General features: G+C 36.8%; 1 non-coding gene across 1 annotated transcript; it reads left to right on the forward strand.

The window, feature by feature from the left end:
- The first annotated feature begins 21,455 nt into the window (after positions 1 to 21,455).
- LOC111754688 (small nucleolar RNA U13) lies at positions 21,456 to 21,559 on the forward strand. Its single transcript, XR_002789364.1, has one exon. It is a non-coding gene; the product is annotated as a small nucleolar RNA U13 (small nucleolar RNA).
- Positions 21,560 to 72,089: the final 50,530 nt, after the last annotated feature.

Below are 72,089 nucleotides of genomic sequence, written 5' to 3' on the forward strand. Positions count from 1 at the left end.
TTCGGTAATGACTTTAGCAGTAAGTTATTTTACAAAATAACTTTGCACATCAACATTTTGAAATATGTTTAGCATGTGCACATTGTATGTCTAGTATAAGTTTGTGAGTATAGATATGAATACAAAACTATGCCAAAGCCATGAATCTGTATTGATGACTCTTCCAGGGTACCCTTTCATCTGTTTAAAAACAGAAATTTCAGTTAAACTTCATTTCATATGCCTTAAGTATGTTTCTATCAAGCTTATTGGATATAAATAAAGCATTTCTTCATTTTATTTTACTCAATCAAATCACTTTCAATGTGTTGACATAGTTTATGTGCAGAAATAACTTTTTGCCTATAATTTATGTATATTGTTTCTTATTACAAAATAATTCATTCTAAATGCTGAAGTCTTTGAATGTTTGAAAGATACTTTTTATCTGGAAAGCTCAGAGACATATGAGGAAATAAAATCCAACCATTATCCAAATATCCAGGGCTTCCTCCTTTCTATGCACATTGGGACCTGCAGTGAATATGTACTCAGTAGGTATGACTCCAGGACTGATGCAGGGTGGCAATATGCTCTATGCCATTTTATTATGCTTTAAACTTAACAATATACATAATTAGTTTCTTCAGTGAATAAATGAGATTGTCAATATGGTTTGGATGACTCTAATATTTCACTATGTGGAAATAATACTCAAATACTCTATTATTAAGATTTAGATTTTTAAATGTTAATGTTTTAGCCATTATAAAGCAGTTAAGAGCCCATTCAGATCAATAGGCTTACTCAGAACTTACATATTTTTTTAAAGGATTTGTTTTTTAAGGATTATTAGAATGAGGGACACGCACATTTTAAAGAAATTCAATTCAAATCTCATGTGATAAAATCTCACTGAAAAATTTAATTCTTCTCCCAGCACCAGATATAGGTGATTTTTGGAATTCCTTGGAGAAGTGTTCATTTTATGTCAGTCTTTGGCCCGTTTTTAAATTATTCTTGTGATTTATAAGTTACGTATATATCCTAGATATTAAGCTTAGTAGGATATGTAATTTACAAATATTTTACTTCTCCTGTGTGTTGTCCTTTTACTCTATCCCTTAATGCTCAAAAGCTTAGTTTTGGTAAGTCAGTTTTTTTCTTTCATTTCTTGTGCTTCTGTTATCATATCCAAGAAATCAGTGCCAAATCTGAGATCATGAAGTTTTGTCCTATATTTTCTTCCAGTTTTTGTAGTTTCAGATCTTACATTTAGGTCATAAATTCACTTTGAATTAATTTTTGTAAATGATATTAGGCAAGGTTACATTTTTTTGTGTAGTTTTCTCATCATTGTTGATTGAAAACATTGTTTTGCTTATTGAATGATGTTGACATCCTTATTAAAAATCATTTGACCCTATGTGCTAGTTGTTTTTTTTTTTAAACTATTTGAGTGTGCTTGATTTATGTGTCTGTATTTTTACCACAACCACATTGTTCTGATTATTTAGCTTTTTTTTTCTTTTTTTGTATTAGGGATCAAACTTATAACCTTTTGCTTGCCATGCAGGCACTGTGCAGCTGAGCTAATGTCCCCCCAACCTTGATTATTTAGTTTTGTAGTCAAATTTGCAATCAGGAAATGCAAATCTTTCAGTTTCACTCTTTTTTCAGGATTGTTTTGGTTACTCTGGATCCCTTGAAATTCCATATGAATTTTAGCATAGGCATCCCTTACTGCAAACAATAGTATTGGGATTTTGATAGGGATTACATTAAACCTATAGATAGCTTTGAGTAGTATTAACAGCCTAACAAAATCAAATTTTTCAACTAAAGAACATGGGATGTCTTTTCACCTATTTATGTCTCCTCTTTTTTCTTAAATGATGTTTTGTGGTTTCCATTGTACAAGTCTTTTACCTTGTTGGTTAAGTTTATTTCTAAATGGTTTATTCCTTCTCATTATATTGTAAATAGAATTCTTTTAACTTCATTTTGTTAAATTTTGTTTAATTTCATTTCATCGTTAGTATATAGATATTCAACTGTTTATGTTGACTTTTACCTTGCTAGATTTCTATGATTATTTATTCTAATAGAGTGTTGGTGAATCTTAATAGTGTTGTCTACATAAAAATATCATATTGTCTGTAGATGGAGATAATTTTACTCCTTCCTTTATAATTTGAATATTTTTTATTTTTTACTTCCAGGTAGGACTTCAAGTACAATATTGAATAGAAGTTGTGAAAGCAGAAATTTTTGCTTTCCTGATCTCAGAGTAAAAGTTTTCAGTCTTTCTTCTACTGAATTTAATATTCACTTTGCGTATTTTGTATGTGCCTTTTTTTTTTAAATCATGTTAAGGGTGCTTCTATTTCTTTTTGAGTTTTTACCATGGAAGGGTGCTAAGTTTTATCACATGATTTTTCAGTATTGAGATGATCATGCAGTTTTATTTGATTAATGTAGCGTTAGTTTTCATATGTTGAGCTAGCCTTGTGTCTCAGGAATTAATCCTGGAATGAATCTTGGTCATTCTGTTTAATCTTTTTAATATTTTGCTAAATTATTTGATGATTGTTGAGGATTTATATATCACTATTCATATGTACTTCTCTATAGTTTTCTCTTTTTTTTATAATGTCTTTGGCTTTATTTCGGGGTAATCTTGTCCATATAGAATAAGTTAGGGAATGTTCCTTGTTTTTCAATTTTTGGGGAAAGTTTGAGAAGTATTGGTTCTTTTTTAAACATTTGACAGAATTTCCGAGTAAATCCATCAGATCTAGAAATTTCTTTCTTGGAAGATTTTAAATTAGAGATTCAGTGTCTATCTAGATACTGTAGAGAGCTATTCAGATTTTATTTAAATTTCTTTGCTGTTTAGTATTGTTAGCTTGGTATTTCTAGGCATTGTCCATTTCATTTAGGTCATTCAAGTTGTTGGCACATGATTATCCACACTGCTCCTTTATAATCCTTTTTATTTCTCTAAAGTTGGTAGTAATATAGGCAGCATTGTGTCTGACGCTTGTGATTTACAGTCTTCTGTCTCCCCTCCCCTCCCCTCTCTCCTCCGGCTCCTCTTTTCTTCTCTCCCCTCCCCTCATCTCCCCATTTCTCTTCAATGTAACCAAAGTTTTGTCAATTTTTAAAATCATTTCAAAGAAACTCCAGCTTATTTTCTATATATTTTTTTCTCTTTGCTATTTTATTTATCTCTGGCTCTGATCGGTACTACTTCTCTTCTGTTAATTTTGGGTTTAGATTGTTCTGTTTTTTTTCTAGTTCCTTAAATTATCAAGTCAAATGGTCCACAGATTATCCGTTTTCATCCTATTAGTAATTTCTAACTTTATCCCATCATGGGTAGAGAATATACTTTGTATGGTATCTATCATTTTAAATCCACTGAGATTTAACATGATGGCTTTTATTGAAACATGACCCAGGTACACTTGGGGGGAAAATGCTCATTCTATGGGTGTGGATAAAGTGTTTGGATATGTGTTGGATGTAGTTGTTTTGTTGTATTGTTCAAGTTCTCTATATCCTTATATACCTCCGATCTGGTTTTCCAGTATCAATCTATAATGTCCTTTTTAATATCTTGTCATTGGTTTTGAGTTTGATGACAGTACAACCACCTTTTCATCTACTATTTGCATGAAATACCTCTTTCCTTTCATCCCATTTTCAGTCTATTTTCATCTTTAGATCTAAAAGGAGTCTTTTGTAGGAGCATATAGTGGCATCATACTTATTTTTCATCCATCTTATCAAGTTCTTTAGATTGGAGAGTTTAATATATTTATATTTTAAATGAGTATTAATAAAAGACGTTTCTGTCACTCTGCTACTTGTTTTCTATGTCTTATATCTTCTTTTGTTCCTCATATCCTGCATTACTATCTTCTTTTTTGTTTAGTTGATTTGGGGGAGCATAATGTTTAAATTTCTTCCTCATTTTCTTCCGTGTATATCCTTTAGCTATTTTGCTTTATGAGGATTACATTCAGAAATGGATTGAGATTCACGAGCTGAAGCGTAAGTTTGACCACACCATTAGATGGCTAAAAGACTAACTGTAAGGCACCCAAATGGATAGGCTGTGATTAGAAGTACTCTCCTATAAAATAAACTAAAAACTCAGTAACTGATTACATTAAAAAAGAAAATCCAACTTTATGAAAATGATCTGTTGGAGAAAAGCATGTCTCCTCCCGGCTCTCCTGTGGTGTGTCTGGGGTGGCAAGTTGACTGAAGTGCTGAAGGGGCTTTCAACTCATAAGGAAAAAAATGTACTGGGAGAGACTTCAAAATGAATCTGTTAATCTTAATTTTTCAGTGAGAAAAGTGTTGGTCACTTGCAATGAATGATTAAACTGATTTTGAATATTAAAAGAGCATTAAGCATGTCATACAAAGCATTATCCTTCTGAGATGCTCACATAAAAAGGACTCTATTAGTCTATCATTCCTATTATAGTTTTAGCATAAAAACTCAAAAGATCTTTTAAGGGCTCCGAGAAGTCTCATCTGTGCAGCTATCTTTTAAAATGAGATGTACTATCTATTCTTTAGTTCAATATTTATTATGTGTCCACTAGCACCAGACACTATGTAAAGTGACTTGATATACCATAGGGTGATGCTTACAGTGTCTGCATGGAGCTTACATTTTAATGGGTGAGGCCAAGAATAAACATGTCAACAATTGCATTTTTAATAAGCTTTTTTCACAAAATAAATAGATATTTCTGTAAGTCTAGGAAAGAAATGGCCAGGGTCTTGTTATATTGCAGTGTCAGGACTTATTTAGAACAAGAAATATCCTGTCTAAATGAGTGACATGTAAACTGGAAATAAAATCTTAGACCTAACAGAAGTGTAGTAGCAAGAACAAGAGTCCAAGATGAAATTGGAGACATGATAGAAACCAGACTGCATGGGGCTTTTCTTTAGATTTTATTCTGTGGTCGGCAAAAGCAACTGATGAATATTACGCAGAGGAACGATATGATCTACTTTATATTTTAAAGTCATATATCACATTTAATAGTGGCTTATTTTCTAGTTTTAGTAATTGGATAAAAAATGATGCCATTCCTAGCCTAGGGAAGATTTGATAAAGAACGGGTTTATATTCAATGAAACTGTGTTCATCTTTGGTGAACAGGCAAAGTTTAGCAACTAGGGTAATTCACAACATATCCAAATGGGAGTAGTTCAAGTCATCTCAGAAGGGTGAAGAAATATAGAAAAGAACCCAGAAAAACTCTACGGATTTCAGTATTTAATGATGGAATAAAGGCTGAGGAGCCAGAAAGGAAACAGAAGGAGCACCTGTGGAAGAAAAATGGAAACAAACAACAATAAAATCAGGTTTCTAAAATGGAGGAAGTGGCCAACTCCATAAAATACAGCTTAAAATTCAGATAAGCAGAAAAAGAAAAATTATTGGTGCCCTTTCCAGATTAGTTTCAGGGAGAACTGGGTGGAGGCTGGGGTGGAAGAAGCCGTATAGGGTTGGATTCAAGGTTGTCCAGACCAGAAAGAAGTAGGCCAAGTGTATGTAGAAAGCTTCTCAAGCAGTTTTTCTATGAAGGAATCAGGGAATAGGGATATGGAGAGAATGTGCGTTCAGGAGCAGTTTTATTAAAAACAAGAGGTGCTAGAGCTGATTGTAGTGATCCAGCAAAAAAGAAAAAGTTAGTAATGCAGGAGGGATTAAAAGAGAGAGGACGTAAGGGTAGACGAAGTCTGAGGAGATCAGCCTTGAGAGGAACAGAGGAACTCCTCATTATTCAAGAGAAAAGAACAAGAGGCGAGTGTAAATCCCATCAGGATGAATATAAAATTCATCCTGGATGAAACCATGAATGTGGTTTCGGAGGATATGGCGTCTTCATCTCTAAAGGCTTTTAGCTTTGAGATGAAATAGGAAGACAAACCAAGAGTTAATGGTAGGTTATATTTTTGGGGAGTATAAGGATTAATTTTAATGCCAGCTTATTGATGTGAGGAGGGTTGAAAGTGAATATGTTTATCTGCTCGTGTTCAGTTAAAGAAGTAGAACCACCATGGGTGGCATAAAATGGCTTTATTACAGTGATTAGCTCTTGCACAATTGTAGGGGTGACTACTGAGTCCATATGAGCCACTTGTATCTGGTATTAGGCCTGAGGTCATTTTAGGTCAACAGGATTAAGAGTTGGGAAGAAAACCAGAATGCTGGACATAAAGAGGGAGAGAGAAACAAGAATGCGTGAGGACACAGTAGAATCTACAAGGACAAACCGGAATCCACTGCGGACAATTGGAAACCTTCCTCTATCTCTCACCACTCCCAGCCTCAATAATAAAATGGTTGGTCCATAGCCAGGGCATCACAGAGTCATATGAGCACCCACCCTCAGATTCAGAAGCTACAGGACAAGGTCCAGTAAAAACGATTATATGGGATTCAGGTGTTTGGAGAGATGCCATTCAGATGACCCAACAAGATGATCCAGGAGTCCAGAGACATCATGGATGAGCTGGAACAGTGCCTGAAACTATGCTCTCACCTCTATGCGTACATTTTTATGCATGCCTTCCAAATCTTGTATTCATCTCTCATGGTCAACTGCAACCTGCTACAAGGAAAGACATTCCAAGAAACATGGCAGAACTGGTACAAATCGCTAATGGATTATATAAGAGGGAAAGAAAAAATTCAAAAATGGTCAGGAAGAGCAAATGCTTGATATCAGCAGAGCCCTATCTGAAGCTTTAGATAGCATCAGCAGAAGAGACAGGGAAAGAGAAAGACAGATGGGATCGGTCAAGATGAGGACTTCACTGAAATCACATAAGGAAGAGAGACTGGACCGTGATAGATGATCACAGCGTCTTGGAATTTGGTAGTCACTGCAGTAAAAAGGCCATAAAGCAGAGTTGGGAAAATCCTGGAGGATGATTTCAAGTGTTTCCTAGGACTAATCCCTAACATTTCATTCTGTTAAATAGTTGCTGCTGGAAGAAGGGTGTTGAGGCTCTGTGGAAATGCTCTTCATTTAGTGGAATAGCTGTGTTCTTAGCAGTGTGAAGCCAAGCTTTTGAAAATTTCTGGTTGTTCATTATGCTGAAGTAACTTCATCAAGTTTAATAAGGATTCTTCTAATTTATCCTCTGCACAAAAGCCAACATTTCTCAGAAGCAAGTAGTTAAAAATGGTCAGAGCAAAAGTCAAAACTTTATTACATATACAACTATTTGTTGAATAAGTATGTCTTATTGGGTATAGTAAAAAAGCTACTTAGTTTTTTAACCTGTTCCTTTAAATATATTCTGTAGTGTCAGATTTTATCTTGTTCTTAAATGATGTCTAGGACAAGCCTCATGTATGACTTTCCATCTTAGGCAATCAAATGGCCACTGGTCCCTCTAAGTCACAAAATGTAACACCTGTAACCCTGCATAACAACATTAACAATAACATAATAATAATGATAATAATGACAGGGCCGTGTGGAGAAAGAAGGGCTAAGAGAAAAGTAGCAAAATTTTTTTTTAACTTGAGAAAGTGGTGATAATCTAGTTTCCACACGGTTTGAATTTGCCAAGTTTAAAATTTTCTTCTCCTTTGATAATGCTCTTTTGGGTTCATTGGAGAGGCCGAGTATCAGACATTTCTTGTGCATTATCTCACAACTTCTTAATTCCTTTTGTTTTAATCACTGGTACAGAAAACACAAAATTCAGAATTAACCTGGGACATTTTACCTCTGGTATTCAACACATTCTGTCTGATAGGAATTTTGGATGCTGCTGTGTATGATGCGTCTGAAAACCTACATGAAATACATGCAAATGTGATGGAATTGATACGTATTGGATAAATTCCTTTCTGTTTGTCCCTCATGTGTACAATTCTCAGACACATTCTATCTTGCTCACTTAGAGGATTTGTGTCCCAGCTGCTGCTGTCCAGCTCAGCAACACCCTTATGCAGGCTTCCCTGCTTTCCTGTGCTTTTTTATCCAATCTCCACTCTTCTTCTTCACTTTATTTTCCAAGGTAAGCTACTTGTGTGCAAATCCTTGGCTCCGGATCTGCATTCTAGGGATAATCCATAGAAATTCATACCATCAGCTCACCTGACACAAGACTCATTTGCATTTCCCCTGGGACAAGTAAATACATCTTCCTAATTGATCTCTACCTGCCTCTTTAGCCCCGTGGCAGCCAGTAGTATATTTCCAACTTTTGTCTGCTTAAGTATTTGTGTTTCTGGAGGGTCTTCTTGGACAATACCTAAGTTAATCTTTATTCCAGCCATCTTTTGCAAAAGAACTCATTTCTGGTTTATAGAAAATTATGAATTTTTAGTAACAAAACAAACAAACAAAAAACTCTGGGCGTGCAGGTTAATCCAACACACTCATCTTTCTGTACCCTATCATCAGCCAGTTTTTTGTATGTTAGTTTTTTTTCAGGGGTGAAGAAGATACAAGCTACTGTAACACCTGGCTCAAAGGTTTCACTTTAAACTCTCCAGGTAATTTCTCTACAACCTCTTCCCTACACTTCTTCAACTCCACCTTGAGCCCTCCAACAGATGTCTCAAAAATATTGTCTTCTTATTTGATGTCCAGTATTGTCTCCTTCCCTTTCATAGGACAAAGGTCAACAAAGAATTGCATAATTGGTTACCAAACATTACCTTTACATGTCCTGAATAGGTAAGTCACATTTGATGTAAAATATGACCTCTGTTGTATGGAGAACTCAACCAACAATTGTTCATATTTAATACTGGACATGCAAAGGATTACCAATTTATGAGTGCTCTGAATTTCCAATATCTGTCATTAGGTCTGCAGTTGTTTGATTGTAGTTTACATTGTGGCACATTTGGAATAACTCAGTGCTTAAAAAGTCAGAGGCAAAACATTAAACTTAAGATCACTCAATTTTAGTAAATAACTGATTTTGTATGTAGATACTGAATTTGTTGGCAATTGAAAATATAATCATTCTTTCAAGCAAAAGCTGTTTTCACAAATTTGCTGTAACTCTTTCTGTATTTGGGGGCCTCCAAAGGAAAAACAATGGACAGACTGATGAAGAAAGAATGGGGGAATAAATAATGTAATTATGAGCTGGATAACAAATACTACTTAGGCATGTTACAACTATTTCTACAAAATCCACAATTATGGAAAAAAAATCTTAATGTTTACGTATTGATCAAGTTTTTTTCATACCAAAAGAGAATACTTTGTAATACATTTCTCACTAATTTGGAAAAAAAGCGTATTCCCCTAAAGTGTTAGATGAATGCTTCATGTCATCTTTTATTTTTACCACCACAACAAAACAGGCATATTTGAAGGGAAGTATTGCGCTGTATAATCTATTCATGAATGAATAAGCCCCCCAAAAGAGAGAGATGTCCAGGTTCTGTTTACTGTCTGCCTATTCATGAGAATGCATTATCTGAAATGAGAGTGGATTTGGGAAACTCTTGCCCCGGAGCCACTGACAGAGATTTATATGGTTTGCCACAAGGAGTCGACTTCCCTTTGAATGCTGACAGTGACTAATGCTGTTCCTGTCTTAAAGGAAGCATTTTTTATCTTATGCATGTTTCATGGAAGATGATCTTTGGTTTATAGACTCAAGAACTGGAAAACAAACTTAGAGAACACCTCATCCATGCCTTTATTATTACGAATGAGAAAAACCAGGTCAGAGAGATTAAATGAACATGTTGCTCAAATGGCAGAGAATTGTCTAGAACTTGTGCCTTCTAATTTGATACCTAGTATCCTTTTTATTGCACCATGCTATGAAAGATTATAATTAGCTGCACCTATTACCCTAAAATAAGCATTATGACATTGGTTTCTGAAATAAATGCGGTACTTAAAATATGTCATAGTGCTCAAATTATCTATGGAACATAGAGCTTTATCTCATTACTGGGAATTGAACTCAGGAGCACTGCACTCTATATCCAGACCTTTTTATTTTTTATTTTGATACAGGATCTCTTTAAAATGCCCAGGCTGGGCTGAAAACTTCTGATCTTCTTGGCTCAGCCTCTCAGATAGCTGAGATTACAGGTGTGCAACATTGTGCCCATACAAAACAGGACATTTTTTTCAAAGTGTGAAAGGATGTCAGCTCTCAGTTTTTACTTGACTTTTTGTCTAGGAGGAATTTCCCTTATATTTGTAATCTCTCCCAGGTTGGATAAAGATGAACCAAATTTGGCCTCACTGCATAGACATGCGTGAATCCTGGGCAGTCACAGAGAAAGGGACTAGATGAACGGGTGAGAGCTGCTGCTGGTGGAGGCCTGGGGCACGCGTGGTCTACGTGGCCTCTGTGGGCAGCCTTCCTTCCTCCCGGGTCTGGGCCAGGGTCCTTATGTAATTGGTCTTGTGATCTGGTATCAGGCAGAACAGGTGAGAGAATGTCCTTAGGGCCAGCTCTAAGATGGGGGAGAAGGTTAAAATATGGCCTGCCTTTAGAATTCCCCCACCTGTGACCTCCCGTGACCTTGGGGAGGGAGTTATGAGCCCAGAACCACTGTGAATGAGTGGCAGGAATGTAAAAGTGGCCTCTTGATATCTAACGTTGTGTTGAATTTTCATATATGGTGGTGTGTGCAGTGGTGAGAGAAGCAAGTGTTCAACCAGGTTGTTAGAATTATTTGTGACTGCCGTGATCATGCCATATGACCCCTGTAAATCAGTTAAGGATTTGCAGAGGGTTTTGGTTCTTGGGTTTCCACCCGGGGTCACTACCATAAAAACCCCCATCAACCACACATTCAGTTTCCCTCTGTTATCTGTTATGCATCAAATATATGTGCTGTAATTTTTGAATGTACACAGATGGAATAATGATTTAAAAATACATAATGGTAAGAAGAAAAAAAGATGAACCAAATTGATACAATTAATAAACAAGCCTTTGTTCCTGCTAGTTAACCATAGGTATCACTAAAAGCTTGTTTTCTGCAATGTCCGTTTAACCATCAGGAGCATTACTACAGAGTTCGGTCACTTGACCAGCTGGATGCAATTGAGAAAGCAGTCTTTCATCTGTACTCCTCAAACTCTCAATCCTAAATAACATGAAGATATGCTTTAGTCTCGTCACTTTTCTCTTACGGTTGTAGTGACTAGCCTAACTAAACATGTGACTTCAAACATTGTAAGAAAATTGTCATTTCAAAGTGTTTGCAGCTGTGCAAGGCTAAGAGACTTAGTTGCTTGAAAAGACCCTGGTCCACCAGCATGCCTGTAGGCATGGCCTATTATTCTAGAATGAATAAAGGAAGTGAAGCACTATTTGTGCTGGAGTAAGAGGAAGGCTGTGATGTGTATGTGGAAATTTCCCTCGGTTACCAAATGAGTGTGAACTGCACCACCTCTGAGTAGCACAGTTTCAACTCAGGCAGAGCATACCTGAGATGGAGGTAGTCACTTTCTGAATAATAAGTGGTGAGATGATATTACCACTACAGATGGATGCAAAGACCTTGAAGTGGGCCAAGCCCTGAAAGCCATAATGTGCTCTGAAATGAGCCAATGAAGCTTTCTGGAAGTTGTTTTAGAAGTGATAATTCGGGTTTTGGAAAAAAAGTTATAATATTCACCACTGTTTACTAATGATATGTGGAACCATTGTGGAAAAACTATTGATGAAGGATTCGAGAAATGGGGATGCAATGGAAATAGGAGAAAATAGAAGGGTTCTCTCTATGAGAGAAAGAATAGGGAACATTCACAGGGAAACTCTTTAAAAGATTTAAGCTTTTGTTCTTTACCCTGAGATTAATGATGCTCAGCTATTGGTGCTTTTACCTTTAGGGAGAATTTGGCAGTACTTGAAAGTACTTTTTGTTGTTATAACAAAAGGTGCAACTGACATCTAGTGAGTAGACACCAGGGATGCTGCTAAGCATACTACATGTCCACTTTTTTACACCAAAGCATCATCCAGCCTCAAATGTCAGTGGTAGTTGAAGGTGTTGAAAAATTTTACCTTTGACTAAGCATAGACATCTACAACTACCTTTCTAAAACACCTCTGCTGGATAGATTTCCATTAGGTTCTGTCTTTGAAAGGTACTGACAGGAGACTGGAGGGTAGAAAGAAGGAAGGAACCATTGCTTTTTTGTTTCCAGTCCCTGAAAATTCTCCAGCACCCAGGAAGATACATCTACAGCTTCTAGCTTTAATAGGACACCTCCAGAACCAGCCTTTGACATGGACTTAGCGGTACCATTACCAGTTCCACAGCTGTACCCCACTTTGTGATAGGAGGGCTAGTTTTACCATACTCCCACCAGTGTATCAGCCAAGGCCACCCTGTGTCTGAGCACTAACTACGTAGGGCCTTCCTTTTACTCCTGTTTTCCCTTTGATTCCTTCAGCCCTAGAGATGGTAGCTGCTTCCTCTAGCTATGATGATTTCCAGATTTTTTTTTTTTTTTGCCATTTTAGTTTTTGGTAACTGTGTAATCAATTACTGGTATTGAATACACTCTGAATATCCTATAAATGTATATTTTCCTGAAGTAACTCTTATAACACCAATGGTAGAGCTGACAGAAGCAGCCAGAGAAGAATAGAAGCAACCAAGTGGTGTTTTGGGAGATAATCACAAGGTACGTCTTTTCCTCCAGATCTATCTAGGGACCCTAGAACACAGAGAGGCTGACATTTGTATCATCTTAGTGAAATTCAGGCATTTGCTCCTGATCTCTGTGATACAGAGGAACTGTAAGATTGGTTTTCATTTGCATAGGAAGATACATGATTTCATATCGAGATGGGACTAAACTGGACAGGTGCTGCTGTTTTTCTCAGCCCACATCTCTGGATTGCTAGGGATTATAGCTCCTGGCAAAGATATCCTCTGACAACAGATGATGAGCTCAGATTATTCTAGTGAAGTTACAGAGAGAACTTGCTATTGCCACACTCATGGGGCTACCATGAAAATTCTCCTCTGGGGCAAAGGATTATAATTATTTAGCTACCAGCAATAATGACCAAACTTGCACAGAAAATGACACCACTGTCACAAATGAGTCTAGCTAACTATGCGATGTTAGTCATGGTACTGTGCCTTCAAATTTCATATAGATTTAAATGTGAGCAAATAATGTTTGTAAAATTGCTTAATATTGAAAGCCTGATCCCAGAGGGGTAGATGACAACTAAGAAAACCAATAAAAACCAGGAAGCTAAATGCACAAGAACCATCTCCTTGAAAATGGAGATGATTCTCAGTTATAAAATTTGAATTTGATAAAAATCCCATGGCAAGTTTTTCATGGAAGTCCCAAAATTTAATCAAATATCAATACCTCATTGTCATGAGATAGATTTATTTGGTTATTTATATCTTTAGCCCATAGTTCTATTTAGCATGTGACTTATGCTCTGGAAATTTCTTCTTTAAAGCATTTTAGTTACCATTGACCATCCACAGCCATGTAGTATCATGGTGTAAGTGTCTACTACTTCGAGAAAGAAGTCCTTCTCTTTAAGAGTAATCTGAACTCTTTAAGTCTTATAGGGTAACAGCCTTTCACTTTTCTCCCTCCAGTGGTTGGTGATAAGATCATTTGGACAAAGATACAGTGCATTATGGGTTATTCACAGCTGCACTGGGCAGAGGAAGAGATTAGGGAGTGGCTCAAGATCTGTATGACAAAGCATGAGAGCTCAAAGTATAGCCTAGCTGCTATGTTGGGACCTGGAGAGTCCAGGCAAAGCCATTGAAAATCTGTGTCCTGACCTTCCAAGAGCGAATGTGGAGAAGTGAACAAACTCACTAATGCCAGATGATGAATGTGGATATAAGGATGTATTTACCTGTTGCTGAAGCATAATAGAGAAACGATGTGCTAAATAGTTTTAGGCAGTAAATTCAGAATTCGAAGTTGACATAGTGTTTGGACTGAGTCTTGATGCATGACTTAGAATTTCTCTGAAAGACAAAAGTACAAGAAAGACAGATAAATTCCAGATTCAGGAGCAACATGTGCAAAGGCAGGATGGGAGATAAATAGTTGGCTATTTTCTGAAATATGTATGCCTGGGAAAAGTTATTAATTGAAACAAGACAAAATGGTAGAAAATGCATAATTGATAACTGGCTGAATGCAAAACTTCAGAGATAGGGGGTAAGGAACAAAGATATGAGGATGGCGTTACTAGAGCCCCCAATCAGGAGTATAGATGATGGAGAACAGATAAAATCATTGACTTGCCTATAAAATATTTTCATATGACTTATTTTTCAGCTAAAAGCATAGGTTAGAGCGTGGGAGAACTGGCTATGGTGGGGGCAGAGATGTGAAAGCAATCAGCATTTAGACATTTAGCACTCCAGCCACAAATGAGATTGTTTCATGATATTTGAAAAAGATAGAAATAAAAAAAGGATGGCTGATAACATAATGTTGGGATCTTTGGCCTATCATTTAGGTAGAAGAAAAAAAGATAAAAATGGAAAGTAGCAAGTAAGGAGGCAGATAAAAGAAGTAATGGAAATCAAGGTAGAACAAACATGGTCAATGAAGTGGTGAAGGCTGCCCAGGACAGCAGAAAGTAAATTTTGGAAGTCAGAACATATTGATGTGATCTAGCGATTGGGAGGTCAGAGGCCCTCTTGGCTTGAGGGTCTTAGTGGGGTGGTTAAGGCTAAAAATTGGAGTTGATAGAGAAACAAAATGGAAATAGATTAAACTGCTTTGACAAAGGGAAAGTTTGAAAGTGAAGGAAAGCAAAACAAAGAGTACCTAGAGGATAGTATGATCCTAGAGGAGACGGGGCAGACCTGAACATCTTTACACTCTGAGGCGATGGAGTAGACAGAGACAGTGCAAAGGGAGAAGAAGGAATGAAATCTTGAGCACACAAGGAGGAAGGAAAGATGTCCTTTATTCCAAGATAGGAGTGAAGGGTAGTTTGGTATAAATTCAGTATATACGTAAGGCATGACACAATCCTGATGGTCACCAATTCTATGAGGAAGGAAAACTATTTTTTAAAATAAAAATTCCAGCGAGGGGAAGCTTTTCAGATTCTGGTGAAATCATAGGTTTTGGAGAGAGACCAGCTCCTGATTCTGACACCTGCTAGTGGAGTGACCTTAAGTTATTTAAATTATTTCTTGGCTTCAATTCCTTTATTTATAAATTTAATTTTGGATTTTAATTATAATTGTGTTATGGCATGGCACAAAGACTCAATGGAATAGCACATGTAAAAGTACCTAACATCCCCAAAATGCTCAGATACAATTGTGCTCTTAAAAATAAAAATTAGAACCATGGTAGAAATTCAGATATATATGTGGATAAGGCCATTTCTGAAACAGGAAAAAAGTCACTGGAACCTAGTGGCAACCCTGGACAATGGGATTAGTAGCCAGTACCTCTGGGAACCGTATGGATGTCCATGGCTTACAGCTGGCCTTGAGCGTGGTGACTCTGCTTTGTAGCCAGTATCTCACCTAAAACAGAGCAGCCTCAGAGACCTCTTCTTGTTTAGATATTCCTGCTTTATTTCCAGACGAAAGTGCCATCTTGAACACAGCGAGCTTCCAATGCCATTCAGTGTCAAAAACAGTACAAGAACTAGGACATTTTGTACCTGTTCTAGAAACTAGATAGGGACAAGGAGAAATAGCTGTTTCATAAAAAGGACTCTCGATGATAGAGATGAAGGACTGACACTGAGAAAGTGATGTGGTTTTGAAAAAAAAAGTAGAGGAAATTCTAGAGGCATTTTATAAGACCCTAAAATACAAAGTCAGTGTAGCTCTTTTCTCCTGAAATTCCTGCAGAACCTCGGGCAGCCACAATAAGGTTGGCCACTGTTTGAGGAGTTGGCAAACTTGAAAAGTAACTTTGTAAACCTGAAAAGGTTTTAAAGCTATTTTAACCTTTTGTGTTAGAAAAAGTGAGTCCTCACCAATTCATATCAGGCCGTTGGCACAATGGTTGCCATATAGGGAAAGTTATGATCTCAGCTCACGGAAAATCCAAATGAACCTCCCATCTGGGTGTTTAACCACTGAATGGGTAAAATGCTATACAGCATAAACTCTAAGAAAGGACTAGAAGAAATCCATTTGGGTCCAAGAAAAATCTATTAACTTCATTTTGCAGAAAAATAACAGGCCTGATAAAATAGTCATCATTCAAAGATGAATAAACAGGGAAAATAAAACTTCATTAAGAGGTAGATGAAAACTTTTGTAACTTTAAGTAATGAAAATATAGCACTCAAGAGGCAGAGGAAGAGCATACTTTGAAATGATTTACTATAGGAAATGGGAATAAATTAAAACAGCATATGCTTTGTGATCTAAATAACATTCAAGGACCCCATGAAGCAACAGTCAAAAAATGAGATAAGAAAACAAATTGAGATGAGAAAACTGATCAAGAAGCTAGGATGTAGAGAAGTTGAACAAAGAAAAAAATGTAAAGCTGAGTGTAAAACCTCAAAATCGAAAATACATTAAAATCAGCAGATCACTTAACTGCTGCAGCTTATCATCAAAGGAGGACTAGGACAAATCTGAGGCACTCTGCCAGAGTTAAGGAAAACCAAAATGGGATAAAAATGCTGGGAAAGGAGGTAATAGATTTAGGGGGCAGAGAGTAGCACTCCAACATAAAGCAAACCGAGTGTGCTGGAGGAAGACACTGTAACAAGTAGGAAAGTAATAATTAAGATGTACGTAAATGCTTAGAGCAAATAGGCTTGATATGTATTAGTCAGATTAGAATAAAAACAATTTCTCGAGAAGTTTGGAATTTCAATTTAAAGGGTCCTGAAAGACAGGAGAAAATAAAACAAAGAAAACAAATAAACAAGTTAGCAAGAAGGGGATAAAAAATTAGGAGCAGATGTTACTAGTGTGAATCTACAGAGGACCAGTATGGGGGAAATGAAGACCCGAGACTGCCAGGTCTGGACAATTTGTCATTCACATTTGAAGTCAATAAGACAGTATACTCTGATGTAAAGCCTCAGACAGTGAATGCATTAGGTTCTCTTCATGCAAAAAAATTAAATTAAAAAAAAAGTTTTCCAGGCTACTATGAAATGAGTATAATAGTAAAAAAAAAAAAAAAAAAAAAAAAAAAAACCAGATGAACAAGGAAGGTATGCTATGAAAGGACCAGTACTAAGCATAGAAATACTGTCATATGAAAGCAAGTCTAAATTATAAATACACTGTAAATAAAAGTCAATTCCAAAAAATAAAATAAAATGTAGCTAACAATGTTTACCAAACAAGAATGATTTAGGACTAAGTGGCCAGGCTGTGGCAGATACAGGAGCAAGGAAACCTTTGCTAATGTCTGCGTCACACACGCAAGGAAAGTGTGAGGTAATGATTCCCCTTGACATGGACTCAGAAATACACTAGAGGCGTCCCACAATTATGGGTATGTCCTCACATTAGAGAGATGAGAGGGGAAGGAAAACACGTATGGTAGAGTCAGGGGTAAATATTACAGAAAAAAGTAGACAAACTAAAACGTGAATTACTTTGAGTAAGCATAGATATTTGCACTTCATGAAGAATATAATTTTATTACATTAAAAGCAAAGATTAGGAATAATTGCCAATGATTTTCTATCAAAGAAACCCAAGGAAGTGTAACTCAGGAAAATCAGAAGTATAAGATTAAAACATAAAAGAGCTACTCTTTTTCCTCAAAAGTTGGAATTATTGTATATACGAAGTAAATTTTCAAAGAAAAAAATACCTCATTGATAACAGTTTTTCTATTGTTGGTAGGGAGATCCCATAGGAAAAGTTTGTCCAGATTCAATTATGTGCCAAATGTCATCTGAAATGGATCCATAGCGAGAAACGAAGCTTTTTTTCCCTGCTCTTGAGGTTAAGGTAGGAAATAAACAAGGCAGAAGAGTATCTGATAATGCAAACCAGTGATTTAAAAATGCACATAGAAACTCAATAACTGAAATAGATGACATTTCATTTATGTGTGAAATGGTAAAAATTTTATGTATATTAGATCACAAATATTCACAAAGAATTTTTTTAAAAAGCTGATCTATACAAACCACATTCTTTAATCAAAAAGGAATACAGTTTATAGTGGAACAACAATAACTTAAAATTTTCCCCACACTCTTTGGTAATGATGAAACAAAAACAAAATTCTTCCAAATATCTCTGTGTCAAATAGGAGATTAGAGCATAATTACAAAATACCTAAATAACATTACACATTTAAACTTACTGTACATAGTCAGAACTGTAGTCAGGAAAATTCACAAAACGTACTTTCATTATTTTTAAATAATAAAAGAAATAAGTGAATTAAACTATTGAGAAGCTAAGTGCAAAATAAGACAAGGCTAGCCAGAAACAAAAATAAAGGAGAAGAAATAATCATAGATGAAAGCAGGAATCAAAATTTAGTTAACAAAAACGAGTAGAACAGATAAATTTTAGAGGCAGAAAAAAGTAAATAATAAATAGAGCAAAAAGAATAAAATAAACCTCCATTCTAATCAGGGAAATAATGAGACAAAAATTAGGAAGAAGAAAGGAGGTGTCATCTTAGACATAAAAACATTGGAAAATCTTGGTGTAATGAATCTTTCCCATTTATAACAAATACAATTATTAACTAGTAAAGAAATAACTTTTTCAAAGAGATACTGAAGACAAGCACTTACCTACTCAGAAAATTTAAAGAAAAATAATTTCATATTTTAAAGAAAAATTAATTTTCTTTGTTAACTCTTTAAGAGCATTAAAATATAAGGGAAAAAACTTAATTCAAATATCAATGGCAAAATCCTAAAAAAAAAAAAAATGAACAGAAGCCACTGAGAAGGGAAAAAGACAAAATAATCTCATAAATATATGACAAAATCTAAAGTGTAGTACTAAATTTAGTCAGCCATTTATGAGATATTACAAAAAAACTTTGTATAGGTTTTGTTTCACAACTACAAATATAATTCAGTATTGTGCATTTATTAATATAATTTTTCACATCCATATGTCATAGGAAAAGAGGAAGTGATCATTTCTAATATGCCAAAAATTTCTAGTATAGGAAAGAATAGGAATGAAGTCTTTTTCAGTTTGGTTTAGAATTTTTATCTCACATGGTATCTAATAATAAAATTCTAGGAACATTCACTTTAAAAGAAAAATATAAGAATGTTTCCCATTATACAGCATTATACAGCATTTTTCTGCAATTTGTAACCCATGAAAAAAATCAGACAATAGAAAAACATGATTATTGAAAAAAAAGGACAAATATTACTTTTTGGCATTTTGATTATTTCAAAATCTCTCAAACAGGAAAAGCTATTCAAAACTAGCAGCCTTAATGAGATTTAATTTAGGTAACTAATTATAAGCCAAATGTCCATGAATAACCAGCTTTTCTTTCTTTCTTTCTTTCTTTCTCTCTTTCTTTCTTTCTTTTTTTGTATTGGACATTGAACTTAGGCCTGTGCCCCGAGTTATATGTTAGGCAGCATCTCACTAAGCTACAAAGTTACACAGGCTGGGCTTGAAATTGCAGTACTCCTGCCTCAGCTTCCCCTAGTGCTGGAATTATAGGTGTAAGCACCATGCCCTGCTCAACTAACTTCATATATAATTCCGATAATTATCTAGATTTAATTTAGGTACCTCATTCATAATTAAATAAATAAATTACCTAGAAATATATTTTAAAAGAAATGTTTAATAAGCTCAGGAAGAAAATGACAAAAAGTTGTAAGTTTAAGAAGACACAAATAAATGGAGAGTAATGCTGTATATTAATCCAGGTTGTTTACTGAAACTTGTAACATTATCAGTGTTTAATGGGGCCCAGAGCAACATAATCTAGTTTTAGTATTGAGCACAGATTCAAAAATCCTAAGTAAAACAAAGCAATCTAAGGACAGCAACATATAAAACAGTAAGACTTCTAAATTGAATAGAGTTTATCTTAGGAATGTAATTATAAATCAGTCTGGGCAGAGAGATTGTCTTGCTCTTTTATTCTCTGCATTTACATTCTAGGCACATAATAGTTGCTCAATAAGTTTGCATTACCTGAAAAAAATAAAAGGTAACATTTTATTTTGCTACACGAAAAGGTTAAAGAAGAGTATTTATACCATATCTTAATTATGGCAAAAATTTTGATAGGTCCAATATCCACTTTTTCTCAAATTTCAAGAAAGCTAGAAATACCATAAACACTTGATTGTTAATAATAAAGAGAAAACAAATAAGAATTGTGAATTGGAGGGAAGAAACAAAAGTAGTTACTCATAAACAATACTATCTGTATTCGGAAAAGCCGGAGAGGTACAAGTGAGAACTGCTAATGCTGTGGAGTGGATGTCTGAGCCTCCTCAATATTTTATGTGGAAGCCGTGATCTCCGATGTGATGGTGTTGAGAGGTGAGGCTTTGGGGAAGGAATACAGTCACAAAGGCGGCGCCGTCATGATGACAGGGGTGCCTTTAGAAGACACAGGCCATAGCTGGCTTCCTGGCTCCCCCACCATGTAAGGAAGAGGCAGAGGCAGCTCCGCAAGCCAAGCCAGGAAACCAGCCCTCGGAGAGCATGACGTGCTGGTACCCTGATCTTACAATTCCCGTCTCCAGATTGTGAAAAATTAATGTTTATTGTTGAAGCTACTTATTCTGTGCTATTTTGTTGTAGGAGATCCAGCAGCCTGTGACAGGTAAATAAAGAGCTTAGCCTCCAGGTCAATTCACACAGATCTCTGGCTCTCCGTGTTCTAACAGTAACTAAGTAAAATTTTAACATTATCCCACTCACAAATTTAACAAAACAGATTCTTAGGAATAAAATAAGAGAAATGTTCAAGACCTAGACGAAAAATATCATAAAACCTTATGAAAATGCTGAATAAATGAAGAGGAGACCATGTTCCTGGATTGAAAAACATTTCCCTATAACTTATTTATAAATTAAATTAAATATTAATACTACTTCCTACAGAAATTCAACAACCCACTTCCAAATTTTGAAAGAGAAAAGAAAAGAAAAGCCAAGACTGTTTTGAAAAAGAACACCAAGCAGGAACTTCCAACCAAATGTGAAAGCAAATTATAATCTACAGTAAATAATAAAGTGTGATATTGGTTAGGAGGTGAGAATTAATAAATGGGCCACAAAGAAAATTAATTTTAGATGCTTACTATATATGATTTACTAAAAAGAATTTCTTGCGAATTTAAAAATCATATAGTATTTTTTAAAATTTAAAATTACACAGATACTATACTTTTTAAACTTCCCAGAAGCAAAAACAAACAAACAAACAAAAAAGTGTGAAGCTCATCTAAGCTTTGTCACAATAGGGCATCTAATGGCTCTCAGAGTTCCCAAGGTGCACCCGTGGTGCACTCTGCTGTGGCTCGTAAGTGTGACTTTTGGTTTTCTGCACCATCGTGTAAGGCGTGCTTTCCTGAAACTGTGTTATGATATTGGCAAATTACCCGTTTGATATGAATGTAGAAGGAAACAGAGGAGGGTCTCAAATGAGCAGGGCAGAAGGTGGGTGACCTACCACGGCTTAGCTTCTAGTGCCAACACCGTAGCTTCTGCCATATTCTGCTGTTCAACCAATCACTAAAGTCGCTCCAGATTCAAGCAGAATACATAAAAAGCTCACTAGCAGGAACGTCAAAGGATATGAAATATGTTTTTAGTTTGCTGTACCCTCACAGTCCCAAACGGTATACTGTATTGAAGAAGGAACAGATTTCTCTGTGAGGTGTCCCTTGAGCTGAATACCATTTTGTTTTCTGATTATTTAGACTCATAAGCATTTAATAAATTAACTCTTGTAAGACACCAAGTTACATGTTTAGAAAAAGTTACTATCTTTGCATTAGTTGAAAATAAAGAGACTGTTCATCTATTTGCATAATCATAGTAGTGTTTCACATGATCATAATGAATTCATCTTGGCTGTATATTAGGAAATTTTGAGATATAACAATAGGTAAATTTCTATGATCTGTATGTATAGAGTGATAATAAAATTTCTGGTTCTCCTTTACCTTTTGAGAAAGTACAAAGTGTATGTCTTTCCAAAAAACTCTCATAGTACATATTTCCAAATATATAATGTCTAGTTTCCTACCTTTAAGAAAGCCTGGTTTCAAACATAAATAAAACCACCTGGGTTGACTCTCCCCTCTTCTTTCTATCCCTAGCATAGTGGGCATCATGATATATACAATACCTGGAAAGTTCAACATTTCCACAGAAACCCCTCTCAGGATTCACCATGCAATGGTCTTTGCTCATGCTTAAATGGTGAGCAAAAGCTCATAAAATGCATATCATATCATTATGTTATGTTTAAACATTTTTATTTCTCCAGAGAATGTAAAATATACAAACATGTGACTCTGTGAGGAAATGATCCAAAAAAGATTATAAATGCAGCTATAAATGTCAAAGTTCCTAAAACATTTCACTGGCACTATCTTCAGAAGAAAGTGTTTACACAGAGCACACGCCACTGTGTTTTATTATTGTTATTGTGGGCATTAAATGTTACAAATGCGCTCTGTTTGACATACACGTAAGCGATGGTCTCCACAAACTTGGAGAGTCACCTCTAACTCTGTTAGGCTGACCAGGAAGAACAATTCAGTGTGAGGCTCAGCCAGCGCCGTCTGAAATGCAGCCCTGACGTCCCTACTACAGGACCTGGAAATGGGGCCTTGGATATCATTTTTTAGGTTAATAAATGTTTAACTTAGATTTTGCTCATTTTCCAGGAGTTTTCTGAAGAGTATTTGATGAAGTAATTAATCATGACTCCCTTTCTTGTTTGATCTGTTCAGGATAATCAAGATTTGTGCTTTTCTTAAAAATATGTATATATATTTATATGAATGAGACTGAAAAGTGCGTGTGTGCGTGCATGTGTGTAATGAAGAAGGAAGGGAGAGAGCTAAAGGAAAGAGAGGAGGGAAGCAGACACTAAGAAAACAGAAAGAAAGGACGGGGCCACGAGAAGGAAGAAAGCAAGCTTTGCAGCACGGATTTGGAGTATCTGGAGCATCTTACTAGCTGCTCTTACCTTTGTCTTATTGGTGCATCCTTGAGTACATAATGGTCACAGTCCTCTTGGGGAGTTGGCTCCTACACACCACACATCTGAATTCTTTTTCATCCTTTTCCCCTTCCCTCTCTTCCCTTCAACTCTTGGTCCCCTTTCCTTTTCCAAAGTTCTATCTCCCGACATACTATCATTTATCTTTTATTTTGCTCTTAATTTATGATTTATGTTTCTCATATAAGAGAAACCATTTAATATTTAAACTGAAGCGTCTGATTTATTTCACTTAACTTTATGGTCTCAAGATGCACCCATTTTCCTAAAATGACTAAGTTTATCCTTTTTATGAAAGAATGGTACTCCATTGAGTTCAAATACCACATTTTCTTTACTCATTTATCTATTGATGGGCATCCAGTACAGGCCACTTCCATGATTTAGCTATTATGAGTTGTGCTGTTATAAACATGGGTATACATGTATCATTGTAGTATGAAGTTTTAAAATCTTTCAGAGAAATAGCTGGGTTCAGTGGAATTCTATCTTTAGGGTTTTTTTTTTTGTTTTGCTTTGTTTTTTTGAGGAATCTAGACCCTGATTTCTGGTTGTCATAGCTTACATTTTCACTAACAATGTAGACGGGATCCTTTTTTCCCCACCGCCTTGTCAGCATTTGTTATTATTTGGTTTCGGGATGATTGTCATTCTTTCTGGGGTAAGGTGAAATCTCAGGCTTGTTTTAACTTGCGTTTCCCTGATGGTCAGACACGTTGAACATGTTATCATATATTTCTTGGTCATTTGTCCTTCTCAAAAGTGGCTGTTCATTTTAGTTGCCCACGTTTTTGACTGGGTCTTTAAGTTTGGGAGAGTCTAATTATTCTGACTGCATTGTATATTGTATATACTAGTCCTCTGAGGAACAGCTGGCAAAAATTTTTTTCTCATTGCTTGAAAAGAAAGAACAACTTGTAGATGTACACATATCACTGTATGTATGTTAAGTGTGCAAGATAGATAACCATGCTACTAAATTTTTGTTCATCAAACAATAGTTTGTGCTGTCATTGTTCACTTTGTATGCTTTGATTTTGTAACTTGAACAACTACTTCTAAGATGACAATATGTAATTTATCAACTAGTGATTTCTTACTGTTTTTTGAAATTGTGATTATTTCTACCCTTTTTTCTGTTTTGCTTTTTTTCCCTCTAAATTCAATTTTTTCTCATTCTTAGGTTTTACTCTTCACTCTTGTTTACTATACCATGCACAAGATTTTTAAATTTGTTATTGTAGCATGTATTGATTCTTTTTTATTTTTAATTTTTTTTGAGTCAGTCTTAGTTGTAGTGCAGGCTGACCTTGAATTTGAGGTGATCCTCCTGCCTCGGCCTCCTGAAATCAGGGATGTGCCACCACATCCAACTCATTTATTGATTCTTGATGTCATTTCTTTGCTGGTGGGGTTCTGTTCAGAAACTTTTTGCATTTGTCTATGTCTTCAAGAGTTTTACCTATTTTACCATGTAGCAAAGTAAGTATTTCTGTTTTAACATTTGGATCTTTGATTCATTTTGATTTTAAACTAGTGCATAGAAATATTATTTAATATTTTACATATGGATTTTCAGTTTCCCCAGCACCATTTTAAAAAGGCTGTCTTTCTTTCAGCAGATTTTTTTGGCCCCTTAGTCAAAGATCAGATAGCTAAATGTGCCTGGAGTTGTTTCTGTAACCTCTGTTCTGTTGCACTGACCCACATGTCTGGTTTTGTGCTAATGCTATGCTGTTTTTGTAACTGTAACTTTGCTGTATAACTTGAAGTTCAGGATTGCAATGCTTTCTGCTTTGCTTTCATTACCCATGATTGCCTTTGGAATCCCAGGTCTCTTCTAGTTCCATAAGAATCTTAGGATTGTATTCTCTAGCTCTGTGAGGTAGGCTATTGGTATTTTGACTGTGATAGCATTAAATATGTATTTCATTTTAAAAAGTATTGCCATTTTGACTAATATTGTCTAATTTGACTAATATCTGCCTATCCAGGATCAGGGGGTAGCTTCCACTTTCTGATGTTCTGTTCTCTTGTGGTGTTTTCTTTCTTTTTTTTTTTTTTAAGCAGCCATAGTTTTAACTGTAGACATCCTTCTCATTCTTGGTTACATTAATTCCTAAATATTTGTTTATGCTATTTTGAAGGATATTGTTTTCCTAATTTATTTTTCAATGAGTTCATTATTGGCATACAGGAACACTATTGGTTTTTGTGTGTTGATTGTCTATCTTTTAATGCTACTGAATTTGGTATTAATTCTAGAAGTCTTTTGGTAGATTTTGGGGGGTCTAGAGAAACATGTCATCTGCACATAATCATACTTTGGCTTCTTCCATTCCTATGTGTGTCAGGTTTCTTTCTTTCTTTACTCTGGCTAATGGTCTGGGGACTACATTGAACAGGAGTGGTGATAGTGACCATGTTTGTATTGTTCCTGATTTTAGAGGAAAAGCTTTGAGCTTCACCCACTTAGTATGATGTTTGTCATAAATGGATTTTATCAGATTGAGATAAGGTCCTTCTATAGCTATTTTCTTCATAAATTATGTAGAATTTTGTCAAAAGCTTTTTCTGTATCTATTGAAATGATGTGATTTTTTGGTCCTTGCTTCTGTTTATGTGATGTGTTACATTTTTTGATTTGTGAATGTTGAATCAATCATTCTTGCATCCTGGAATGAAGCCTACTTGGTCATGATATATGATCTTTTTGATGATTTGTTACATTTTGTTTGCCAGTTTCTTGTTGAGGAATTTCTGTGTGTATGTTCTCTGAAGAGATTGACCTGTCATTTGCTCTTTTGGTTGGATCTCTGTCTGGTTTTGGTATTAAAGCAACGCTAGCTTCCAAGGATGACTTTTGGATGACACACATATTTTGTATGTGTGTAACACATAATATTTACATCCCCTGTGGGAAGCTGGTACAGGTACCTAACATGTCTCAGTTCCTTTTCTTCATCCCTTATCCCTTCCCTATTCTCTCCCTCTTTTGATTGCTTTGTCAGTGAAAGTAATCTTCTCCCTATTTCCTATTGTCTGCCTTGATTTTTATTCTGGATGTCTGGAATAAGTTAATCAATGTAATATTTAAGTTTGCGTTTTCACGTCACACTCTGGTCTCCAGGTGCATCCATTTTCCGACAGATGACTTACAAAATTGTGCTGCTGTAAATAGGTATGCATGTGTCACTGTAATGTAATGTTTGTAACTCTTTTAGGAAAAGAATTACTAGGTCATGTGGAATTTGTAGTTTTGGCTTTGGGAGAAATCTCCGTCCTGCTTTCTCTAAGAGGTTATACTAGAATATAAACTAGTATACTAGTACACTGTTTAGCATTGGTAATTCTTATGTGTCTAGGAATGTTGTTTCTTCTCAGTTCTCGAATTTATTGGAGTACATATTTTCAAAGTAGTCACTAATAAGCTTTTGGATTTTGTCCTTACCATTTTGATTTCACTTTTTAAATTTCTAATTGTATCAATTTTAGTCCTCCCCCCATTTTTTGTATGATTGACTAAGGGTGTATCTATTTTGTTTATTCTTTCAAAGAACTGGCACTTCAATTTATTGATTCTTCATATTTTTAAGCCTCAATTTCATTTATTTCTGCTCTGATCTTTATATTTTCCTTCCAGATATTAGCTTTAGATTTGGATTGTTCTTGTTTGTTTAGGACCTTGAGATGTGTGGTTGGGTTTTTATTTGGGCTCACTCTTTTTTTTTTTTTTTCCTAATGTGTGCATTGCATCTACTTACATCACTTTTAGGGCTGCCCTCATTGTATCCCATAAGTTATACTATGTTGTATTTTGCATGATCCTTTGATTCTAGGAACTATTGATTTCTTTTTTCTGTGACCCATTGATTATTCAAGAGTATATTATTAAATTTCCATGTATTTGTGTAATTTCTATAGTTTCTTTTTCCATTGATCTCTAGTTTTATTTTTGGTATGGTCTAATAGTATGTATGAAATAATTTTTTACTCTTTTGCATTTACTTGTGCATGTTTTATGGATTAGGATATGGTTTATTTTGGAGAAAGTTCTATGTGCTGCTATTAAGTGAAACAGTCTATAGCTATCTATTAAGTTCATTTCTTCAAAGGTTTGGTTTAAGTCTAACATCTCTTCATTGATTTTTTTTTTTGTCTCACTGATCTATTTGGGACAGTAAGATATGGAAGTACCCAGTATGATTGTGTTGATATTTAGATGATCTTTTATATCAGGTAATGTCTATTTTATAAAGATGGGTGTGCCATTGGTCAGTGCATATATGTTTATCATTGTTTTTTCTTTCTATTGAACTGTTCCTTTACCATTTGTAGTGACCTTGTTTGCTCCTTCTCATCAGTTTTGGAGTGAAGTCCACCTTGTTTGAAAATAGAACAGTTGGGGCTGGGGATTTAGCTCAGCGGCATAAGCGCCTGCCTTGCAAGCAGCCAGTCGTGAGTTCGATCCCTGGTACCGATAAAAACGAAAAAGACCAAAAAAAAAAAAAAAAAAAAAAAAAAAAAAGAAAATAGAACAGTTATTCTTGTTTGTCTTCAGGTTGCTGTTGCATTGAATATTTTTTCCATCCTTTGATTGTTAGTCTATCAATTTCTTTCTGGATTAAATGTGTTTCTTGTAAATATCATATCACTCTCTTGTTCCATTCTGCTGATCTGTGTCTTCTGACTGGGGAATTAAGACCATTCACACTGAATATTAGTACTGAAAGTGACTGACTTATTCCTGTTGTTGCATTATTTTCCTGTTGCTGGTTTCTTTCTTTTTCTTTTCTTCCTTTTTGCTTACCTGTTCATCCTAACTGGTGTATTTTATTCTGTAGGACAGTTTTGCAATGTTGGCTTCACTGTCTCTTTCTGAAACAGTGGTGGTGAACCTTTTAGGGCTTTCAGTGATACAAACAGCTGTGGCATGGATGACACATGTTATCTACCACTGTTCTAGGATAGCTTTACAAAGTTTTTGGAGTGCTGGTTTAGTGATCATAAATTTTTAAGTGCTTCTTCATGGGAAAACTATATTTTTTTGAGATATATCAATCTGGGTTGGAGGTGGTTTCATTTGGGACTAGAAACACTTCATTTCAACCTCTCCTGGGCTTCAAAATATGTGTTTTGAAGTCTGATATAATTCTAATGGGTCTACCTTTACAAGTGATTTGTTACATTTCTTTAACAGGTTTTAATACTCAGTCCTGTATTGCATTTCTGGGATTTTGACTATGATGTGTCATGGAGAAGTTTTTTTCTGATTATGTCTGTTTGGAGTCCTATATGACTCACTTTTCTGTATGCTAACTCCTTTCCCCATTTGGGAACATTTTGTTATTATTTCTGTAAATAGCTTTTGGCTTTTTAATGTCATTTGGTTGTCTTCTGATTTTTCACTAATTCCCATTAACTTAGATCAGTATTATTTGTGTCATCTAGCAGTTCTTGGATCTGTTTTTCATATTCCCTCTAAGGTCTCGCTAAGTAATTAGTCTCTGACATCACACCTGTCTTCTAGTTCTGACACTGTGTTCACATTTGTGACTCGGACTTCTGATACTTTCAGTGGAGTTTTTTAACCTACTGGGTTTCTGTTTGGTGTCTTTTCATGGATTCAAATTCTTCACTAAACTCTTCATTTTTTTATACTTTTGTTTAGCTCATCTGTTTTTTTTTTTATTAGTGTCTTATGTGTACTTACCTAACATTTGGTTTATTAAGTCCATTATCTGGTTCTTTATATCTTCTTTGAACCAAGCAGGATCCAAACGTGTCATTGATTTATTTTTTAACTTTCTATTTTACAATTCAGGATAATTCATCTATGTGGCTTTTGATTTCCTCCCTTTGATTCTCTAGGATCACCGCTGGAGACCTGAGAGGTTTTGGATGCATTTTGTTGCCTTGTCTTCTCATGTTTCGTGTGTGAGTGTGTGTGTGTGTGTGTGTGTGCTGAGGTTTGCTGCTACTTATAGTGGCAAGAGTTTGTTGCTAGTATGGCGATCTCTTTAGTGAGTGTCTGTTTCTTGGTGCTGCACTCTGGGTGTGATTGTACTTGGATCTTTACCTCTGTCCCAAGATGTGACCCCCTTCATTAATTTGGAAGAGGGAAATAAGTGTAATATGCCTAGAGCCCAGTTCCCCAGGAATTAATTGCAATATTGTTAATGACCCAAAGACACTGCAGGTATTGTCATAGAGAGCAAAACCAATGAATAGTAACAATTATGCCTCTCTAGCAAAAGCAACAAAACCAGCAACAATTGTAGTATCAGAGACAAACTTGGATATTGACATACCACACCTCATTGAACCAATAATGTACCCTTAAGCATGAAAAAGAGATCTGTAATTGTACTATAAAATCTAAGACAGGAAATATTGATCCACAGTGAATATCTACTAAATGCAACAACCAGCAATAAAAGAATTCAACAGTAATAGCGTAATTATTAAAAGATTAGTAACCTAATTATCAAAAGATTAATAAAGTTTTATGGTTAATCTAGTCAAGTTAGAGGGCATGGTAAAATGGGAGAATGAAAAATGAAAAACTGGAAAAATTAAGCAAAGAAAGAAGAGCAAGGGTAAAGTGAGATAAAGAATTTTATTAAGGAGTAAAAGGAAATTAATAGAATTAATAAAACTAAATAAAGGTAACTGAAAAGAACAAACAAAGAAAAAAAGAGGGAAAATCTTTAAAGAAAAAAACCCTCCAAACTTCAAAAAACCAGAGGCAAAACAAAAACCAAAATGAAACAAAACCTGAGAAGCAAAAGGTTTTTTTCTCTCTTTTTTTTGAATGTGTGGGTTTTTTTTCCCCCCAAGATGAACAGTCTTAGAGTAGTCGTGGTTTTCCCTACATAGATTTATCAGCTGTGCATTTGCAAGGTACCCTCTCTGCCCTACCCATGCAGCAGAGGCCCCTCTGTTGTTATACCCCAGAGTGTGGCAGACATCCAACCTGAGGCCTGTCTGGCCCACACTGGTAGTTGGGAAAGCAATCAGTCTGAGTTGTACCAAATGTGGACTGCAGAGCTGGGGTTCAAGGAGACCACCGAACTTAACTCCAAGCACTTTCAGACCCCATTGCCTCTGAAAGCCACACACACCGGCTTAGCTTCTTAAGGAGGGCAAGGCCCTGTTTCTTTCCTGGCTGCAATGTAAACTAGTTGATGTCTGGCCTGCTCCTGCTCCACAGCCATCTCCCATGACTGTTCCTAACCCAGTCATGGGGGAAGGTAACACTGGAAACCCTGCAGGGAAGTCGTTTTGGAGTGTAGTGTGGGTCAGTCCTAGTCAATGTCTTTCCAAAATGGCTCATACTTAAACATTCTCTTGCAGCATGGCATGACACCACACTGAACTTCTTCTTCAACTGTAGACTGCAGTGTGCAAGAAGTCACTTTTTGAGTAAAATTCCATGTTGCTTTTGCAGTTTACATGGATACACTTTTCCTGGGGTTAGTGCTGCTGGACTGGGCCCTTGTTTATCCCTGGAGCTCCTGACCCTGAGGCTTACCTTGTATCCATAGAGACAGTTTTCCCAGTTTCACTCACCTTTAGTTGGTCAACAGTAAATTATATCTAATTAGGTCCACATTCTTTTCTAAAGAAAACTTTCTACTTTCAGCTGCTTTGCCCTCCCTGTTTTGTATAAAGAGAATCCCCCATCCTAGCATTCACCCAAAGCCAACATCTCCAAAATGGTGCTGCCCAACACATGTAACTTGAGGCTGGGTGTGATGACACATACCTTCAGTCCCAGCTACTCACAAGTCAGATGCAAGAGGATTGTCTGAGGTCAGGAATTCAAAGCCAGGCTAGGCAACAAATAGTGAGACCCTCTCCCAAAAGAAAAGAAGAAGGGGGGGGGGCAAAAATGTAAACTGTGCATTAACTTTATATTTCTAGCACTTGCCTTAAGAAAATTGAAAAGAACCAGAGCATGTTAATACATTCATGAAATCCCAGCACTCTGGGAAGCTGAGACAGGAAGATTGCAAGCTCAAGGCCAGATTGGGCAATTTAAAAACTTACCAAACACTGTCTAAATAAAAAATAGAAGAAGCAGTGGGAATTGTATCTCAGTGTGAAGGCCTTGGGTTCAACCCTTCGTACTGTAAAGAAAAAAAAAGAAGAAGAAAAGAAACAGATGAAATTAATTTGAATAATATATTTTAAATAATCTAATTTCAAAACATTATCAATATATCAGTATTTATATATTGATAAGCTTTTCTGTATCATGGTTTCATTATATATATAATGATGCAGAAATATGTATATGTATATCTGTCTATCTCTATATATTGATATTGATATTCTGTGTGCTTTACACTCACAGCACATTTCAAGTCAAGCTAGCCATTCTACCAATAGTCCCTGTCCTCCTATTGTACCCTGTTTATCCTTAAAATAAATTTCTCTTACCTTGAACCAGCTTGAGTTTGGTTCTGCTCCTTAAAACCAAACCAAGTTGAACACAGCAGCAAGGGGAGGGCTTGATCACAGTGCTTTAGTTATTTATTTCTTGTCTTTGAGGAATTATATGGTGCAACACAAGACTTTTTTATTCACCTATGTGCCATTGGAGATGTTTAGAATTGTTCGTTCTTTACTTGATAATAGAATTTTGCTTCGTCTTCAGATGTACCTCTTTCTATTTGATGTTACGTTCTGTTTGCAAAAATGCTAGTACAGTGCAATTTTTCATCAAGCAATTCAAAGAGTGCTTAACAATGCCCTTTGAGACTATTCTGAAAGTTGCTAGTATTAAACTGCCCTTAGTGAGGTGCTGTCTCTGATATCATATAATTTCATTAATTTAAATCCAAGCAAAACTCCAGTTTTCCAATTCATCTAAGCCATTTATTAGCCTTAGCTTTCTTGGTGATTAACTTTGATGACAATAACTTTTCACACAATGTGTGAACATAAAACTATGCTTTTCACATTACAGTGGATTATCTTTTGGTAAACATATTACTTGGGAACAGTTTGGAGGAACCACAAGTATAGAAGTTAATGATCCAAGCCTCAGTTTACCTATTCATTAAATGGAAGAGATTTCTGGCCATAAACTAAGCTGAAAACAGCAGATCTTATTTGTGTTATGAGTGGTGTATATATGCAATATTACACAGTATTATGGTTGTTTTAAATTTATTTTCATGTTATTGATAGGTTTTAGGAGTGAGAGAACTGCTTGGAAACAATGGAAACTTGTTTTTGTTTTGTTTTGTTTTTTACTTCTACAATTACTCTGATTGTAATTGTTTCCATATCACTGATCTTACATATGCAGCAAGAGTCCAGACTAAGACCTCAAATGCAAAATTTAAGGATTGTCCCAAAATGCAGCAATTAATGCAAATACTTTGGTGTGATATTATAAAAATTAACACAAAAATTATTGAAAACATATTTGAATTTTAGAAGTAAGATGAGAGATTGTAGTGAGCAGAGAACACTGACTTTGGCTGACAGTAAAATTTGGTAACCCACATTACTCAAGTTTGCGTATAACTTTAGAAGCATCTACCACACGTACATTTCACTCAGTTTTATGTAATCACTGGCTTCTAATCTCTTTTCTTACATATCATTGTTCTCTCAATCTTCTCACTTAGGGGTCTCCCCAGATATTGTAAGAGGAGATTTAAATGTGTTTCACTCTTCAAATCAAATTTAAGGAAGTACTCTGTTGATGCTGCATAATTCTAAATAGCTGTGAAACCTACTTTTAGGCAGAATATAAATAACATGCTTGAGAATAGGAATCTATGAATAGTTCTCTGAGTAAAAGAACGGTGTAGCTAATTTCACTCCATTGAGGTAACACTAAACAAGATGAGTTGTTTTATTTCATACAAAGGAATGACAAAATTAAAACATGTGAAAATGTGGTAAGATTTTCAATTATGATTTTCCCCTCAGCTTGAATTTTTTACTCTTCTGCGCTGCTAGAAATAGAATTCTCAAAAGAGCCCCACTCTCTTTCATGAGCCTTGTAAAAATCAATTTGGTCTAGACTTGACTTTATTAGTGGTCTCCTGATTCTTTGATGTTATTATAATTTCAGATTATTGTTCAGGTCAAATGGGAAGAAGGAAGTAGTAAGGTTGATAGTGTGAGGGACTAAGGGCACTTCTCAAACTCGATTCCCTGGATTCTTATTAAAATCTGAATGCCAGAATGACCCCTGAAAGTCTGCATTTCTAGCAAATTCTCTGGTGATTCCCAAGTTGCTGTCTCTTGGATCCCACCTTGAGAATGAAGAGCTAACTACTTGTGAGATTCTGGGGTTGGTTTCAAAACTGAATGTTTAAATAATTACTGAATCTGAAAAAATAAATTCTGTAGAACATGAGGTCCTTGAAAATAAGAATTTTGTTTTGCTTTTATAATCCTAGTTCCTAGGATCGTGCAGAACTTGTTGAAGGTACTAAAATGTTGAAGGTAATTAATTGTTGCCATTTGAATGATACATTTGGGACTAATTTTATAACAAAGGTTTCTTGATTTTTGAGTTTTTTTTTTCTTTTTTATTCATGGGATCCTGTTCTCTTTGGCAATCTGGTAAACTCTATGGATGTCCCAGAATAATTTTTTTTTCCTTTTTATCGGTACCAGGGATCGAACTCACGACTGCCTGCTTGCAAGGCAGGCGCTTATGCCACTGAGCTAAATCTCCAGCCCCCAGAATAATATTTTTAAATGCATAAAATAAAATTCATAGGGTTTAAAAAGAAAATCAATTATATGGATGTACTTATCAAAATATATAAAGTCAAATGTCTGATGTAATAATGTATATGCTTCTAAAAAAACAAAACCTAGCAGTGTATCTAATTACTGTAATTTTGAAGAAGTAATGAATATCAACAATGTTTTCAGATATCTACAATGACTGTAATTTGATAGGAAAATATCTGTGATTTCTCTTAGAGACAGATACAGCTAATAGTACTAATGGTTGTTTCGTAATTGAAGGATATACTAAGTTTCCGTTGGAATTGAGTGAAAATAATGTAACTGTTTTCACATGCAGGTTCACAGAAATGCTGAATTCTGTCCATAACCCAGCCTCAGTTTCAGAGCCTGATTTTAGACCATTCCTGGGCTTTGGATTTTTTTAAGCTTTTCCAATATTGGATGGAAACTGTTTCATGAAAACAACAACCAAAAAATGAAACTCTACTTATGATTATTTAATCCAACCAAGTGTCTCATTGTAGACACATTTTTTACACAGCATTTCTGCTTGCAAAACTCTGGAATGACTTTTTCTGGCAATTATTTTCTTTCCTTTTATTCATGTCTATAACAATGACAAAAATATAATGTATACCCTTGTTCACTGAATAAACAACTCACAAGTGCAACTTTGTGAAGTGCATTCCCATGAAACAGATCCATAAACCAGGTAAATGCATCAAGACCTTCCAGGAATGCTTGAACTAAATCTTCATTTGTTATTCACAAACATTTCACTTGGCCCTGTAAATGAATTATGTGCCACCTCATTGACAAGAAACGTAACAGACTACACATTGGAGAGACACAACAGGGCTTGTGGGATTGGTTTATGGAACAATTTCACAGGTGTTAACAATAGAGGGAGGCAGGAGGAGTTTCAGGCAAGAGAAGGTAACTCTGAGATGAGTTACTCTAACACCTGTTGGCAAGTGGCATTCTTTACCTTGTTTGCTTTGTGTGTCACGGAGCCACCTCATTGGTCTCCTCCTTTGAAGACAGAAATGAGCAGAGGGAATGAATAAGCATTGCAATTTAGCACACTGCCAAAGGCAGCCTCACCCCTGGCTCCGAGGGCTCCAACTTACAGCCTCTGGGCGCGATACAGCAGAGAATGCGTTTTATTTGGCTCACATGCCATTAGTAAAAAATTGAACTTGAATGTTTTTAGGTATTGGTGTGTAGGTAAATGTTTAAACAGCCAAGTCTCTGGGGGATAAGAAGACACAGAGGCTGTGATTTCTGGAGCTGGCCAATTTCTGAGGTATAAATAGTGGATTCCTAGCTTAACAGTGAGAAATCTGAGAGAAGCCTTGGGAAGACCTGCAGGCAGCCCGCTCTCTGGAGCCCGAATCTCCGGTTCCAGCACAGAGCATATTTTCCTGTGGGTTTCCACATCTTCAGAGTCCAGGTCAACCCACTCTCATGCTCCTCCTGAGCCATTTCCCTGGTCCTGGTGAGTGCTATGAACTGTGACTTCTGCCTTTGGCGTTTCTAGGCTCCTGACTTCGTTCACAAAGCCAGAGTGAGGAGCATGCCAGCTATTTTGAGGTGCGATCAGAGACTTGAATTCATTGTGCAGAAAGCAGGGTGATTTAGCAGGAAAGACCGAGAATTGAAGCTGGGATGCAGGAGCTACAGGAAGTGTGGTTTGGGTGTCACTTAACTGGCTGCTGCTTGTCTCTGTTTCCATCTGTCGAAAACAGCTGCAAGGTCATAGTAAATGAAAGGTGGGATTCATCTGAGCATGCGAGAGGATCACATAGAAGAACAAACATTACAATTTCTTCCTCTCAGCTTCCCCATTCTACTAAATGAGACATTGGGCAAGGATCGAGTACTATTCCTGTCTTTCCACACATCTGTTTGTCAATTTTCAGTGGGCTTCTGAGAGCTGATATAAATGTGTAGGCCATGTGGAAACTGATGGAGAGACAGATTTACATTAAAAATTATATACATCTATTTTACTACCACATTTAATGATGCAGTTATTGTTAAAATGAAATAAATTTTAAGTTTCTCAAAACAAAATAAAGGCTTAAAAACATATTACTTAAAAATTGTATTTAGGTGTCATTTTGCTTCATATTTAAACTAGGAGAGAAAGCTATATTCACTAGTAGTAATGCTTAGAAAACAACTAAAAGATTTTCTCCCAAGCTCCCAAATCAGTAGATCATGATTACAAGCCCTGCATGATCCAGGGCACACACCCCATGGCTCCCCACCCGGCCCATCGCACACTGCCCTCCCGCATCGCCTCCTTTTTTAAGAAGTCAGCTGCTGTGCCCCTTGGCAGCTCTCCTCCCACGTCAGTCCCTAAGAAGAGTTACTGTCTACATAATGATGTTAATGTCTGGTGACATCAACAGAGGGCTCCTAACAAGAACGCTGGGGACACTGTTTAACTCCATAGCTGCCCCTCATTTCCCGTCTGAAGTGTCTCTGAATTCATTAGTGTCTTCCCTGGTGTCCCTTAGGGCACTCGTCTGTTCCTGTGAGCCTCTCTTTGCAGTGTCCACAGTATATTGCCCATCTGTCCATTCTCTGAGAGTAGAGAATGCAACTGGTCTATCACTGTGAACTCCCCTGATACATTGTCATATAAAAGCTCCAAAGAGGTTTTGTGAATGAATGGATGAATGAAGGAAGAAGGAAGGAAAGAAGGCTTAATGGATTCTAGAGGAAATGGAAATAAACTAGATGGAGTTCATAGAAGCAGGAGGTTTTAGAAAGAATTTTGAAGAATGTAATGTTTGCCTGAGGAGCTATATTTCTGTGCAGAAATGAGGAAGTAAATGAGGTGTCTGTCTGCAGGGGTGACATTTCAGTTTGATTATCTGATGTCTGACTTTCAGATAAACAGAAGAGGGGAGCCAAATAATAGAGAGGGCAATTGGTGCAGTTTGAAGTCACTATGCATAGGGATTTAGTTATGAGGAAAAGCTGCTCAAACCACATGGAGTCTGCATGACCCATATATATAGAAAGCTCACGATTAAGCTACATTGTTTTGCAAACTCCAGAGTCCCAGGGGAGTTGTGGCTGATGTACAAAGGAATGAAACAATCCTGGGTCCCTGGGTTTCCTTCTCGGTTACCTCACAGAGTACTTTTTAGGTCAAATTTGAACCTGCTATTGAAAACTATTTTTCTTCTTCATCTCTTGGAAATAACATTCTATGCCATATAAATATCTTCACACGTTCATTAGATTATCAATGACATCACAAAATGTTTTCATTTTTTGTTAAATTTCATCTTTCATAAAAATTATGTGTAATTTCTTTATTGGATGGTGGGTGGGGCAGAATCACACACAGAAAATCCTTCATACCTAGATTCTTTGTTTGCTTATTAAACACTTTTGACAAGGGTAATTTTATTTTTTCTTACACGTGTGTGTGCGCATGCACACACACACATACACCCCATTAGTAAGCAATCTTTAGTGTCTCCTACAGAAAATCTGCAATGTATTATTTTAAATCCTCACTTTTTGTAGATCCTGTTACTTTGTTGATCCACCTCAGTGTTTAAGACTTCCTCAGCAATTCTGTTGAAGAGATATATATGCTTGTCCTGATATGAACATTACACATGTATAAAACATCACAAGGTACCCCATAAACATACACACTCTTTTTTTTTTTGGTACCAGGGAATGAACTTACTACCTCAGGTGCTTATACCACTGAGCAAAGTCTGCAGCCCCAATATATACAATTTTTCTGGATTAAATAGGAGACAAACTAGGAAAATGGATGCACTTTGAGTCCATACTCTTAAGTGAAATAAATTTGACACACATGTGTGAATACCATATTATTTCTTTGACATGAGAAACCAAAAGTACAAATAAGGACAAAAATGTATTTTGAAATAGGAGAAAAATGTTCAAATGGGAGGGGAACCACAAAAAGGGGAGGGGAAAAGGAAAGAAGGGAAAAGTAAAAACAGAGAAAGAAGGAAAACAGGGAAACAAAGCTTTGTAAAGGGGGAAGGGAGGAGGGGCTGAAGGGAGGGGAGGGGAATGGGAGGAAAAGTTATATCATATGCAAGTTCTCTATTATGAATATTGGTTGTTTTGCATATCTAAAATGTACCATTAAAATCTAATGTTAAAAATAGCACAAATTTTTAAGTAGGGCAAAACAATAAAAATTAACCTAAGGGAAAAAAATAAATTTTAAAGGCACTACCGGAAGTTACCTATACCCCTGCATTACCTCTTTAACCCTCCACCCATTTCTCCTCTATGCATTAAGAATGTCTGTTCGCTTCTAATTTATTATCTTAAGGAATTTTCTGTTTTTCTCCCAAGGGGAGGGGGAAAAAAGCCCTTATTCTTTAAGATGTTACTTTGTTTACTCCTGTTAATTATTTAACAGGATTCTTTAAGCCCTCACCATCAACCTTTACAATTCCACACAGAAACAAAGAGAACTCAGAAGACCCAGAATCCTTATGCAAATTGAGGTTTTTCAGAGCTGGAAGCTGGCACATCTTGGCTTTAGCCTAGAGAGGAATTGGACAGGAGGGCACAATGGTCTTGGTAGCATGTGGTAGGGGGATTTTGGCCGTAAATATGGAGCTATTTGTTGAACATGTAAGCGAATATTAATAATACAGCATTAATTTATTGTTTCTGCAGATTATTTCTAATAGAGACTTGCTGACTTGTACATGTATAATACATAAACACAGTCATGAAAATTTAATGCCTTCAGAGTAGTACATTCACACACAACACTGCCTGTTGACACATTTTTGTCTTCTTAATACAGCTTCCAAAGGAGTCAACTTGATGTCAAGGTGACAGAATTAAGAAGGACACCAGAAGAATAGTCAGAGAATTAACTTTGTAAAACTTTTGTGGCAACTAGATATTTGGATGGACATTTAGTAAAATCGGTGATAAAGGACTTGGCTTCATTCTGAAAACTGGATCCTGAATTACCAAGGAGAGCAGCAAAAGAACACTTCCAGATTCCAAGAGCAAACTACAATGAAGTCCAAAAGTCATTTTGAGGAGTACTCTATGGTACAGATTAGGATTTTAGATTCTTAAAAAATATGTTTTACATCATTTGACAGAGAATAGTCAACCTTAAAAACTTTAGCCCACAAATTTCTTTCAAAATTAACACTTGTAAAGCATAGGAGTTGAAGAGGAGAGTGGTACTTTGTCTGCACAATCTGCACCATGAATTTGGGGAACAGGCTCTTCCCTCCTCTCCTTAAATGCATTTGAGACTAGACCTCAAGTTTATGAATGTAATAAGCTCTGGGTTCCTAACAGGAAAGACAGAATGCAACAGGAAAATATCACCACTTCTTACTTTGCTGTTTGAAAACTAGTCCCATTTATCGTCTGTATTTTCATTTTTTCATTTTTTTGCAAGGCATTTGAATACATTCTGCTTTTTCAGCGTCTATGTGTCAGTAGCAGAAATGGAAGTTGGAACCAGCCAGCTCTGACAGTTGTCTACCCCTAAACATTCTCAGAAATTTCTGCTCCTCGCTGGATAGTGGATGTTCTGTCGTTTTGCAGCACTCAATTCGGCTCTAATAACAACTCTATTATGGCCCTGTGGCCTTTTTCATAACATTGATTTTCAGGTCTGCCATGTGTTGAGCATCCATAACAGCCGGGCTGACTGTCACTCTGTGGCTCCAAAGGCGTCGGCAATGAGAGCGACGTAGGCTCCTGCGACATGTAGCGGAATTGGCCAGGTTTCCTGTGACAAGCTCAGATGATGCTCCATTGTTCAGAGCGGGCATGAAAGAGACAGCAAGGCTTGAAACAGGCCCTGTCTCTAACCACGTGGAAAGGACAACTTATGGTGATTTTGTTGTTGTCATTGTTAAATTTCAACTTTTGTGATCTCAAAGCTCTGCCATTTAGGTAGGCAGCTTGCTTTACTGCGAATTTTCTTGGGACCAACACTGGTAAAGGAAATCACTGCTCACATGAAGCTGGATCCAATTTATGGCAGAAACAAACATTCGAATAGCTCCTTCCTGTGAATCAACTCATTGCCCTGGACTCTTGGTCTAGTATTTCTTTATGGAGATTTAAGGATCACCTGCCTAGGGATACATCTATATTATCAGCAATCAACAGTTAATAGATATTGTCTCTCTCTCTTTTTTTTACCTGAAAACATCTTTTGACAATTGTGCTTGTCAAGAATTTTTTTCACGTTAAAACGATATGTGAAAAGTCCTTGAACATATGCCTTGGGAAAAAGCAATTTATCACTTTACTGAACTGCCTGTTTTCAATACTAAAATAGCTAATGAAGATAGCAGCCATTTTAAGCATATTATAGATTGAGACTATTGATAGGCAATACCAACGTGCTGATCAGTGAGGTGCAGGAAGCAAAACTACATGATTTAAACAAATATTTTGAGTTGCCTATGTGCCAGTTTCACCTAGATATTTTAATAGGTCACTCAAATCGGTCATATCCAAGACAGAATTCTTGATTTCTCTATCGCTCCAAACTCACTCAACCTTAGGCTTCCAGTTTTTCCAAGTTTTGCCAAGATGCTTAGACTGCAAAGTTGGGATTCACCCTGGATTTTCTTTTTGCCAAATGCTTTATTACGGAGACAGCCAAGCGTATAGGAACATCAGCTCTACCTTTGCATAGTCTCCAAATCTAAGCAGGGCTCAATTCCGTCATTCCTCTCTGCACCAAACGACCGACATGTCATAGCTGGTTTGGAAGATCTCCTAACTGATCTTTCTGTTCTCCACGTGCTCTCTCTTGGTCCACTTTCCACACGGCAGTTGTGGTGGTAATTGTTTTATACTGTGTGTCAGATTATACTGACTCTTACTCAGCAATTTTCTGTGCTTTTTTTTTTTAAATCTTGCTTATATCTACGAGATCGTACAAAACTTCCCTCTGCTCACTTCCCTAAAGTCATTACCTATCACCCCTGTATTCATTTGCTCTACCCGTTCTTGTTTTCCTGTTTCTCAAATACTAAGAATACTTTCACCCCACTAACTTTGTGCTTGCTCTTCCATTTTTATGATTTTATCTTTAATTGACATGTATGTATATTTATTTACAGAGTACAGTGTTGTGATTCAACATGCATATATGATGTATAATAATCAAGTGAGGACAATTAGCATTTCTATCTCCTCAAATATTTTTCTTTCTCTATGCTGATAACTTTCAAACCCTTCTGTAGTTATGTTAAAATGTATAATTAATTGATGCAGACCATGATTCCCTTTATTGTGCCATATAAAATTAGAACTACCCTGACACATACACAAATCAACTGTTTTGGTGCAGATTGCACTGTCCTTTCTCTCTTTCTCTCTCTGGCTCATTCTATCATTTTATTCAGATTTCTGTTGACAAGACACTTCCCCAGGGAAGCACCCCTCCCACTCCCACTCCCATTCCAAATCGTCTTCCATTTCCCCTGCTTCAATTCCCTCAGAGCACTTGTATCAATCAGAAATTTCCAGAGATACAGAGCCAATAGGATGCATCAGTAAATAACTACGTAGACTGATTTTAAAGAATTGTCTTATATAATCAAGGGGTTGGCAAGTTTTTAATTTGTAGGAAAGGCCACTGGCTGGAAACTCAGGCAGAATCTCTGTGGTATAGTACTGGAGCAGGATACCTTTTTCTCTGAAGAAATTTCAGCTTTTGTTTTTAGTGCCTTCACCTGGTTGAATAAAGTCCACCAATATTATTGAGGGCAGTTTTTATCTCAAAGCAAATGATTGTGGATGTCAATCACACCTACAAATTATGTTCATATCAGCAAACCCAAATACCTGGGCATCACTGCCTGGCCAAGGTATTATAAAAAAAATTTTTGACTATCATAGTCCTTATAGGGATTGATTTGCTTGTTATAATAATTCTCCTTACTAGAATGCAAGGTCAAGAACAAGACTATTTGACTCAAACCTATATTCCAATCCCTGTACACATAACCTCTAGATAAAGTAGATAAGTAAATAGGGCCTTTGTTTTACACAAAACAATCTCCAAAACAAGTCACAGGTAGCATTTTGATAGTATAACCATTCAGTGTATTTATAAAAAGTAGCCCCACTTATATATGTGTATGTACTTGCTCAAATGTAGTCTCAAGTCTGGGTCAAAAGAAACTGATAACCCATAAGAGACAGTCAATTTCAACCACCCAATGTGGTTAACTTGTGCATAAAAGAAGAAAACTGGAGTTGAAAATTACTTTTGTGTTTCACATATTAGTAAACAAATCCTGTAGAAAAGTATCATTCAGTGAAAAATGCAGCACATAAGATATCTGCTCATCAACTTAAGTTAAAACTGTAAGTTTTGGGAGCAAAAGTTGTAAGTTTAATTAAGAAGTTCTAAAAACTTGTATTTATCTTCACAAAAGGATTTTTCCTTATTTCATTTGATATAGAGTGGCAACATAGAGGAAAGGAAAACATCAAGGAACTTGGGAATTTGAAGGCCAAGCACCTGGTAAATGTAGGACATGATTTACTCTGGGGATGGAGTCAGGTGGTCTGAAACAACACATTTTTCCAATTGTAATATGACTTTGCCAAAGCAAGGCTGAGAAACCCAGGCTTCTCAGACAGCAAAAGGATATAAGTTTATTTAATCTTGATAGTTATTATACGAATTTGCAAAAATGAGTCCTACCTCACTTTTATGCTTTGAGATGTAAGATTGTGAATAACATATTGGACTTGGTAAATCATATAGGTATCTTTTAATGTGTGCCATGTGAGTGAGATTTATGGCTTTCAGCTTCCAACACACTATTTAACTTTGTGCTCCTAAATCTTTAACTGTTGCAGTGATCTTTTCCCATGTTGATAAGCCTGTTGGAGCCTTATGGCAGTGTTGAGGTAAACAGGATGAAAGCATCATACCTGTTTCACCAGAGTGGAATAAATTCTGAATAAATTACTTGTAGAGGCTACACAACAAGGAAGGATTCAAACTCAGGTTCAGGAGCCTTTCAAACCCCCCCCCCCCCGTGACTATTATGATTGTCAACCTGACTGGATTAAGACTCTGGAGAGGAAATGAGGTTGTAGGGGCACTGTACTCATCAGTGAATTAATGCACTGATGCTTAGAGCCTAATGTTCAGTTAAGAGGTGTGGCTCCATTGCATGGGGTGGGTAACTGAGGGTATCCCTTTGGAAGGTTTATCTCTGCCTAGTTCCCTTCCCCTGTGCACTGCTTCTTGGCTTCCAAAAGTGAACAATTTTGCTCCCACAGACCCTTTCACCATGATGATTCTATTTTAGAGCCAGTGTTGTAGTCAGGGGTTATACACAGAGAACAATTAGGATCAAGACATGGAGTTTATAATATTATTTTTATAATGATTACCGGGAGTTAACACAGGAAAATGCAAGAAATCTATCCACAACACTAAAGACATAGAATATTTAGTCAAGAGCCTAAATCCCACAGCAATGTCCCACATGAGTCCAGATAAAAACCCAGAGCTCAGGACAAAGCCTCCCACGAGTCCAACTGGAGGTTCAGAGCCCACAAGGACTCATGCCAGTCTGTTTTATGGATCCGTGCCAGGAAGACTCAAGGGTCAGCGGTGGAGGCCAGAAAGTCTATGCCAGCAGGATGAAGGAGCTGTGCTAATGGGTTGAGGGTTCTACACTGGAGCCGAGAAGTCACACTCACAACAAAGACCAGGGCTATCCTGAGGACAACTGTCCTCAGTGACACAGAGGCCCGAGCTCCTCCTCTGACAAGCAGTCAGGTACATGCCAGGAAGCAGTGTGACGAGTTCATCCTGGAGACCAAGCAGCATACGTCTTCCCCTCCGGAGCCAGGAAGCAATGCTCTATGTGACGACCAGAGCTCCTGTTGAGAACCAACAGCTCAAACAGCAACTCGTAGAAGAACCCACAATGCCTCCATATAACAACGCATTAACACCTCAACCCTCAACACCTCCCTTCTTCTCCACCTATTTATCCTGGCAACTTTCCTCAGGTGGAACATCTTCGCTCAATGCCATGCTGATGTAATCCAGCTGGCATTAAGTTGACCACCAGTTCTTAAACCATAACAGCCAGCACATTATGGACTGAAACCTCTGAAATCATAAGCCTGATATATATTTCCACCTTTAAATTTGGGTCACAGCAACAGGAGACTAATTCAACTGCTTTGTATCTTTTCTAGTGAAGGCTAAGATGGCCAAGCTACTGTATAAAATTTTTGACTGTTCAAAACTAGATGAATTGGTCATTCTGTTAACACAGATAAATATTTTCCCATAACAAATCCTAGAGTTTTTGTGAAACAACAGAATGTTTCTCTGCTTAAATCTTAGATTTAAATCCTACTTAAATTCCAGTAGGATGTGTTCTTTACTTCTTGTATCACAGACTTATCTGCATTAACTATTACCATGTTTAATGTGATTGCCTTTTATTTCATACAAAATCACACAGAAATTTTTTCATAAAAGAACGAGTTTCTCTATAATCAACTCATTTCTTTCTTGTCTTCTTTTTAAAAAGTCTATCAGAGCCTTTTGCTTGTTTCTTTTCCCCCGTTACTTCCTTTGATTTTGAACAATTAACCTTGACACATTACTTTTATGTAAACTACGTTGGGAACTAAATATTACCCAGTATTCAGAATAGTTTTGCCAACTCTTTGAGTTTAACTTTCTTTTCTCCTAAGTTGTTTTACTTGTTATGGAAATATACTTTATAAAAACAAGTATGAGGCTATAAATTTGGTCATGATATTAAGTATGAATTTTGACAAATTATACCATCTCTTAATTTTAGAAAACTTCCAGCAGTTAAGAATATAATGCACTGGTAAAAGTAGAAGAAAGTGGAGGCCAACACCTTAAAGCAATCTTCTTGACAGTGCTTTAATGATAATGATATTCACGATTTCTGAAACTTGCAAACACTTTGCTCTTCCTATTCCATATTCCAAAGTAGGAATTTATGGAAATATTCAAATATTTCTGCAAAAGCTTAGTTACATGACAATTTAATGAACATTGTTCAGAAGACTAAAAATGTAGAAATATACTAAACTGCTAATATTAGAAGATTTAATAAATACATCATGGTATGTCCTTTATATTGGTTTTTATATCTGTTTAAGGAAGAGCTTAAAGGATGGGGGATGTAGCTCAGTGGCACAAAACTTGCCTTGCAAATGCGAAGTCATGAGTTCAATCTCCAGTACAAAAAAAAAAAAAAAGACTGAAAGAAAAGAAAAATATGTGTTACCATAGGAAGTTGTTCAAGATATATTTTAAAATTAAAATAAAACTAAAACAATATTTAGAAGAGTAGCCCACCTATTTTAAGAGCCTGAATAGAAAAAAAATGAAATTATACACAAAAATTGTGATACAGTATGTCCCCAGGATGGATGGAATCCATATTTATTTTTTAAATTTTCTTATTTGTAGTTTTCACACTTCTTATCTTATTTTTGTAAAGAGAAAAAGTATGAGTTATTTAAAATCCCATTCATTTGATTTCGTAGGTCCTAACTGGTTATGAAGCAATGTATGTCACACAGATATACAGTCTTGATTTAGAACTTTCTGTAACAAAGGAAGCAGATAACATTGCAAAGACTCCAGAGAAAGAAGGGAGTTGCACCAAGGCTAGAACCTTGGATGACATATTGAAAGAGACAAGACAGAAGTTTAACTCCTTAAAAAGATGAAAAGATCCAGATGATGGAGTATCACAAACACCAAGAGAGCTTTGAACAGTCAAAAGTTTTATACAGTAGCTTGGTCATCTTAGCCTTCACTAGAAAAGATAAAAGCAGTTGAATTAGTCTCCTGTTGCTGTGACCCAAATTTAAAGGTGGAAATATTTATCGGGCTTATGATTTCAGAGGTTTCAGTCCATGGTGTGCTGGCTGTCATCACTTTGTTTACTGTTTTCTTTGGTATCCTTTAAATAGCTTTTGTTAGAAGAGAAACAGAATTCATATAAGTCTTGAGATAACTCAAATGATGAGATATGGATCAATAAATTTGGCTGTTTGAGTAAAAACTGTGTGTTAAAGATGGTGCTAATTTAGGATGGTTATAGGGTCAAAGGAAGACTTCTAAATTTAGTGAAGAGCTAAGCATGTGTGCTGGCAAGAAGAGTTTGGCCTAGTGGAAGGAGAGTGGAAGATAAATAACAGTTGAAGTTACGAGATCTAATCATAGGATATGCTTGAATGATTCTTGGTAGAAAAGAGAACTATTTCTTCCTCTGACACAAGGGCAAAAGGAAGCTGAGAGCAGAAAGGCTTTGAGTGAGGAGGAGAGAAACAAAGAAGTCCCATCCTGTGCTTCTCAGACTTTTGAGCAACCCAACAGTCAAGTTGTGTCTCAAATAAGGAGCCAGGGATGGGGTAGGAGTGTCAGACAAAAGTTTGGAACAATTCTTATGGGAAATTTGACTGTCAGTTAGAAAGCAATATAAATACATTACTGTACGTGAAAAGCCCACCTGAAATCTAACAGCATGACCATATGGTGGCCCACTGTTGAAACCTTGGCTGCTTAGGATTTGATAGGCCATGTTATCTCCAAGAATGAGGTCTTGAATATCAAGGGAGCAAAGTGATCTTGGCTGGTCGAGAAAGAAGGAAGGCCCACAGCATGGCGAAGGAATGGAAAGGAAGTGGTACTCGGTGGACGTCACGTGGCATGACCAGGGGAAAGTATCAGTGTGCAGAACAGATCTGAAAGATAATTCTTGAGCTTCGCAGCTGACGTGAGGTGAGATAGAGATGTGAGGATTTGGAACTGAAGCCATCAAGATTGCCCAATAAGACACGGCGACATCAGAAGACTGTGGACCACGGCCCCCTCAGCTGGGTGGGTGGATGGAGGGCAGGTCCCTGAGCCAGGGTCCTTGAAGCACCTGCAGCTCAGCGCTCAGCACACATGCTCCCTTCTCTGCCCACGCAGACTGTCTGTCAGGGCTTCCTTCCAGCAGTTTTGACAGACTGGTATTTTTCAATCTGGAACTCCTATTCATCTCAAAAGACCCTGCTTTTCTGGGTCTCCCCACAGGAGAGAATGTGCCTACCTGCATTTTCCCTGAAGTGCTTGTTTGTTCACTACTCAGATCCCCAAATATCATCAAACCTCCCTGTTGTGCCAGCCTGCGCCTCTGTGTAGAGGCGTGTGATGCTGCTATCGGTTCCACAGTCTTTGTGTGCATCAAAACAAACAAACAGAGACCCAAACACACCCCAGCAGGCTTATTGTCAGAGAATTAGCTCCCATGCTGGCGCAGCCAGACAAATTCAGATAAGAATAGCTTAAAATAAATCCTGGCAGGCAAACTGGTCACAGGCCAGAACTATGGGATAACTTCTGGCTACAACCATATTCTGTACACATGTTCTGTTATCCTAAAAGATTTTATTTCATGTTTTAAAATGGAGCCAGAGATAAAAAGGGCAGCAAATTAAAACTGCCTTCTCACTGAAATCTGAGGTAATCGAGGAGGTATTTGGTTGAGAAGTCAGACAGCTTGGTTGAACATTCAAGAGCACCTGTTTGTGATAATTTTTTGCCTCCAGGTAAATGGAAATTTGATCTTTTACTGCTGGAGGCTTCTCCTTCCTACAAACATTAACCACATGCATCATTTGGAAGGCATTCGCTCCCGGGTCAATCCTGTGCTTCCTGCCTCGGCTCTGTGAATTTTGGGCCCTCCACTGTAACCTTGAAAGCTACCTAGGAGCAGTCCTTGACAGTTGGTGCCAGTTTAATATACTAAAATCTTTTAGGACCCAGTAGTTACAGAAAGAAAATCATTTTCAGCTTGTAGCTGACTGGAATGGATTGAAAGCCAGTGCTTAGGTTATCCTTAAATACCTCATTCTTCAGGGAAATCTGAGCCTAACGTTGTAACATTACATTTGCCAGTTTCAAATTATTACAAGACTTATTTGGACATTCATATATCTGACCAGGTGGATAGATGGTGACTTAGAAAGCATGCACAAGTCTAGCTCGTAGAAGTTCTATTTTCTTTTTGAGTGAATTTGTAAAACCTGGGATTCACTTTGTTTAAAAAGTGAAGGGGAGTTGTGATGACAACCACCTTTGGTCCATTTCATGAACCAGTAAGTGAAACAGAACTTTTCCAAATCTGTATTTCTAGAGCAAAAACTTGCTTTCACTTAGCACTACCAATCACCAATCTAGGAGACCTCATTCCATCCCAAAGTGAGTTATAAGGCTCACAGGAGTGTGGCATAACTTATAGGGGCAGTGCTTCGTGGTACAAACAGAGCTGCTTTTAAACTCAACTACTGAGGAATCCTCAGTAAGTAACTTAACCTCTGATGTTTTCATTTTGGCTTTTTATAAAATAATAACATTTTTCTAGATGTCAGGGTTACCCTAAGGGTTCAGTGATGTGATATATATAAAATAATTAGTGTAATTTATGCTTTGTTGCAGGAAGAGGAGTAGTAATGATGATCTCTGGCTGTGTATAAAGCATAATGCTGAATTCCTTAGAAAGAGTCACTCGTTTCATTCTCGCCATTGGAAGTGATCAAGATGATGCCCCACACATGTCGAGCTGTATTTGAGCAGCTTAGTTAGTTAGTTAGTTAGTTAGTTAGTTAGTATACCTAGCTGTTCTCAGCTGCACAATAGAGCTAATCCAATCACCTGCCTTCAATACAGATATCCACATGTGCAGTATTAGGCCTGTTCCCAGAACATATAACCACTTGATAAGCATTAACTGTTATTACTTGAAAAAATGAAGCCTTTCTGAAAAGAATTGGGGATCATTCTATGAGATGTATTTAGATTAAAGTCAATTTTACATTCTAATTTACAGAGATAACTGTGGAAGGGCACCCAGGTGGTGAAGGACCTTGTTTCCTGGGTACTGCCCATTACCAGAAAACAGGATAGGAAATAACTAACTTTGATCTCAACTTTTTTACTTTTTGATTCAGTAAAGACCACACCCTACTGTGAGTAACAGGCTGTGAGTGAATTGAGAACTATGGACTTAACTGCTCTGGGTCACTAATTAGTGCTAAAGGAATGGCTACTGTTTCAAATCCATTTTTAGTTTTAATCTGGCCAGCGCAAACTCCCTCTAAGTACCTCATTAATTTGAACATTTGAGAAAAAGATTCTTCAGCCTCTCCCCTCCAAACCCAACTGGTGGCTTCTTACTTCTACTCAGAGATAGAGAGAGCTAACTGCATGGCACGGCGTGAGCACCACGAAGGGACAACTGCTGACAGCCTAGGGAGGTATCTCTTGCCCTTGTGAAGAGTCTGCCTGACATGGAGGTGCCACTTTATACCCAATATATTCTCCAGAATGTTCTTTATTACTTACAGGATAAGCCCCATGCACTGCATGCCCTGTCCCTCCATTATGGGAGCCTGAGAAACTGTGTTAGTTTACTAGTGCCACAAGGAGAGGGGCTGAACGATAGAATTCTTTTGTCTTTGTTCTGAACTAGAAGTCCAAAGTCAAGGTGTAGGAAGGGATGGCTCCTTCTGTTTCACGCCTCTGTTTTTGGTGATTTGCCAATGATCTCTGGTGCTACTTGGCTTTTGCCATATACTCTTCATCTTGACGTGGTGATCTCCCCATGAGGGTCTGTGTCCCAACATTTTCTTTCTGCAAGGACTCCCTTTTTAGTGGATAAAGGCCAAGTTAAACTTCAGTATGACTTCATATTAACAAATAATATCTTCAGTAACCCTATTTTCAAATAAAATACATACTGGAAGTTAGGACTTCACTATGCGAATGTTAGGAAGGACAAAATTCAGCTTACACCAGATGATGAATGAAACTCTATATCCACCAAGCAGACAGATCTGGCCTATTCAAACGCAGCCGTAGCAGTGCTTCCCAAACTGCAGTGTGCACATGACTTACCTGAGGATTTAGCTACTGTGTAGATTTTTCTTCAGTTGGTCTAGAAAAGAATAAGATTCTGTAATTCTGGCCATCTCCTAAAGATGCTGCTGTGGCTACTGGAGGAACAAGGTCCCAAAAGAATTCATGGATAGTTTATTTGATTTTCTGTTTCTCATATCTTCTGTGCTTCTACTCAAGGGTTTTCAGGTTTCCACCTCTATACTTGGAACCATATTTCAGAATAAGCCACAGTTCATGGGATAAAAATGCTCAGACTAACACAATTCAGGGCTTCTACAAGTTCCCATGCCTGAGTGCTGGGGTTGGGCTACGTGGTGTCTGGCGCAGAAGGTCTTTCCCTGGCTATGTCTATTGTACTAGGCCCATCCATGTTATTTTTCAGCCTTCCAGAGCTGTAGTCTCAGCATGGCCATGGTCGCCTCTGTGTGGTTTAATTCTCCTGGGATCTCACTCATTGAGACTATTTGAGAATGAAATATGTGTTCCTTAAAGCACTTCAATAAATTAATACCTAGAGTGCAGGAAAAATATTTGTAACCTATGTTACAAACCAAGTATAACATGCAGAACATACAAAGAACCTCTCCAGATCAAACTACTCAATATATAAAAATGGTCAAAGGTTATAAAGAGAAAATTCTCCTAAGAGGAAATCTCAAGGGCTAATAAATATGTGAAAATATTTTTGTTCCCATTCATAATTAGGAAAATTTAAATTAAAACATTAAAACAAGGCCGTTTCTCTTTTTAGAGGAGTGAACACTGAACATGTTAATTGATAGTAAAAGTGAGAAGAAGTGGTACGGTGGGTCATGGACAGAAATATAAATCAGAGGCCAGTTTGGCATTACTGCTCCATCAAGTATGCATATCTGTGGGGTTCTACTTCTTGATATCTACCGTATGGAAACACATAGTTACTTAAGGAAGCATGTCTAAGGACATAATGGAAAGTTTCTTTATTAATAATGGCAAAAATTCTTGACAATCTAAATATGGATCAGTAGGGAAATAAACTATGATGTAGACATACTACACTGTTATAAAAATGAACATTTCTTGGCTACTCGCAATGTAACAGACTCTTAAGAGTTTTTCACATATTAGCTCTTTAATATGCACAAGAACTCGCTGATGTAGATACCATTTGTTGTTGTTGTTGTTGTTGTTGTTTTGTTTGTTTGTTTTTGTTGTTTTCTTTTTTATTGGTACCAGGGATCAAACTCACGACTGCCTGCTTGCAAGGCAGGCGCTTATGCCACTGAGCTAAATCGCCAGCCCCGTAGGTACCATTTGTATATCTATTTTAGAAATATAGACAGTGAGGTACAGAAGTTTGCTTTACTTGCTTAATGTCACATAGCTGGACAGAGACAATATATGAATTCATATCATCTAGCTTCACAGGATACATACACTCTTAATCATTTCAAGGTAGGACGCCTAGACCACCAGGATGGGGTGGTTCCTATGTCCTGGTCTGCAAAGATCTCTAAAAATTAATAAATGAAAAGTGCAGGTCACAGAATGAGTCATACAGGTCAACACCATTTATATGAGAGAAACTTCAAGCACAATATTTTGAGGAGGGACTTATATGTACACGTGAATGCAGTCACATCATCCATTTCCCCTGCGCTGTCCAGAAGACAGGGACAGGAGTGACTCTGGAGACTGTAGGTGTGGAAGAAATTTTTATGTTTATTTGTAGTGTTTCTTTTTAAAAGATTATATGCTAATACATTATTTTTGATGAACATTAATTATAAAACATGAACTTATGATGTCAGTTCTTTGTTCTTTTTTCACTTGGCTCTGCTCTTCAAAGAGAAGACCAGCTGCCCGGCAGACGCATCTACCGCATTCCCTTTGGCCTGTGTGGGCATCCCTTCCCTTCCTGCTCCACCTGGTGCATGCATGGAGCCGTGCCCCAAGCATCTTACCTTTCCTTTCTCACCCCATCATTTGTTTCTCTTTTGTCACAGTGTCATTTATTATCCCTGTGGTGGCTGTTTATGAATGTTACTGTTTTAATCGGGAAGTACATGCAAACTTTAGTTTGAGGGGGGAGACTGGGAATCTGACAGCCACAGCATGGTTTCAAGTGGCTGATGGCTGGGAAAAGGGAGAATTTCAGGAGATTCCTGCATTCTTGAAATCTTTTCCTGGGTCTAGCAAATCCTTACTTCCCCTGAAAAGTCAAAATGAGTTTTGCGTGTGAAGTTTATGCTACTTCATTGTCTTGTCCTCCCATTTCGACCCTTACCTGTGCCCAAGCCATTCCTGTAACCAAATGAACAGAGACTTGTAGGAAGAAATGGAATTTAAGACGATTTTTATTTACTGAGTGTGCAGATGTACTAAGTAATGCCTAGAGCAGATAGACAGCAGATTTAAATAGTCATTTTTCATTTTTAGGCTCAAGCCAGATGGCCAGTTCTAGCTATTGCATCTAGCTATTGCATCTAGCACATTCTGATTGGCTGACCTGAAAAAGGACATGTTTGCAGCATATCCCAGCCCTGTCCTCTCCTCCACACTCACATCAAAGTCATACAACAAACCATCCCCCCGCAAAGGCATAGTCACTCTACAAGGCTTAAATTTCATGGATTCTTTTCTGTTTGACCTCCAGAAAACATTGAGGATAAAAATGATATCAGATCCTTTGTAATTCCAAAAAACAGAGCACTATTTTTGTGCCTTGTATAGGTGTTATAAGGCAGGACTGTATACCTAAAGACAAGAGTGAAAACAATAAAACTTCTAGAAGAAAATGTAAAAGTAAATGTTGTCTTCAGTTGGGCAAAAAGTTCTTGGCTACTACAATGAGATGATCATTAAAGCAGAAAACTGATAAACTGTACTTTTATCAAACTTGTTAACTTTTATGTTTCAAGAGACACCACTAAGATAATGAAAAGATCAACCACACACTAGGATAAAATATTTGCAAATCATATATTTAATAAAGAGTTTTATGCAAAATATATGAAGAAGTATATCTTATAAGACAAATGACCCAATTATATAATGAGCAAACAATCTGATAGACATTTCATCAAAAAGAAACACAATAACTAATAAGCACATAAAATGCTCAATATTATGAATCATTAGAGAACAAAAGTTAAAACCATAATGAAATGACACTACGCACTTAGAGAGTGGCCCTAAGAAAAAAAGATCAACATCGTCAAATGTGGGAAAGATATATGTAGAGAAATCAGAGTCTTCATGCACTGCTGGTCAAAATGCAATAATTTATGGCTACTATGGAAGCAGTATAGCAGTCCCTTAAAATTAAACTTTCCATACAACATACCAGTTCTACTCCTACAAATCCAGACAAGAGAAAATGCATTTCCACATAAAGACAAACACACAAGCAGTCCTACTACTATTATTTATAATGACTAAAACCTAACAACCTAATATGAACCCCAACCTGCTATAGCTATACAGTGGATGTTATCAAACAATAAGAGGAAATGAAGTAATGATCATTGCATGTAAGACAGAAGGCATCAAAAGACCTGCTAAGTGAAAGAAAGTAGGTGTGAAAGGCATGTGTTATCTGATTTTATTTATATGAAATGCTTAAAGAGGCAAAACAATAATGACAGAAGGTAGATCAGTGGTTGTCTATATCTAAGAGCAGGAGTGGAAATTAATTGGAAATGGACATGAGAAAACTTTTTGGGGTGATGAAAACATTGCAGCCTTCTATACATTTACTAAAAATGAGCAAATTGTATACTTATAACTGATGAATTTTATGCTGTGCAACAAAACATTTCAATAATGCAAAAGAAAACTAATAGTATATTTTTACATGTCTGTCCTGGTCTATCACTCCAGTAGTAGCTAAATTATTCGCTACATTAACTAAGACCTTTTGTTTTGGGGGAAGTTAATTATTCACTCCAGGGAATGACCAATATTGTTTCATTTTAAAGACATAGTACTAAAATAATAAAGGGCAGAGCAGATAACAAAGATGCCATTCTATCATACAGTAGTTACAATTCCAAGAAAATTTAAGAAAAAATAACTGCCAACCTATTAGTTAAAGAAGTCTTGATAAGTGCTGCTAACATCTTATAGATAAATATTCCCTCTTCTTCACTCACCGCTGAACATCTTCAGAGTAATTTAGCCATTTTATCAATGTGTCATTGAGGAAAGTGCCCAGCAAGCTGACTGGAGAAGTCAACATGGACTCAGAAGTGGACCAGCAGTCATACATTCAAGCCACACCTCTAGCTATTTAATGAATATGTGACAATGTTTGGGAACTTTTAAATTACTTCATACATATTGAGTGATGTGTTAGTCAACTTCCTATTATTGTAGTAAATGCCCAAGATAATCAACTTTTAAAGAGAAAAGGTTTATTTTGGTTCATCATTCCAGTTCATGATCCATTGGCCTGTGGCAGGACAGCACATCATGGTAGAAATCTGTGTGGAGCAAATCTGCCCACCTCATGGCCATGAAGCAGAAAAACAAAGGAGGAAGGGTAGAGGACCCACTGTCCTTTTCAATGGCACACCCCTCAGTGACTTGAAGACCTGCTAGGCCCTACATTCTAAGGGCTCTAAGACCTCCAGGACTGTCATGCAGAGGTCCAAACGTTTACCACATGGACCCTCGCAACACTTAAGATTCAAACCATGCCAAGAGGCATTATTAGAACCCAATCACTGCTGTGTTCAGAACAATAAAAATGGGTAACTAAGTTTAAAGTCAGAGTTGGTGTAAATTTTGCCAAAAAGAATCCATGTTTTCTGCAGTTTAAATCAAGCTGGTTATCATCTTCTTTAAACTTTTAATTTACCCATTTACTTAACTATCTCTTGAATCCCTTGAAGGTTAAATTCATCCTCAATGCTGGTTCTTTGCTTTTCCATATTTTCCCTAGGTACTGGCCTTTGCTTCATTTCAGTGATGATCACTCCAATGAGTGATAGCTGCACCTAAGCTTAGATAGAAAGGCTTTGTCTTAGTCCTCAGTTCATTATTCTTCACATTATATCCTGGATCTATCACTTTTCCATCTAAAATATGCAGCAACTCACCATGACCTCTTGGTTTACTATTATCCATTGAGGTATCAGCTGCATTCTGGTATTATCTGTTCTCCTATAACAGGTTCCCAGCATCTCGCTCCCCAGCCAGGATTCACTTCTCCACTCAAATCATCCTCTTTATGGCCCCCTCAGCTTTACTTCTAGTTTAGCTTCCATCAAACCCTTGTTTTATTTCTAAATCTTTAGAAATCTTAAAGATTATCTCAAGACTCCGTTTATAAATAACAATGTAGGAGAAGAGGTAGTCTCTGTACTCCTAAATATGTCTACTTTCTTAGACACCCAGTACCCTTTGATTCTGAGTTTCTACTAACCTCAAAAGTATCTGCTTTATCAATCTAAGCACACTTGTGTTTCCTTTCTTCAGACCTCAGATACTTTTAGGAGCTCATACATTAATTTATATTATGAAGAAATGCATTCACACATCTGAACCCTGTCATGAATAAATATCCCACTTTAAAAGGGGACCACTAGTGGCCTGCAGAGGTAGCCCAGTGAACACTAACAATAGAGTGTCAGGTGGGCAGGAAGGGATACAGGGAGGAGGTGAGGAGCATATAAAGGAGCACTGTCCCAAGTGCTTGACCTCACGCTTTGTAAGCTCCTATTCACCATCTGTTGAAACAGTTCCTTGCTCCACTTTGATACTTGTCTTGATTCTTTCTGGTAGTGTTCCTGGAAACACTCAAGTTTAGGAGTCACAAATATCTGAAACTTGTGAATACAAATCTGGCTCTGCTAATGACTATGTGCCCCTAGGTAAGTCGCTCAAACTTTCTGGCTTCATTTTTGTATACATTCAGGATTACAATATTTAGCTTAGGGTCAGATGAAAAAAGATATGCAAAGTCCCAGCACAAGCAACCAACACATAATAAAAGATGCAAACACAGGTAGTTTATTATCTTTTGAAGCCATACTCTTGAGTTATTCCATGAATACATGCTGCATTGCTTCAGAATTTTCTCAAGGACAATAACTTACCCAATCATTCTTTATGATAGTGACTTTCTTTTTTGTTTATGTTTGTTTATTTCGATGTCATTCCATAAGGAATTTGATATCGTCTTTGTCTCTAAATGAGGCATTTAAAAAAAGTCAACCTCAAATTTATTTTTAGTCCTTAAGTAATATAAACCTATATACAAAGTCAAAGCTCAAGAGGTCTTTTACCCAAGGTATACTATTGCCTGGCTTTATTATAATCCAAGAGATCTCCAGTAACACAATAAATCAACATATAGACTTTTATGAGGTCAGAGTGCTTCTAAATGCATTCTTGCTGCAATACAAAACCTCTTTTGTGGCTAAGTAGTTAATCTTTTCAAATACCTGAGTAGTTTAGCACTACTCTTTTTCTGTGACATTTTTTCCAAGTAAGTTTCATGCTGTAACCAATATATAACCTGAGACTTTTAAGGCTAAAAAAAAAAATTCATATTGACTAATCAAAAACGTATAATATGTTGATTTGGTAGTTAAGAGTATAATTTTAGTCTTGGTTTGAATCTCAGCTTTTACTCTCTTGAAACGTTTAACTTCTCTCAGACTTAATTTCCTCATCAGGAAATTGTATGATACTTATACATTCAAATAAATTCAAATAATTAATATAAAGTGCTTAGCACAATGTTTGGCACATATGAGTCCCAGTTGTTATTCTATTCATAAAGTTATAATTTCAGTAGTTAAGCACTCTCTACATACTTTAATTACATCTTCCTCAGAGACATGTGGCTTTCTAGACTCCGGAAGCCCAGAAGAGAACACAGGTCATATGAAGCCAACATTGTCCTGATTCCTTGCCCACTCAAATGCTCCAAAGAGACTTGTATTTTTTGAAACAAGGTCTTGCTATGCTCCAGGCTGGCTTTGAACCCTCTATGAAGCCCAGGCTAGCTTCCTAATCCATCTGAGTGCTGAAATTACAGGCACATGTGTAACCATATTTGGATATTTTTTCTTACCATTTTTTCTAAATTATTGTAAATGCATATAAAACTTGCCACCTTAACCATTTTGAATGTACACTTCGATGGTGTTAAACACCATCACATTTATGTGCATGCAATCTTTAGAACTCTTTGTCTTACAAAATTGACAGTCTACATCTGCTAAAGAAGAACTTCTATCCCCTTAGAAGCCCCTGACAAACATCATTCTACTCCTGTCTGTATGAATATAGCACTCTGGTTATGTTGGATTACTCCAGTAGTAATCCATATAGTACTGCCTATGCTGTAGCATGTGTCAGCATTTTTTCTTTTTAAGCTTGAGTACTCTTCTGTTATATGTATGTACATACCACAATTTGTTTATCCATTCATCTTTAGATGTACACCTAAGGTTGCTTCCGCTTTATGACTGTTGTAAATAGTGGCACTGTGGACAAGAAGGCACAAATATCTCTTCAAGACCCTGCTTTCAATTCTGTTGAGCATGTCCCCACAAGTGGAATCGCTGCATTGTATGGTATTCCCATTTTTAAGTTTTAAGGAGCTGCTATCCTGTTTTCCCTAGGATGAGCCACCCTTGTAAGATTCTTTGCCAGTTTCCAAGGATCTTCAGAGCCGGGTGACAGAGCTTCCCAGCTGCCTCATCTCCTTGCTCTGCTCACAAGGAGAAAGTACCTGCTCAACAGCTAATAAAGACCAAGATTTTTCCTATCCTTAACTGACCTTGACGTCTGCCATGGTTTGTATTCTGTGGGCTAGAATTGTCTATGCTTAGATGCTATCCCTTGTCACAGCCAGAGCTCTAACAGTCATGGTTTATTGAAGGATCACTGTGCACTGGGAGCAGGCCATATACTGTGCTCCTTTAGTTTATTTAATCTCTGACTCCCCAGTTCTGGAGTTGGCATGAATACTGGCACGTTAGACCAGTATAATTCCTACAGTGTGACTCAAGGTGTGTGCATGTGGAAGGATTAAAAGTTCCACTTTCTAATCTCACTCTAATCAATAGGAATCTTTGGGAAGTTTTTTTTTAAAGAAGATCCCCGGCTAAATCCAGTGTACCTGCAAGTTAGAGTAATAGGACTTTGGGCCTTGTTCAGGGTTGATCCAGTAGTGTTGAGCTTACTGAGAATTCCCTAAAAATGCAGTCTTGGGCCTCACTCCAAATTTGCTGAATCAGAATCCACATCTTAATAGGAAAGCTCTCAGGATTCAAATTCACATTATAGTTTGAGAAGCACTGCCTTAAAGCATGGAACATTTAACTCAGACAAATAAATCCAGGAGAGCACTGAAGCCTTCACCTGAGGATACCTACCAAATCCCAGCCAACTGGGATTCATCTTTCTAAGGGGATATCACATCTCTTTTAGAGATAAGGAAGGACATGGTTGCAATTTTTAATTATTTGATTGCTTCTCATTGTTGAGTGTTCTTATTTCCAGACCGAAGTATTATGACTCTTTAAATCATTCTTTCCCTTGTAATTCCTAAATCAATTTCTAAAGCCAAAATCAAATGTAGTAAGCATCCAGATGAAGACAGACCTATACAGCGGGAAAAACATTGTTTTTAGACCTATCGCAGGTTCTCACTTATTTGCTCATTGGCTCTTCTGTGTACCCAGTAACCACTCAAAAGATTTCCTGTCAGATTGTCAGCTCACTGCTACTTGTAGGGTCCTTTGGCAGTAACTTCTCCCAAGAATTTAGAGTATCATGTGCACATAGGTCCTGTTTCCTTAGCATTCTCCTAACCTTTCCAGTTTTATATTTAAACAAAAAATTGACTTTCAACTTTGCCAAGCCCACAAATATTTGTACAATTAGGCAACAACCTTTGTAGTTAGAAGGGGAAGAGAGTTCCTTCACATTTTGTGATGACAAGAAGACTTTTTTTCCCAGTTAGATTAAGTCAAATTAACAATTGCAGATAAATAGGGCAACTGTCAAGCATTCAGCAATAGATTGAAGAATTCTATTTAAGGGACTGATAATTCAACAGCTTGGTAAGTGGAAGTTCTCTATCGCTCCCAGGGAGTTAGGGCCCATAGAGAAATTCATCAGAAAGTCATTAGAACAAGAGGTTTTACAGGATTTTGGAAAATTAACAATCAAGGAATATGCCCTAGATGAACCCAAAGCTCTAGAGGATAACCAAGGTGAAGGCTTCTGACCCCAAACCCTATTAATCTGCTTTATTTCCAGGGGTATTGTGAGCTAATCTTCTGTAAATGATCTATGTGGCACCATTATTCATGGCTGCATCCTGACCAGGCCACAGCCTCTGGTTTCTGGTTCCCAACGGCAGTCACAATGCAGAAACAGGCCAGGCTTGAATGCGAGCCAGGCCCCATGCCTGGAGGACAGAGGCTGTGTGCCAACAGCTTTTTATTCTTATTCTAACCATAACTGTTTCTTGCCTCTTTCTTTCTGAAGGGGTAGAGTTTATAATCTTTAAAATGAATCTCTCTATCTCAAAGCAAGGATTCATGAACAAACCCTCCTTTCTGATCCAGGGCAGAGAAGGAGGGTGAAGTGGAGGAGGAGCCTGAGTGGAGGAGAGATAGAATACATTATGATAAGTTTTCTCTGAGAACCAAAGCAGGCAGCCTGCAGAGTTGCCTTCAGAAACCTCTAAGACATCCTTTTCTGGGGTCAGAGGCAGAGCACACATGAGAACAGATGGGAAGGAAAAGAGGGAAATTTTCTACCGTATTTCAGAATTTTGAGTTATAAATGCAGATCAGCCAGGCCAGTCCTTGCGGAAACCGGATAGAACTGCAAGCCCTGCAGAAGAAGCTTGTTGACGTGCTGTGGCTCACCAGAATAAGCACAATTATGATACTTTTGGTCTTCATCAGTCTCTCAGGATCTCCTCAGCACCAAAAGAGTGACATGGAAGTTTGCTGAAGACAGGAACACTGTTCAGAGTCCCCCATGGGCAGCTGTTAGGAGTCTAACTGGTATTTTCCAGGCTTGGAAAAGTTCCCTCCATTTCTTTGGTAAAAGAAACCATTACATGAATTTTTTGTTTTTGTTTTATTTTGTTTTTAATTTCATATAACAGTCCTGAAGGGACTTACATGAAAATAATGCTTTGGCTTTTCCTCATACCTCTTACATATTGCAGGCTTAATACTGAGGGAATTTTAGGACAGCTGAATAGTTCTCCTGCTGTGTTTGAAATCAACCTTCCCTTTCTCACCAATAACATGGCCACACTATTAAGCAGCCATGCTACTTATCTGAGGGTGTGTTCTCTCAGAGGCTGTGTCTCAGATGGTTCTTTGTAGTTTTTCCAGGAAGTTCTCTTATCTTCTGAGACCACAGCACTAAACTGTCCATACCATAAGCCACTAGGAATGTTTAGCCTGTTTTCTTTACCAGGGCTCAGCTGTGACTCCCATGCATATCCAGTATGGAGACCACAGAATTCAGTGGATGGGGCCACAGCAGGCTTTACTTCCTGTCTAGAAAAGATTACGCAGGTACTCACCAGGATAGAAAGGCAATACTATCAGTCACAAAGTGATAGTCACCTTGTCCTGAATCCATATCACATGCTAGAAAGATTACAAGTATTTTTATAGATTAATTATATTATATATTTAATCCTCATAGAAAATAAATGATTATCATCATCATCACTATTTCAACCTGAGGTACAGAGAAGTTTAACAATTTGCTCAAGATCTCACGGCAAGTAAGTGACGAAGCTAGAATTCGAATCCAGGTACTTAAATACTGGTCCCGCACTTTAAGAACTATGTTATTCTGAAGAGAATCAATCTTGCTATATCAGATAACTGATCCAGTTAGACCTAAGTCTATCAAATCTTAAAAAATAGAACTGTCCCGCCTCTCCTAAGGGGTTTCTAACTGAAGGGCAAAGCATTGCCTGTGAGGAGACCTCTCAGTGTGGGGCAGGTGCTGAGTTCCACCCCTCGGCACCCACCATATTACATGTGCATGACAGAAACCGTATTTGATGTTTTCAAATGCAGAAATACTCTTCCAGTGGGGAGTGATATCTCATACTCATAAAGCAATCAGGTTAAAGAATAAAAAAGATTGATATGACTGATAGTTTTGAGAACAAAAAATGGGATCACGATCCCTTTCTTTTGTTTGAAATTAATTCTACATCTGACCACTTAACAAAATTGATGAGAAACCCCACACTGGTTAATTGTCAAGTTCAAGGGACCCTTTCTCCTACTTTCATTTATACAAGATCTTTGGGTTACACCTGTCTGGAGCAATGAATGAGGGGCTACGTTCTCAGCTCCTGTGAAGTTACCTCTCCGGCTTGCATGGATTATTTTAAATACTAGCCCTGCTGTTATTTCATTCCGACCATGTCAAGCTCAAACCAGGATTCAAATTTCTACACTCTCGGAAATATACAACCCTGTTGTTGGCTCTCTGCATCACCAGCACACCTCAGCCAGGAGAAATCAATCAGTTAGGATCAGGGCATTGGTGTCTCACCTGAGAGAAAGAAGGGGCAAACATCTGTAAGGCCCAGAGGAAGCAAGAAGGTCCTCAAAGTAAATTGCTATGAGGAGAGGAAGAGGCAGCCTGTTGAAAGAGTGGTTCGAGGGGAAATGGTCCCACAGCCTGCATTTAGCTAACCAGGCTGAGGACAAGCTTTGCTTTGGAGACAAGGAAATGTGAAAGATACTGAAAATACCAGTCTCCAGAAAATGTTTTCAGATAGGGATTGTCCTCCCTCCCATCTTGAAAGAGATAGAGGCAACCAAGACAGGAAGTTAGAACTCACTGTGATGACCACACCATGGGCTCCAACAGCTATGGCAGCAACCACAAAGACCGTATCTGTGGGAGCTGTGGAGGGCTATGTTCCAACCCCTGGCTACCAGCAGTGGTGGAAGCTCATGACAGCTACCAGTGTCTAGGAGCAGGCTTGCTCTCCAAGCTTGGTGAGGGCCTCTCAGGGATAGCTCTGCCATGAATGCGGAGCAACAAGGCTGTTTATTGCTATGCAATGTTTATCACCAGTGGCATTTCGTCAACTCGTAATATAGAGGGGCTTTTCATTAGAGAACTTTTGTAAGAGGATAAGGCTTTGGTATCTGACAAGTTTGGGTTCAAATTGTTACTGAACTATTCTACAACTTGCCTATGGGAGGAAATTATTACACCTCTGAGTTTCCATTTTTAACATTAAAATCATGTGATCTATTCTTGTCATTGTTGTCAGTATTAAATGGTATACTAACTTATAATTCACTGATTCAAAGTCTGATAAATTCTTAATTTGGGACAAATGGTAGATATATTACGATTATTTCTCAAATTTTCCTTTCCTTCCTATCCTTATCTATAAAATGGTTTTGCCTTACAAGGTTGTTAGAAAGAATAATTAAATACAACTAACAACTCAAAGTGCCTAAAAGAGATGGCATATACACTTCATAGACCCCTGAAAATGAACCCAGCTCAATATCTGCATGAACGTCCCCTCCTCAAGTACCCCATAGATTCCTTTTTATGTGGTCTTTCTGCAGAATGATTCAATTTTCTCATTTTGGTGGAATTTTTTTTGAAAGGAGACATACAATGAAACCTTGTTGTATTGCTTGTCTGTGCCCACTTTCAACATGTTTCTGCTTGTAATATTGCTGGTTCCTTAAAAAATGAAAACAACATGGCTTTCAGTGTTTTTCTCAGTCTTCAAAGAACTCTCCTACCTGCCCCTGGCAGTGGTGACCTTGGACCTGTCTTTTTTTTGCCATTGGTTGTGGGTGATTTGCATGCTTTTGAGCAGCTCTGCCCCTTGCCCCTGCATAGGCAACAGTGCTGCCTTGGCAATAGTGGATGTTTCTTGTGGTTTGAGTGGAAGGAAGACTTTGGGGAGCTTCCATTACAACTGCTCAGATTCAGTAAAGAAGAGAAACGTGAAGGTCAGAGATGTCCTTTAAGTAGACTTCCTTATTCTCACACATGGATTGAGATTAACAATTTTTGAGGATTAACACTTATAATTATATTGAGGTTCTAATGTAATAATAATGTAGTAGTTCTGATTTTTAAAACCTTTATGAATTCCTATGTAATTGAAGCATTTCAGATCATTTATTTGATTTATGCCTCTAAATTTGACCTCTAGGCATCTGTGCCTATAAAGAGTTTAAAGTTAGAGCAGAAGAACATTTAATTAGTCTTTCTCTATAGCAATCTGATGAGTTTGGTTAGTTTTGAAGTGAAGAGGTTCAATTGCCAAAGAAGGATGCTAATTTTATACTTTACACACAGAGAAGGTCCAGAAATAACCTCCCTATAGCATGTTACTTGAAGCCAAGCATTTCAAATCCACTAAATTAAAAGGTATAAGCATCCTTGGTCAAATTTAGAAAGCTACTAAAATCTCATCTTTTTTTTTTTTTTTTTGTTTTTGAAAGCCTATTTGGAATAATGCTCTGCATTTGGCTTTTGTTTACGTACGTTAAAGTTGTATAGTTCCAATTTACATAAGCCTGCTAAAGTTGCCTTGTCTTTTTTGACTGTTAATAGTGATAATATTTTTTCAAACTTATCTTTTATTGTCACTCAATCATGCCATGATATGCTAGAGTATTTACGGGCTTCATGAGAGCAAGCCAAATGGTGCCCTCTCAGGACCATTTTCCCCTTGACCAAGATAGCTTTGATCTCAGCTCGCTACAGAAACCTTAGTTGACTACCAGTCTCACTTCACAGTGTAATTCAGTGAGACAAGAAGGAATATGTGAGCACAGAAATACATCAAAATATGCAGGCCTTGAGAAAAGAGCAGTTGTTTGAGCAAAGAAATGTATGATACAGAAAATGAAATCAATACTTGATGAATAAAACAATGATTTTATTGAGTCTTAGGGATGGATGTAAGTGCTATACATATATTATCGTATTTATATTTTACGAAACCCTCAATAACCTAGGATTTACAAATAAGTAAAACTTTAACTAAGGCTTAAATGATCAGTAACTTTCCCAAGGGTACAAACCAGCAAGAGTGATGAAGAGGACATCACCCTGCTCCGGCAGCAGGAACGAAAGAGCAGGAACTCCTTTCCCCCTGTTGGCAGAGGTGGGAAGGGGTGGCCAGGAATCTCCACAGAACTTCCAGCTTGGGTCACACATTTATTAAATTTAAACAATAAAGGAAATTTTCGTGGTTCTATGTCTAAAACTAGCAAATTCACAACAGTTCTCATATTTTATTAAGTATGCATTGTAAAATTTCAAGGGTAACCACAAAAAAACCTTAAAACCTTATAGAATTAGATGTATAATTTCCAAACTGATAAAAAGACAAATATTGAATTTTTAAAAATAAGTGCAAACCATTTTTAAAAGGTAAAAAAAGGGGGAGAAAAGCATAGAAAAAATTGATAGGTCTAAGATCAAACATATTAGTAATTACAGTAAATATTTTTAGACAATATTCTTAATTTAAAACACAGATTTTCAGCTTGTATTAAAATTTTTCCTATATGCTGCTTATAGCATAACACCCAAAATATAATAATAATATTAAGAACAAAGGGATAAAAAACATACATCCAAAATACTAACAAAAGCGAATTGGTATAAATTTAATAGTGACAAAATTGATATTAAGACAAAAAGGATTCCTGAGGATAAGGAGTATATTAATTTTATATTGCTGTGAGACAAGTTATCACAAACTCGGGCTTTAAAAATACCAATTTATTATTAACAGTGGGCATGAGTCAAAAGCCTGCAATGATGTGCCTGGGCTGTGTTCTCAGAGTTCCAGAGACCTGATTCCTGGGTGGCAGTGGGCAGCGTCCTCACACGGGAGGCCTGACAAGGGAGAGGTTTGCCGACTTCCTGATTGGTGGCAGAACTTACTGCCTTGTTACTAAAAAACTGCACTGTGAACTTGCTAACCATTACGCAGAGGCCGTTTTAAAGGGCTATTCTCTGATCCTTGCTCTGTGATCCTTTCCATTTTGACAACTGAGAGCCTCCTTCACATCAGATTTCTCTTTGCGCTCCAGATCTCTTTGGCTTCTGCTTTTGCTCCCGGTCAATAAAATCTCTGCTTTTAAAGACTTACATGATTACACTAGGCCCACCTAGGTAATCTCCCTTGCTTTGATCACCTGGGACGTATCATATTCTGGAACTATGCTGTGGCAAATTCACAGTAGAGGAGATTCTAGAGGATGTGTTCAGCCAGGAAACAGGAAATCTAGGGGCACAAAAGTGTAAAATTCTGCATTCCACGAAAGGCACTGTGGTTATCGAATGTGACTTTGTCAGGGAAGGGATCATAATTTGCACTAAAGATTTGATTTACTAGGAAAACATGTCTAAATTTCTATTTATCACTAAAATATCTTAAATAAATAAATATCTGATAGGAAACCAGGGAAAGTTACATATCTATTATTTTAGTAAGTCATTTCAGTATATCCTTAAAGCAAAAAATGCTTGAAAAATGCTTCTAAAAAATGTGCGATACTAAAAATTTACATAAAATGCACTTAACATATTCTTTTCAAATAAAGATAGATCGACTACATACGAGGTAATGGCAGAAGTCTTTAAACCAGGTTTGAAGAACCAGCTTCACAATGACCACATTCTCTGAGCATGTGGTTAAATGAGATTATAATATCAAAAGAAAATCATATATTTGGAAATAAAATTATACTAATCCAAATAAGTGGCCAAAGATGAACTTTATGGAACAAAAAAATCCCGGAATGAAAGAATAATGAAAATACTAAAGAACAAAACTTGAAGGATTTTACTAAAGTTATTGCTGTGATTTGGCTAATAGATCTCCCTGCAGAGACTCATGCGTTTTCAGGTGGGATTTTTGAAAGGTGATTAGATTACAGGAGACATTAACCTAATGAACAGATTGATCCACAGATGAGTTCATAGCTGAATGTGCTTTTAGGATGTGGGCCTGGTTGGAAGGGAAGGTCACTGGGGACATTACTTGGAAAGGCACATTCTTGACCCAAACCCCCAAACCCTTTCCCCTGCCCCTTCTCTCTCTTTGTGCTGTTTCCTACCTACCATGAGATAAGAAGCTTTCTTCTGCCATGCCTGTCTAACCATCATGCTTTTGTCTTAGAGCCAGCCAACCATGGACTGAAACCTCTGAACCACAAGCCATAATAAACCTTTTCCCCTTAATTATGCATGTCAACTATTTTCTCCAAGTAACAGAAAGGTGACTAATACAGTAATAACTAAAGGAAGTTTGTATCTTTAAACATGTATATTAAAAAGAAAAACTCCTGGAAATTAAAACAGTGAGAACAGATATTTACAATATAGAAACATAAGCCATCTAGTAGATATATCATAATGAATCATATGTAGATACATATGTGCAATATATGCTGTATGTATACACATTTATATTATAAATAGATTCTATTTTTCTTAAAGAAAATAAAGAAATCATAATATTTATACTTTTATGTCAGTTGGAACTATGACTTATTTATATATATTTTAATATTTTCTAAAGTTTTTGTAATGAATAGTAATGAGGAAGAATTATAACCAATATTAATTGAGACAACTCTGCACAGACAGTGAAAACTTGATTCTTGAAATTTTTTTTGAGAGTAAAGATCTACCTGGACTCAGATGGAGATTAGGGCGTCCATTACAAAAGTTTTGTACATTAATCTGACAATGATTTTTAAAATCCTTTTTAAAAAGTAGAAATAAACATGTATGTTAGCCTGAAGGAGGGTACAATCAAAAAGGAAATACGAGTATTTTTCTTACTGATGAGAATGTTCCTCCTAGTCAGGAAGAAGACGAGACTGCTGGAGTACCCACTCACCATTTTATTCAAGACTGGATTCGAATTCTTAGCTATTGGAATAGAATAAGAAGGAAAATTAGAAGATATGCCACAGAAGAAACAAAAGTTTGGTTTCTCATAGAGGGGGAGGCTTTCAACATAAAACAAAACTTTCCAAAAATTTCTGATAATTTATTAGAAATAAAAGAGTTTGACAGTAAGGCTAGAGAAGAGGTCTTCTGAGAAATAAAACTCTTACCTTCAACTCCTTACAAATATAAATGCTTGATAACAGATTTTAGTGAAAGAAAAAATGTAAAGCATTTTAAAGTACACTTTACTGATGATATTTTTTTTTACTCAGAGTATGAAAATCTTTCTTTAAAAAAATCAACTATGTGTAAAAAGATTGTCCAATTAAACTGCCATTAAAATATGGTCACATGGCTCAGGATAATTATATATAGGCAAAAAAGAAGATAATTATATACATATATATGGAACAGTGCTTCTTAAACTGCTGTGAAGCAAGATAGTTTTTAAAGACATTTTTAATCCATCATGGATCCATACCTTTGTAAACAACTCTGATCCTGTACTTGGTATACTTGCTATTAATGTGATATCAAATTATTGTAAGGAGTTTTGATATGCCTATTGTAATTTATGTCCTTACTTTGTGGTAGCAAACAATTCATAGACTGGCATTGTGCATAGAGTACACTTTGGAAACAATATCATAAAGTATAGTAAGTTGAGGATATAAATTTATTTTTTAGTTTAGAAAATTTTAGAATGGATAAGCAAAACAAAACAAAAAAATATACCAACTCATACTGATGACTAGCAGAATGCAGAGACCAAACCATTTTAAATCTAATGAAGAGAGAATTAAAAAGAAGAAATAACCCTGTCAACAAACATGAAAGCCAGCTCCGTAAATGGATACCTCTTGTTTGTGTTCTGGTTTATCTTTACTCCTAGACTAACAGGAGTGAAGAAAGAACTAATGGATCTGTAGAATTTTGCCACATTGAAATTCTTCCCCATAAATATCACTTATAGGAATGACTGCCTCTTTATCTTGTTTCTGAAATACAGGGGAGGAAATCAGATGACAATCACTATTCTATCTGGCAAGAAAGACGTTGGCCTTGAAGATAGAGTTTTACTCTCTTATCATGGCATTGGAAGTCAGAACAGTATGATTACTGTGTGAAAGGAATTTGACAGCAATTAACAAAAGTTCATGGACCTTTGTTTTTGATCAAGAAATTTCATTTCTAGGTATCTATTCCAAAGCTATCTTGCCAAGAATATAAAAAGATATATGCGTTAAGATACAGGACTGGTGGGGTTTTTTGTTTGTTTGTTTTTTGAGCCAGAATATTGGTATGTAGCCCAGGCTGGTCTTGAACTCATAGTGATCCTCCTGCCTCAGCCTCTCACATGCTAGGATGCCTAACTTCAGGACTATTTTTAATAGCAAATGTTGAAAATTAATCCAAATAGATATGAATAGGAGGCTAGTTGAAAAAACTATGGTAAAGCCATAGAGTGGGTGCTATGCAATTTGAAAGATTAAGAAATATTTTTATATGCTGCTACTCTCAAACTTTCACTAGAATGAAAAAAGCAAAGTGGTTTAAAATATGTGTAGTGAGTCACTTTATCTGAAGAGAAGGGCAGACACATATATAGATATCAACTTATATTTAACTAACAAACGACTAATTTTTTTTAGCACTCAAGCTCCAGGCCTTTGTACTGAGCTACATCCCCAGTACTTTTTAATTTTTTAAATTTTAAAAGAGATTCTCACTCAGGGGTCCCAGTTGCTCAAATTTGTGATCCTTCTGCTTAAACTTTATGGAATTTTGAGATTACAGGCATGCATCTACCTAAGGTAGAAGTAATTTTTAAAAGAATACATTGTCTGTGGTTTATGGGAATAAAGAAGGAATAGGCACAGGGACAAATGCAGAATAGCTTGAGCTTGTCTTATTGGTGGATTTGACTTTCACGCCATGCAAATATTTTATACATTTCTTATAAAATAAAAATAAAATTTAAAAAGCAGTTTTTAGAAAGAGAAACAAATAAATCCAATGTGCATAAGTTGATAGCATAATAAGAAAGAGAAAAATAATTTCATATAATTTGACATCTCTAATGGGAACTATTTCATTATACAAAAAGAAGCAAAAAGTATTATTTTCAGTAATCACTTGCTCTGATAGAGTAGATATTGCTACTTTGACCTTGGCACAATATGCTGTGAGATAAAGCAACTTTCTCTTAATTCTCTACAGTAAGTATATGAATAGTTGTGGCGTGTTTCAGTTCAATTATTGCTGTTATTGTTGAGAAATTGAGATATTTGACAAGGAAGAGAAGAGATACAGACTTAAGACTGAAGAATTTGTACAAAAATCCTGCAGTCCTGACTTTGAACTGGAAGCAGCACTATGATTAATGGTATACATATCACTGAGTTACCTGTCCATTGAAAAGGGCTAGAACCACTCACTAGCCCGGTAACACTGATCAGTCTAAGTGTCCTGGCTGTACAACCCAAATACAATTTCCCATAAAAACTAACCGGGCACATTTAAGAAATGGCTGATCCCAGATCTGAAAATATGCACAAAATGAGACTGAAAGATCTTGTAGCAGATAATAAGAAAGCTACTGAATTTACTCAGTCATGTCAAAAATCTTCTCTTCAGAAAAACAAAATCATCAAGGCATGTAAAACTTTAGTTATTGATACTACTCAAATGTTTAAACCCATGAGTTCATGAAGATACTTTAAAATTAGGTAACTATTACAAAAGGTAGGAAAATCATCTACTACAAAATTGATATATAAATGGAAAGATTGTCTTTAGCTCACCTTTCCTATATAAACTCTTCCACTAAGTATCCAAAGGTTGATGGGGGAATGTTTCTCTTTATGGAATTTTTATAGCCAGTAAACAAAGAAGATATAACAGGATTAGAATAGTAATATTTTTCATAGAATGAACTTGTGAATATAGATATTAATCATTAACAACTGCTGACATGACAGAAACAGAAGCTGCCAGACAACATAAGCCCCTAATACAAGAAAAAATACCATCAGCCAGATCATTTGGGGGGGGGGAAGCCTTAATCACACCAAGCCTTTGATCTACAATAAACATAGTGATCAAGTTTTTGACTACCTATCTATTATACGGTATAGTGTATTTACTATCTCCTACCATACCAAAAATAGAGGATACAAGAACTTGTTAAATGACACCATGGAGATGCAATTAGCATGACAAATAATGGTGCCAGGGTAAATGGCAAGAAAATGTGTTGCAATATGGATCTTATCTGGGTCCTGATTTCAAACACATAAACTTCCCCAAATCGTAAGACAATTAGAAACTTGAATTGACTATTTAAAGATACCAAGGAATCATTGTGACATTTTTAAGGAAGATAGTGAAAATGATATATTCACGTCTTTTTTTTTTTAAAGGCAGAAACCAGATTCTTTATCAGGAAAATTGGTTTCAGCTGAAGAACAAAAGGATTTATGAAAGTAAAAAAGAAAGATACGCTAAGGAGCACCCTTCCCCAGTGTGTGGAAGGTATCTATAGAATAACAACAGATGTCCTAGGAAAAAATGCAAAGCCTTATTTTCTCTCAAGATTCTAAATCTATTCATAAACTGTTCAACTATTTTATGTCATCACCAGAATTTCTCTGGTGAATTACAGCCTTCTATCCACTCTGGGACCATCCATTACAAGATGCAACCAGCAGCCAAGATGTAGTTGGCTCATCACACTAAGTGTTTTCATAAGCAGATTTATAATGAGAAGAAAATGCATTTTTATCGACACTAAACTGGCCTACAGAGAACTCCCCCAAATTATTAGGGGTTGTTACTGGGGCGATTTGCTGAGCCTTCTTCAAACCACATTGTAAAACAGCCCCCAACCCTGGTAGCTTTTTAAAATCTACTAAACAACGTGAAGCTACAGTTTCATTTTTTTCTTTCTGGCTGGAGATGGTGTAAATGTTCATCACCCAGTGTGAAGTAATATGTGAAACAGGTGTTTTATTCCCTAGCAGGTAAAATGGGTTTGATTCCTGTGAGATGTAGACATTTCAAGGCTACCAGCAAGAGGTCCAGATGGTGTGTATTTTCATATCTAATATTATATAAAAGATTTCAGATGTACCCTGACTCTTAACAAAACCATAAATTCACTGCTTATTGCCATGTTGAACAGCTCTGGTAGCTACTAATTAGTATTACTGTTTTTGTTTTGTTCTTCCAGGGATCACTAGCATGTCTGAAGCCTTTTCATTTTTAGCTTCCAGTAAAAAGACAAAGAATTTCAGGGTAGGAGCGCATCTCACTTAAGGACCAGCTGCATGTGGCACATTAGAACGTTAGGGGACATAAAGATGTTTACAGAGCCACGGGTGGAAACGTGGCTTAGCCTTTCACAGAAAAGCTCTTTCCATATCAAGGACTTTGCCTAGTCATTCTCTATCTAGTTATAACACCGTGCCAGAAATGTCTATCACCTTCTAGACTAATGGTAACAGTGGCAAGCATTATCATAAGTTTACTATGAACCCAGCATTTTTCAGATTATACTACCTCCATTCTCTCATTCAGTATTCCTGATCACCCTTGTAGACAGCAGGATGAGCTCTGTTACAGATAAGGCAGCCAAGGATTAGAGAATTTCAGCCACTTGTTCAAGAGCCAGCTCACACCTCACTAGTAGCAGAGACCTCATTCTTAACAAGAACACAATGCTTTCTCTTTTCTTCATAGCAGAGTAGTCCATGAAATGAAGGCATGATGGATGTTATATCCTGAAAAAGCCCTGTGGTAACAGTTCTATGGGATATGTGAATAAGCCATTAGGAAAAAAAGAAGTCAAATCAGCAGCACAGTGATTTGGGATTGTTCCCCTTATAGGAGGCAACTGTCTATGACAGAGGAGGGGCAGCCCATGCTCCTTAAAAGCCAGGGACAGAGTGTAGCCTCCTAACCAGTATTTCTGCCTCTCACTCTTGCATGCTAATCACTGTGTCAACCACAGCTCTGTGGAAAGTACGCTTTGCTTCTTTATACGAATACTGAATATACTCTACTGAGTGCCTGGCAAGGGAGAGAAGCATAGGAACTAGCACGGTACATCAGAGAAAATCTCACACTGTTCGTGTTATAAACTAGTTTCTCCTGTTTTCTCTTGAAAAGGATCGACATAATTGCCTTCTCTGGTCTCAAGCCCCAAGGCTTAAGCTTTCACTGACACT

Source organism: Cavia porcellus, unplaced genomic scaffold (assembly GCF_034190915.1).
Source record: "Cavia porcellus strain 051 isolate PalLab524CR breed Dunkin Hartley unplaced genomic scaffold, mCavPor4.1 scaffold_10, whole genome shotgun sequence".
Classification (NCBI taxonomy): domain Eukaryota; kingdom Metazoa; phylum Chordata; class Mammalia; order Rodentia; family Caviidae; genus Cavia; species Cavia porcellus.